We start from the raw sequence: 72,089 nt of genomic DNA on the forward strand, positions 1-72,089 counted from the left end.
TCCTCCAATCTTTGAAGGCCCAGCCCGCCTTCTTCCACTGGTCTACAGATTTTATCCCACCCCACCCAGTGGTGTCTTGTTCCCCACTCCAAAGTACCCCATAGAAAATTTGCACACAAGCTTTCAAACCGTTTCCCCACCGTTTTTGGAATTTCTAGCGTGGAGAGCAAATGTAGAGGAAGCGACGCCAACACATGCCTTAGTAAAATCACCCTACCACTCGACGAGAGCAAACGTTCTTTCCAACCTATAATTTTGCTACAAACTTTAGCTAAAAAACTATCAAAGTACGCAACCCGCAGCCGACCTGCAAAGAGAGGTGCTCCAAGGTAGGTGATTGGAAGGCTCTTCCTTGAAAAGCCTGTAACTTGTTCAATCATTCTACATCTGTGTTCGGCCATTTTATGTCCCACCACAAAATAGCTTTTGTTTCTATTTACAAGCTGCCCCAATGCTTCCTCATATCTCCCAATGAAGCCAAGGATTTATTTTAGAGACCTCATATCTCCCAATGAAGCCAATGATTTATTTTAGAGACCTCTTCAAACCCTTAGTAAAAATAATGGTATCATCCGCATACAAGCTGTGCAACACACCAAGACATCGCCTAGGTAGCTGAAAAAATTTTGCTCTCCCTTCAACAAACAAAGTCCTTAGACCATGACTCAACACCTCCTCGCCTATAACAAACAAAGTTGGAGAAAGAGGATCCCCCTGCCTCACCCCCCTCGTGGATTTGAAGAATCCTGATGGCTTCCCATTTAAGACAACCGAGAACCAACAATTTTCAACCGTCCGTCGTACAAGGGCAATCCACCTATCATCAAATCCAAACTGGGCTAGAACCTTGTAGAGAAAGTCCCACTCCAGGCGATCGTAGGCTTTTGCCATATCCAATTTTAGAACCACATTGCCTCCTCGAGAATTTCTATTAATGTCATGCACAACTTCTTGGACCAAAGCAATATTATCATGAATATTGCGCCCCTGCACAAAAGTGCCTTGCTCCTCGGAGATAATAGCAGGGAGAAAGGGAGATAAACGGCTAGCAATAATCTTAGAAAAAATTTTATAGGCAAAATTACATAAACTGATCGGACGAAAGTCAGCCATTACCTTTGGGTTCTCCTTCTTTAGGATGAGCACCAAATTCGCAGATGTGTAGGATCGTGGTACGCTCCCTCCTAAGAAAATATCTGCCACCGCAGCCCACACATCAGATCTGACAATCTCCCAGCAGGACATGAAGAAATATCCTAAAAATCCATTAGGGCCCGGGGCACTATCTTTTGAAAGGCCAAACACTGCATTTTTCACCTCCTCCATTGTTGGAACTGCCAGCAAAGCTTCATTCTCTGACTCTGAGATCAGCGTAGGGATGTTTTGCAGTAACTCCTCATCCTGAGCATCCCTGTGAAGAAAAAATACCAGAGAAATAACGAACCGCTTCCTCCGTAATGCCCTCCAAATTAGCCACCCACTCTCCATTTTCATTTTTTATTTTCTGCACCCCCTGGCTCCTTCTCCGTACTTGGACCATCATGTGAAAAAACTTGGTATTTCTCTCCCCTTCCTTCAACCACCGGACCTATGATTTTTGTCTCCAGAATATCTCCTCTTGGAGCAAGCAACTGTGCAGCGCCCCCTAGCCACCTTGAGTTCTTGTTGGGCTGCCACAGACGGGGTCTAGTCAAACCGAATCTCCGCTAAGCTGACTGCATCCTCTGCTTTCTTAACATTCTGATGAATGTTACCAAACACCATGCAATTCCAAGTGCGAAGGCATCCTCTAAGTTTCTTTAGCTTCAAGTATAGTACCTACAGGGGTGATCCAAAACAAGGCTCCTCCCAACATTGCTATACGCACCTGAAAAAGTCTGGGTGGGAGATCCACATTTGCTGGAATTTAAACGGAGACACTCTCGTAGCAGTCTGCACAGAAGGTTCCAAAAAAATGGGGGCATGGTCCGAGCACACCCTATTCAGATGACTAACATCATTACCTGCAAAGGATGTAGCCCAAGCTCCATTAAACAAGAATCGATCCAGCCTTGCAAGCACCTTGCTCGCACCCTCCTGGTTATTAGTCCAGGTAAACGAATTCCCCTTGAAACCACCATCCATAAGAGCAGCTCTATCCACAAAATTCCCAAAATTCTCTATCGATGTTGAGCATATCGATATTCCCCCAATCTTCTCCATCAGGTTCAATATTGCATTAAAATCACCCCCCACCAACCACGACACATCAGGGGGGTACAACTCCTCCAACAAATCCTCCCACAGCTGTCTACGCTGCCCCACCGAGCAAAGTGAATGAACAAAAGAGACATTGACAACGGGCCTACCGGCACACTGCACTGAAGAGTAATGGATTGCATCGTGCTGTTAACTAAGACCACCTGAAGCTCCTCCTTCTAGAAACACCAGTTTCTATTTGCAAATTGCACACCATTAGATAGCACATGGTCCATTCCAATCTTCCTTCTAATATGGTCCGCTTTCACGAAGGGAACCTTCGGCTCTGCGATAGCCACTAAACCACCCTTCTCAGAACGGATTACAGCCTTTAAATGCCTCTCTGATGGCTTATTCCCAATTCCCCGAATATTCCAAAAAAGAATATTCATTAACAACCTTGGGGTTAGGAAACTGTGGGTCTCATGAACCTAGTGACACAACGTGTCGTCGGGGCAGCCAACTCACCTACATTCCTGGCCTTGGGCTGTGTTAACTCACACGCATCCTCCCTTCTTCTCAGCCCCTCATCTCTCAAGCGTGTACCAAACAAAACCAGACTTCTGTCGAGGGCACCCTGCACCTACCGTAGCTCTCTAAAGATCTCCTCCCTACCCCCTTGTGCCTTTCGTTTGTCTAGCTCCCAATCATCCACCGTATTGCTCACTCTACCATGACCCCCCTGCGGGTTTATATCGCATGTGGAAACCTTGTTGAAGGCTGCCTGCAACACATGTATCTCTCTCCTCGTCTTTGCATCCTCCTCCCCAGAGGATTTTGAATCTGTGTCATGGATGGATGTTGCAACCATCTCTGCACCCTCCCCTACTGATCCTGTCGCCCTGTGCCTAGGCAAGGCCATACCCACTCTGCCTATGGAATTTCATCTTCTGTGTCGAGAAACTCTTCTCCCTGCATTTGCTCCCTCCACCCCCAACCCCTGCATCTTTGAATAGCCCTGCACATCTGAACCTACCCCTTCAACCAACACCAGCCTACCCTCCTGCACTCCAGACCCCATGCGAGTCCCCCCCTCTATGCCTTATACACCATCCACTACTGCTGGAGCGTCGCATGTCTCGGCTACACCCTCAACCAACTTGCCAGCACCCGGCTGCAAAAGGTTAACACCTTGCACCCCCTCTTTCTGAATACCTGTGGAACGCCTCCTACATTGCTCCACGCAGTATCCCAATTTTGAATAACCAGTACAATAGGCAGGAAGCCTTTCATACACTACCTGTTGAAAGAAACCCGAGGCACCATAGCCTATCCACACCTTCTCCGATAAACACGACTTCAAATCAATCTCGACGCAGGCTCTGGCAGCTATCGTGCGCGATACCACCGTGGTTGCACCGTCCACCTTAAGAACCTTGCCCACCGCACCAGCCACCAATTTGAAGAAGTTCCCTTGATAAAGATTCACGGGGAGATTTGGGAACGACACCCAAATCGGCACAACAAACGCCTCAAAACCTACCTTGAACTCACGTGTCCACTTGAAGAACCTGAATGGATATCCTTTAATGTAGGTCTGCTCCTTAAGCCACAATCGAATGAAGTCTGATTGCAGCATGAAAAGAAGGAGCAGATGCCTTGAATCCAGAGAGGATACAAGTACATCTACAGCAAGATGGAAGTCTGCCTGCAACGTCCTTTTAACTTCAAACAACGGGGGCCTGCCCTGTGTGCACTTCGAGACCAATGCAAATTGCAGAAAATTTTCTGATTGTGAAATCTCCTCTTCAAAAAAAAAGACTGCTGGTGCCCCCATGTGCATCTTTGGGGCCTTCAGGGGAATCAAAAGAACCTCTTGAACACTCGATCTCGCCACCACCGCCGTAAAACTCACCGCCATTGGCTGGCCAGGGTCCTGCGGTTGCTCCCCCCGTGGGGGAAGAGCAGCCATGAAACCCTAAACAAAACTCCACTAACCTGCACCTCCAGAGCCCCCCCCCTCTCACATCCTTGCTAACCTGCGCCTAACTCCCTTTCCAGTAAAATAGAAATTTTGAAACTGACGTCTCTTTAAACATGTGTATATAGGTATTCAACATCAGTATTACTCTTTATTTAACCCTATCTTATCACACATATATCTCTTCCCTCTCCATTCTATATTATACCATTAGATCTCAAAATTCTGTTGTAACACTGTTCTGTCCATAGCGAAAGAAAATACAAAAGAAATACTTCTGGAACTTGAAAGTGATTTTTTTTGGTTTCCTTTGAAAGACAACACACATATTTCAATATCATAAATAAATCTCATCACAAAACACTCAAGTTAACTCTCCAATCACTTTAACATAGTGTTTCTAACTGAGACAGAATCTGAGTCATTAAATTGTAAAATTTATATCTTCCCTTTCCCAAATTCAATTAAGGTCAAACCAATGAGAATAGTTATAATACTTGTAAAGGTTGTTACAGTAAAAATTTCATACCAAAATACTCTTTCTAAATATGTTTGCTCTCATTGTCAAATTCAGGTACAGAAAACTGCCCTAGCAGCAACCTATCCGAGTACATGAATTATTTGACAGATCAATTAAATTTTAAAGTTAATGAAATTTTTAGGAGATCATCTAAACTCATATATGCATCCCTAATAAATTTTTTAGACCTTGAAACAACTTTTAAATATGGTCAATAACATGAAAGATTTCGGATTACTATTATGTCCAATACAGAAAATACCTTTCACATGCAAAAATCCTATTTATCTCTCATCACTTCCCAAATCTGAATTTGAATGTTTTGAAATCATGATTCAAATTATGAGGCTACAATTATACTTATAAAATCATGATGTATTCATCCATGAGAAGTTCTTAATACAACCTTAAGCATTAACCTTAGTCTACCCCTATGTTGCATATCAAAAATTTTATTGGAACATGGTGTAGTTCAACATACCTCTTTTGAAAGGTTTAACTCCACTCCTACTCTTCTTGCTCTTTTACATTATTTTTTCAAGACAAATCTATGGAACAAACTCATAGTAGCAGCAATAAAGTGCTCATCTTTCTCTCTTCTCAAACCTCCAAAGAATATGCAAGGATAAAACTCCAAGGAAGAAGATGTGGCAATATGATGAATCCCTTTTCTTCTTCCTTTTTTTTTTTGTTCTTCTCTACACTTCCTATTAATCTTCCAATCCCCTCTCATGCGTGGAACCTCCCTCTCATGCGTGGAACCTCCCTCTCTTTCTATCCTATATTCTCTCCTCCCTATATTCCTTCTTTCACTCCAACTCCCCCTCGTTCCTATTTCTTCTTTGACTCCACGATTCTTCTCTCCTTGTTTCCTTCTTTCTCTCTAATTCTCTATTTTCTCTCTCTTACTCACCACAATCTCTTTTTTTTTTCTCTTCCTAGATTCTAGGTTTCACTCTATCTTTCACGGTTGAGTTCTTCCCCCACGGTTTTCTTTTTCTTTTATTTTATTTTTTTTTTAAATCAATTGGGCCCACCTATAAGCCCAAGGTAAAAAATATAAAAATCACATTTTAATTTCTTCCATCTAGAATTGATTCTTATACCTCTTTTATTATTTATAAGACCCTAACCACTAGGCTAACCAACTTACATATTAACAGGCTTAGAAATAAATATATATAAATAACAATTACATATAATCATGCACGGAGAAATAACTAATCAAGCATATGCTACACTAATAAAATACTAGTAAGGTATATACCTCTAGTGTGCTAATCAATCAAAAATTCCACCCTTCATTGGTCCACCACTGGTACAGATTCTGCACACAAGGTGAAAAGTCCAAATTACCCCTGTATTTTGGGCATGGGTATTACATCTCTCCTCTTTTATAAAAATTTCATCCTCGAAATTTACATACCTGGATCGATGAAAAGTTGTGGATACTTTCCCTGCATATCATCTTCCGTTTCCCATGAAGCCCCGTGAATGCCGTGATTATTCCAAAGAACTTTGACGTACAATATAGTACAGTTTCATAGGACTTGCTCTTTACGATCCAAAATCTGAATAGGGGTTTCTTCATAGGATAGGTCTTCTCTTAGCTGCAACGGTTCATAACTCAAGATGTGTGATGGGTCTGCAATGTATTTCCTGAGTAATGAGATGAGAAAAACATCGTGTACTCCGGCTAAAGTTGGAGGTAGTGCAAGTCGGTAAGCTACTGGTCCGGCCCTCTGCAAAATCTCAAACAGACCAATGAATCTAGGGCTAAGCTTCCCTTTCTTGCTAAATCTTACTACGCCCTTCATTGGTGCAATCTTCAAGAAAACATTATCTCCCACATTGAATTCCAATTCCTTTCTTTTTGTGTCAGCATAGCTCTTATGTCTGTCTTGTGCTGCCTTGATTCTTTTCTGTATGAGCTGTATCTTCTCCTGAGCTTCTTATATCAATTCTGGTCCCATAACTTTTCGTTCACCAACCTCATTCCAGTGTAGAGGAGATTGGCATTTTCTGCCATATAATGCTTCGTATGGGGCCATACCAATGGTCACCTGAAAACTATTGTTATATGCAAATTCAACTAGAGGCAAGTGTTTCTTCTAGCTTCCTTTCAAGTCTAAAGCACAGGCTCTCAACATGTCTTCAAGTATCTAGATCACCCTCTTTGACTGTCCATCTGTCTATGGGTGACAAGCTGTACTAAACTTCAGTCTTGTCCTCAAGGCTTCATGTAGGCTCTTCCAAAATCTGGACGTGAACCTCGGGTCTCTGTCTGACACTATTGAAACTGGCACTCCATGAAGTTTGACTATCACATCAATATACAATTGACTCAACTTCTCCAAAGAATACTTCATAGAGTAAGCAATGAAATGTGCCAACTTGGTTAGACGGTCTACCACTATCCAAACTGAATCATGTCCCTTAGGGGTCTTCGGTAGTGCAGTGACAAAGTCCATGCTTATATGTTCCCATTTCCACTGTGGAATTTCCAATGGATGCTACAATCCTGATGGTCTCTAATGCTCAGCTTTCACTTGCTAATAAACCAAACATTTTTCCACATACAGAGCAATTTCTCTCTTCATATTGTTCCACCAATAATGTTCCTTTAGATCCTGGTACATCTTGGTACCGCCCGGATGAATGGTGTAAGGAGAATAATGGGCCTCCTTCAAAATTAACTCCCTCAGCTTAGTGTTATCTGGTATACACAAGCGATTGCCATACATCACAACTTTGTCCTCTGTTAAATGGAACTGTGTTTGTTTTCCTACCTAGATTTCACCTCTAATCTTTAGCATGTAAGGGTCTGTAGTCTAAGCTAATTTAATCTGGTCAATCAATGATGGTTGGATAGTCAATTTGAAAAATAATGTTGTCGGGCAACTGACAATCAATTCTAGTTCCAGGCTCTTGATGTCCTCCTGAAGACGTATCTGCTCAGTCAAAATGGTTGTTGTAAGTCTTTGTGATTTTCTGCTCAATGCATCTGAAACCACATTTGCCTTCCCTGGGTGGTAGTTAATGTCACAATCATAGTCCTTTATTAGCTCTAACCACCGTCTCTGTCTCATATTCAGTTCTTTCTGGGTGAAGAAGTACTTCAGGCTCTTGTGATCTGTGTAAATCTCACACTTCTCACCATACAAGTGATGCCGCCAAATTTTGAGCGCGAACACCACCACTGCCAATTCTAAATCATGTGTGGCATAGTTCTTCTCATGATCTTTCAATTGCCTCGAAGCGTAGGCTACCACCTTGCCATGTTGCATAAGCACGCAGCCCAAACCTTTGTGTGAAGCATCACTGTAAATAACCATCCCTCCAGTTCCTAGTTCCTACTGGTATAGTCAATTTGTGGTGCTGTCACCAATCTGTGCTTCAGTTCTTGAAAACTTTTCTCGCATTCCTCTGACCAATTAAATTTCACACCCTTCCTGGTAAGTTTGGTTAAAGGTATAGTAATATTGGAGAAGCCTTCAATAAATCTTCTGTACTAACCAGCCAAACCCAAAAAGCTTCTGATCTCAGTAACTGTGGTCGGTCTGGCCCAATCTGTAACCGCCTTGACTTTCGTAGGATCAATTGAAATTCCACTAGCTGATATAACATGACCCAGAAATACGACTTGGTCGAGCCAAAAATCACACTTGCTCAACTTGGCATATAATTGCTTTTCTCTGAGTCTCTGCAGTACGACCCTTAAAAGTTCCTCATGATCTTCTTTATTCTTGGAATATATTAAGATATCATCTATAAATACAATAACAAATTTATCCAGGAAGTCATGGAATACCCTGTTCATCAAGTCCATAAATGCAGCTGGTGCGTTAGTCAACCCAAATGGCATAACGACAAACTCATAGTGGCCATAACGAGTTCTAAATGCAGTCTTTGGTATGTCTTCTCCTTTGATCTTGAACTGATGGTACCTAGATCTCAAGTCAATTTTAGAAAAGATACTTACACCCTGCAACTGATTAAACAAGTCATTGATCCTGGGTAAAGGGTATCTGTTCTTGATGGTCACCTTGTTCAGTTCTCTATAGTCAATGCACAATCTCAAGGTTCCATCCTTTTTCTTAACAAATAATACCGGTGCTCCCCAAGGAGACACACTAGGTCTGATATACCCTTTCTCTAATAACTCTTGCAGTTGGTCTTTCAACTCTTTCAGCTCTAATGGTGCCATTCGGCATGGTGCCTTAGAGATCGGCGCTGTACCAGGTGCTAGATCAATGGCAAACTCCAATTCCCTATCGGGTGGTAACCCAACAAGGTCATTAGGGAACACATCTGGGAAGTCTCTGATGATATGGATATCCTTCAACTGCTGCTCCTCATCCTTGAAATCAACTAGAGAAGCCAAAAAGCCATGGCAACCTTGAGCGAGTAACTTCCTTGCACATACTGTTGATATCAAAGGCGATGCATGTTTACCCGTCCTCAACCCAATAAAATTGAATTCATTATCATCCTTAGGTCTAAAGACTATCTCCTTCTCATAGCACTCTATACTAGCATGAAAAGTAGATAACCAATCCATGCCAAGTATGACATCAAAGTCTACCATGTCAAGAAGAATTAAGTTTACTGGCATATAGAAGCCCTCTATCTGAACCAAACAGGACTCAAAAATAGTGTTTGCAATCAAATTTTCTCCAGATGGTAGGGTCACCAATAAGGAGGGTCTTAATGGTCTAGGGTCAACACTAATCTTCTTAGAAAATGATTTAGATAGAAAGGAGTGTGTTGAAGCTGAGTCAAATAATACATTGGCAGATATGGTGAAAATGTTCAATGTACCTGAAATATATTCTAGGTTTTAATTTTCATTCCCTGTTCTGGATGTAGATGATCTCCTAAAAATTTCATTAACTTTGAAACAACTTCTAAATATGGTCAATAACATGAAAGATTTCGGATTACTATTTTGTCCAATACAGAAAATACCTTTCACATGCAAAAATCCTATTTATCTCTCTCATCACTTCCCAAATCCGAAATTGAATGTTTTCAAATCATGATCAAAATTATGAGGCTACAATTATACTTATAAAATCATGATGTATTCATACATGAGAAGTTCTTAATACAACCTTAAGCATTAATCTTAGTCTACCCTTATGTTGCATATCAAAAATTTAATTGGAACATGGTGTAGTTCAACATACATAGGCTAACCAACTTACATATTAATAGGCTTAGAAATAAATATATTTAAATAACAATTACATATAATCATGCACGGGGAAATAACTAATCAAGTATATGCTCTACTAATAAAATACTAGTAAGGTATATACCTCTAGTGTGCTAATCATAATCAACCAAAAATTCCACCCTTCATTGGTCCACCACTGGTACAAATTTTGTACACAAGGTGAAAAATCCAAATTACCCCTATATTTTGGGCACGTGTATTACATAATTAGTCCCGGTCAGTCTATTGTCATTAAGTAGGGAATTGAGGGCGGTGATGGAAGTTAGGGTCTACAAATAACGTACAAGCAATTAATTAGCAACCATAGCGTCAAAATAATTAAGGAAACATGCATCACATTCCAATGGTAACTCACAAAATCAACATCCCTCTCAGTCGAAAATGTGAATTGGAGTCTTCTAAGCCTTTAATATGCATAGCTTAGCCTTTCGGAGTTCACTATGTATATACTTTGCTGTCAATACCCTAATATAAGGGTTGACCTCCAATATACTTTGGCCACCTGAGTGACAGCTTAGCCTTTCGGAGTTCACTGCACACTCAAGTCAAGTAGGTACCTATCTCCTCAAAACAATTCATGGTTCTTAGGTAATGCTGACACTCAAGCTATACCTATTTACTATGATTGTTTCTATCACGCCGAAGATGGGAGGATGCTACTTATCCATTGATCACTAAGGTTAGCCTTTCGGAGTTCCCAAAGTGGTCTATGGATAGTTCATTCTCTCATCGAGATAGGAGGCCACGGGATTCTAACCACTAAAGATTCCCGCACTATTACTTGTTTTACTTAGTCGAGGGTAATAAGGTAATTTTAATATTATTACGCATTAACCATGTTACTCTTAACCATCATACATCACATGCATCTAGTAACACGCACAAGCAAATATTACCTTATGTACTAACATGTAGCAAACCATATAAAGCAAATAAAGTAAGCAATAACATGATATGGTCATGGGATTCTCAAAGGTCTTCAACTCCTTGAAATTTGAGAAGCTCCCACTTGAAACTTTGTCTTCCTTGAAGTCACGTTCCTCTTCTTTCATCTCAAAGATCATCCCATGTCTTCAAGCGGTTACATCCATTGGACTTTAAAATTAAATTACATCTCATGAATTTAAAAATAAAGATTAAAATTTTACAATCATTTAGAAAATCTTGGGAAACCAACCCTCCAATTATAAGGCTGCCCAAGGGGGATACAACCATTTAGAATGGGGTAAGAAGAGAGGAGGGAAAATTAAGAAGTGACATAAATATAAAACAACCATCACATACAAAATCCCATGACCATTCCATGCTACAAAACAAATAGTTAGATCAATTGCTCAAAATCAAAGTGCTAGTACCACATGAATCTCATAATCCCACTTTTAACTCTTTAAAAATGATTCAAGTATCAACTTTAATACCCAATACTTGGATATGCAATCTATACATGATAGGTAGGCATGTACTCAAGAAAGCATTGCATTCTCTATATTATCTCATAATAAAATGAAATGAGGTCAAAATTGTAATTTCAAATATACTTGTTTAATTACACATTTTCAAGAACTATTCTGAAATTTCTTTAATTAAACGATGTTAGAATGAAAATGCATTTCGGTTCTCATAAAACTCAATGTCCAATCAATTCTCAATTAATCACACCAAGTGGAACCTTAAATTAAAAAATAAAATTTGTATATATTTCAATCAAAACAAAAATGTTTTTTTTTTATTTACAATTCGGGTCAGCCCAAGTGGTCCGATCCACATGGACCGGCCCATGGGTCAAACCCATGTGGGTCGGCCCTTGGTTCGGCCCAAGGCCGAATCGTGTGGGTCCCTTGGGTCCAACCCATGTTTTAATAAAGTGGGTCCCATGGGTCGAACTGCAATTAAATATAATCCTATTTTAATGTAGACTTTCCTAATCAAGTTAGGATTCCTATTTAAAATCAATTTCCATTCATGAGAGAAAATAGTTAGAGTTTGATTCTAAATAGGAAATCAGAATCCCACTCCTTTTAAATTCTCATTATATTGGGAGCAACTTAATTAGATTTAGATTCCTATCCAAAATAGAAATTTAATTCAAATACAAGTTTCCTAATCTAATTAGGCAATCTTGCTCACAAATCCAACTTTCCTAATCTAATTAGGAAACTTTGATAAAAGTCTTATTGTGTTCAAAACACAATTAGAGCATCTTCAAGCAATCTCCATAAAAATAGCTTCAACTAGAACTCCATTAATGGAGCTTACAAGATGGAATCTAACATGAAGAAGATGAACTTTTTAAATCTACATCACATGCACACAAAAAAATTTTCAAAAATCATCGTCTTCCCCAAACCCTATGGACCCCCTTTTTTTTTTTAGATGCAAGGACCGTTCCCCAAGCGACGCAAGGCAGTAGGCCACTGCCTGCGTGCCCGCAGGCCGCGGCTGCAGTCGCACGGCATGCAAGGTTGCGCCTACGCATGACTGACCACCCAACACCTGCTGACAAGCTGGTCAACAGGCACGGCTGGCAAGCAGTGCCTGTTTGCCGCGGCTGTTCCGACTGGTGTGGCCTCTTTTCCTTCATTTCATATATTGTCAACTTCGAATTTTTTGTACAATACTCAAAATTCAAAAAACTCAAAACACAATAATGGAGAAACAAGAAGAAGAAGAAGATTGCAAGTTGATTTTGAAATGTGTTTAATGAAGAACCTACGCTCTGATGCCAATTGTTAGTGGCGGCAGAAGCGATGGGATTCTCATGTAATCACAAAATTTTATGAGCATGCAAGGATCTCAATAAACACATTAATGTACTAACCTCAAGGGGGGAGCAAGGTCACCTAGAACACTCAAATGGTGTGTTCCTCCAAAGGAATGCAACACTTGAAGAAGATCTCCCAAGCTTGCTTCACCTCCAATGGCAAATAGTGTTTGAGGAAGAAGAAGACTCTCTTTTTCTCTCTCTAAGCTCTCTCATAATTTTGTGCAAATTGTTCTAATGATTTTTTCTCTATCATTATCAATCATCATTGGTCTTAGGTCTCTTTATATATAGAGAGACCTAATTGAGGTGGCAAACCTACAGTCCAGATCTAAAGAAGTGGTGTGATCCTAAAGGGTAGCCCATAAGATTATCCTAAATTACACATAAAGACAAAACTTATCCAAAATCACAGTATAGGTCGATTCTACCAGGGCGTTTGTGGTAGGTAATTTTATTACATTTTCTCCCCACACTACTAACACCTATAATGGGCCATTGCAACCATGGAATAAATGTCACTACCACAATTCCGATCCATTATAATTTATCACGAGAGTATGGAGGACTTTGATTGGCCATAAAACTTTTTGAAAACTTTTTTTCAAAATACATTTAATTTAATATTAATAAAATAAAATACTCTTTGCAAACACTTTACAAAATACCAAGGCCTTGGATTTGGCACAATCAAATCCGTTCACTCTCTTTTTGGTGTTCTCCGTTTACAGGCAGTGAAAATTTTATTGAACATCACATCTATAACTATTTAAATTGTGCACACCGAGCGGCCGATATATAGTCAGTCCTTTCGATACACATCAACCATTGACACATCACAAATGTACAGAACATAAATAAAATGGCAAGTGTCTCTCAAGTACAAAGAAAATAACTACCGGAGATTCCCGTTGCAACTACAACTTGACGGTGAATAGTTTGAGAATCCCTGTGGATCATGTTCAACACAAAATGTGCCTATATTTACATTTTGGTTCAATCACTATTGTACTAATGTAAAATATAACAACCATAAAACAAATTGTCCAAATCTATCCGTAGTTGTGACAAAACGGTTTGAACTGGGCAGATGCAATATACAATTATGACAAGCACATAATTAAACAAAACTAAATTAATTAATTAATTCAATCGAATTAAATTGGATTTGATGGACACATAAACGTTACATCCAACACATGGGACCCACTTTATTAATACATGGGTTGGACCCATGGGACCCACACGGTCTGGCCTTGGGCCGACCCACATGGATTTGACCCATGGGCCGGTCCATGTTGATCGGACCACTTGCGTCGACCCATGGGCCGACCCAAATTCTAAATAATAAAAAATGTTTTGAATGAAATATATGCAAATTTTTTTTTTTAAATTTAAGGTTCCACTTGGTGTGATTAATTGAGAATTGATTGGACATCGAGTTTTATGATAACCGAAATGCATTTTCATTCTAACATCGTTTAATTAAAGAAATTTCAAAATAGTTCTTGGAATTATGTAATTAAACAAGTATGTGTGAAATTACAATTTTGCCCTCATTGCATTTTATTATGAGATAATATAGAGAATGCAATGCTTTCTTGAGTACATGCCTACCTATCATGTATAGATTGCATATCCAAGTGTTGGATATTAAAGTTGATACTTGAATCATTTTTAAAGAGTTAAAAGTGGGATTATGAGATTCATGTGGTACTAGCACTTTGATTTTGAGCAATTGATCTAACCATTTGTTTTGTAGCATGGAATGGTCATGGAATTAAGTATGTGATGGTTGTTTTATATTTATGTCACTTCTTAATTTCTCCGCCCCCCTCTTCTTACCCCATTCTAAATGGTTGTTTCCCAAGGTTTTCTAAATGGTTGTAAAATTTTAATCTTTATTTTAAATCCATGAGATGTAATTTAATTTTAAAGTCCAATGGATGTAACCGCTTGAAGACATGAGATGATCTTTGAGATGAAAGAAGAGGAACGTGACTTCAAGGAAGACAAAGTTTTGAGTGGGAGCTTCCCACGTTTCAGAGTTGAAGACCTTCGAGAATCCCATGACCATTCCATATTATTGTTTACTTTATTTGCTTGATATGATTTGCTACATGTTAGTACATAGGGTAATATTTGCTTGTGCGCGTTACTAGATGCATGTGATGTATGATGGTTAGGAGTAATATGGTTAATGCGTAGTAATGTTAAAATTACCTTATTACCCTCGATTAAGTAAAGCAAGTAATAGTATAGGAATCTTTAACGGTTAGAATCCCTTGGCCTCCTATCTCGATGAGAGAATGGACTATTTATAGACCACTTTGGGAACTCCGAAAGGCTAACCTTAGTAATCAGTGGATAAGTAGCATGCTCCCATCTCCGGCGTGATAGAAACAATCATAGTAAATAGGTATAGCCTGAGTGTCAGCATTACCTAAGAGCCCTGAATTGTTTTGAGGAGATAGGTACCTACTTGACTTGAGTGTGCAGTGAACTCCGAAAGGCTAAGCTATCATTCAGGTGGCCAAAGTATATTGGAGGTCAACCCTTATATTATGGTATTGATAGCAAAGTATATATATAGTAAACTCCGAAAGGCTAAGCTATGCATATTAAAGGCTTAGAAGACTCCAATTCACATTTTCGATTGAGAGGGATGTTGATTTTGTGAGTTACCATTGGAATGTGATGCATGTTTCCATAATTATTTTGATGGTATAGTTGCTAATTAATTGCTTGTACGTTATTTGTAGACCCTAACTGCCATCAATATGACCAACAACACCTCCCTCAATTCCCTACTTAATGACAATAGACTGACTAGGACTAATTACCCCGAGTGGAAGCGAAAGCTTATACTCGTTCTGAAGGTAGAGAAGATCCACCATGTCATTTCTACTGATGGACCTCCCTTATCCCACACCACTGAAGGTGATGACTATGTGGCTTAGGAGACCTTCAAAGAGAAGGACACTCTAGCCACCACCTATATTCTTAGCTCCATTGATAAGAACCTCCAGAGCTCATGTGATGACCTGGAATCGGCCAAGGATGTGATGGAACACTTAGAGCAGACTTTTGGCAAGCAAGATCGTCTTGCATGCCAACAAATCTCCTCAGCGCTATTCTCTGCAAAGATGCATGATAGTACTACAATCCAAGATCATATGATGAAGTTTACCAAGCTCTTCTCTGGATTGGAGAATAAGGGTACTCTATTTGAGTTGGACCTCAAGATAGAGATTATCTTTGCCTCACTTCCTGACACCTATAGCTCCTTTATCATGAACTTCCACATGAATAAAGTAGTGGTTAACAATGTCTCTGAGCTTACTAACATGCTTATAGAAGCAGAAAGTACGCTTAAGAAAAATAAGGTTATTTCTCTTGTTACTAAGAAGAGTACTCAGGGTTCAAAGAATAAGAAAAAGAAGAGGACTAAAAAAAGCAAGAAAGGTAAGTAAACCGGTGTGAAAGAAGGAGGAGTGCAAAATAAAAGGCCAAAGCTGACAAAGGAAAGTGTTTCCATTGTGGCAAGACTGGACATTGCAAGAGAAACTGCCAAGAGTACCTAGCTTCCTTGAAGAAGGACAAGCCAGAGATAGGTATTTTTGAATCTTTTATTGTTTCTGAATCTCTTATATTGGTTGGACCAACTAACATGTGGTGTGTGGACTCTGGGTCCACCGCACACATTTATAATAAGTTGTAGGGGTTTCAGGAGAGCAGAAGGACAAGAAGGAATGAGATCACCCTCAAAGTTGGAACTGGAGATGAAGCTAAAGTAGTAGCTGTAGGAACTTTTTTCATTTATTTTAGCAATGCTGGTTATTTGAAACTTAATAATTGTTATTACGTACCTGGATTTAGTAGGAATTTGATTTCAATTTCAAGACTTATTGATGATGGTTATAAGGTTTCATTTGATAATGATATGATCATTACTCTTCAGGGCAAGTTTATTGCCTCTGGTTTTAAATTGAATGGCCTTTACTTTCTCAATTCTGTCTTGAATGAATCCGGTGATTCCAGCATGAATGTTAATGTAATGAAAAGAAAATACTCTCCAGATAATCAAACGTATTTATGGCATATTAGATTAGGCCACATAGGGATAGACAGTATAAACAGGTTAGTTAAGGATGGACCTCTTGAAAGTCTAGAGGTTCTGCCATTTCCAACCTGTGAATCATGTCTCCAAGGTAAAATGGCCAAGTTATCCTTTCCTAAGAAAGGAGGAAGAGCCAACAGATCATTAGATTTAATCCACTCAGATGTTTGTGGACCACTGAATATCACTGCTAGGCAGGGATATCAGTACTTCGTCACTTTCACCGATGACTATTCATGTTATGGCTATGTTTATCTAATGCATCGTAAATTGGGAACCTTTGAAAAGTTCAAAGAGTTCCAAGCCGAGGTTGAGAACCAATTAGATAGGCGTATTAAATGCCTCAGATCCAATCGAGGAGGTGAATACTTATCTGACGAATTCTTGGACCACTTACGAGATAAGGGGATCTTATCACAGCTGATCGCACCAGCACACCACAACAAAATGGTGCGCCAGATCGTAGAAACAGAACTCTGTTAGACATGGTTCGATCCATGCTCACCTATTCTCAGTTGCACTTGTCATTTTGGGGATATACATTGGAACCGGCTATATACATTCTAAATAGGGTTCCAAGCAAGTCTGTACCCAAGACACCATATGAGTTGTGGACAGGGTGTAAGCCTAGTCTACGACACTTTAAGGTATGGGGTTATGTTTCACATGTGAAACGATAGCATGCAGACAAGCTTGGACCCAGGACTGATAGATGCCATTTCCTAGGCTACCCCAAAGGCACTGTGGGTTACTATTTCTATAACCCAATAGAGAAAAAGGTGTTTGTAAGTAAATATGCATGTTTCTCGAGGATGACCAAGTTGCACCCAGAACTGGGCCGGTTGTAATTCAAGAGTTGGATAACATGGATACTCAGATGGTCCCTACACCACCACCCATTGAAACTTCACCACCGGTGATGAATCCTATAGAGCCTAGGTGCAGTGGAAGAACAATCAGGGCTCCTGACCGCTTGGTTTTCTTTAGCGAGGAATCAAACAAAGTAGAAGAGTCCTACATGGTCATCGATACTTCGGATACAGATCCCTGCACCTACCAAGATGCTATAGGAGATGTGGATGCAACTAGATGGTTAGATGCTATGAAAGTCAAAATGGACTCCATGTACTCCAATAGCGCTTGAACTTGAGTGGATCCACCTAAAGGCATTAAGCCTATAGGATGCAAATGGATCTACAAGAAGAAGAAAGGCACCGATGGAAGCGTGGAGAGATATAAGGCAAGGCTGGTAGCCAAGGGCTATACCCAAAGAAAAGACATAGACTATGAGGAGACCTTCTTGCCAGTTGCAATGTTAAATTCCATTCGGATTTTACTTGCCATAGCAGCACACTTCAATTATGAGATCTGGTAGATGGATATCCAGACAGCCTTCCTGAATGGACGTCTTGATGAGGACATTTACATGTCTCAGCCAGAGGGGTTCATTTCCCATGGGGAAGAGAACAAAGTGTGCAAATTGTTGAAGTCAATCTATGGACTTAAACAAGCATCTAGAAGCTGGAACATCAGGTTTGATCAAACAATCAAAGAGTTTGGTTTTGATCAGAACGTTGATGAGCCATGTGTCTACAAGAAATTCAGTGGGAGTTCGGTTTGTTTCCTTGTCTTGTATGTAGAAGACATACTTCTCATTGGGAATGATGTTGGAATGCTCACTTCTATTAAGAAATGGCTTTCCACCAACTTCTCAATGAAAGACCTGGGTGATGCCATGTATATACTAGGCATCAAGATAGTCAGAGATAGGAAACGTAAGATTTTAGGTCTGTCCCAAGCTAATTACATCGACAAAGTTCTGGAGAGGTTTAGAATGAAAGATTCTAAAAGAGAAAACATTCCCTTTAGAAATGGCATAGCATTTTCTAAGTCACAATGTCCACAGGCCCCTGAGGACATAAAAACTATGAAAGGGGTTCCATATGCTTCGGCCATTGGAAGCCTCATGTATGCAATGCTATTTTCTAGACCAGATATTTGTCATGCAGTCGGTATGGTTAGTCGATTTCAATCAAACCCTGGACAGGAACATTGAACAGCAGTTAAGTGCATCATGAAGTACTTGAGAAGAACAAAGGATTATTACCCTGGACAGGAACATTGAATAGCAGTTAAGTGCATCATGAAGTACTTGAGAAGAACAAAGGATTATTTCCTTGTTTATAGTGCAGATAAGTTATCAGTAGTAGGGTATACAGACTCTGATTTTCTATCAAATAAAGTTGACCGGAAATCAACATCTGGCATGATATTTATACTAGGTGGAGGGGCTGTCATATGAAAGAGTGCAAAGCAGAAGTCAATGGCGGATTCCACAACTGAGGCTGAATGCTTAGCAGCTTGTGAAGCAGCTAAGGAAGGGGTATGGCTGAGAAAATTTCTCATCGGCATGGAGGTAGTACCTAACCTCGACTTTGTAATGTGATAACAAAGGAGCCATTGCTCAAGATAAGGAACCAAGAGCAAATCAAAAGAACAAGCATGTGGAGCTCAAGTATCATCTCATTCGAGAGATAATACAAAGAGGGGACGTATCACTTGCCAAAGTTGATTCTGCAAATAATTTGTCCAACCCCTTAACCAAGGGACTTACTCCAGTAGTATTTAATAGACATGTTGAGAACATGGGGATAAAATCTATTGGACATTGGATTTAATGTACAAGTGGGAGATTGTTGGATGTAATGTTTATGTGTCCATCAAACCCAATTTAATTTGATTAAATTAATTAATTTAGTTTTATTTAATTATATGCTTGTCACAATTGTATATTGCTTCTACCCAATTCAAACTGTTTTGTTCACAACTACGAATAGATTTGGGCAATCTGTTCTATGGTTGCTATATTTTATATTCGTACAATAGTGATTGGACCAAAATGTAAATATAGGCACATTTCTTGTTGAACATGATCCATGGGGATTCCCAAATTATTCACCATCAAGTTGTAGTTGCAATGGAAATCTCTGGTAGGTATTTTCTCTGTACTTGAGAGACACTTGCCATTTTATTTATGTTCTGTACATTTGTGGTGTGTCAATGGTTGATGTCTACCGAAAGGACTGACTATATATTAGCCGCTCGGTGTGCATAATGTAAATAGTTATGGATGTGATGCTCAATAAAGTTTTCACTGCCCGTAAAGGGAGAACACCAAAAAGAGAGTGAACGGATTTAATTGTGACAAATCCAAGGCCTTGGTATTTTGTAAAGTGTTTGCAAAGAGTATTTTATTTTATTAATATTAAATTAAATATATTTTGGAAAAGAGTTTTCAAAGAGTTGTATGGCCAATCAAAGTCCTCCATGCTCTCATGATAAATTATAATGGACCGGAATTGTGGCGGTGACATTTATTCCATGGTTGCAATGGCCCATTATAGGTGTTAGTAGTGTGAGAAGAAAATATAATAAAATTACCTACCGTAAGGGGTTTTTCAGGTTATGCCCTGGTAGGTTTGTCCTTTACTACAATTTTGGATAAGTTTGTCCTTATATGCAATTTAAGATAACCTTATGGGCTACTCTTTAGGATCACACCACTTGGTTAAATCTGGACCATAGGTTTGCCACCTCCTCAATTAGATCTCTATATATATAAAGAGACCTAAGGCCAAAGATGATTGATGATGATAGAGAAAAAATTATTAGAACAATTTGCACAAAATTGTGAGAGAGCTTAGAGAGAGAAAAAGAGAGTCTTCTTCTTCCTCAAGCACTATTGGCCATTAGAGGTGAAGCAAGCTTGGGAGATCTTCTTTAAATGTTGCATTCCTTTGGAGGAACACATCAATTGAGTGTTCTAGGTGACCTTGCTCTCCCCTTGAGGGTAGTACATTAATGTGTTTATTGGGATCCTTGCATGCTCATAAAATTTTGTGATTACAAGATAATCCCATCGCTTCTACCACCACTAACAGTTAGATATGTACTTGTATTGATGGAAGTGTGTTGGAGAATCCAGGTCTTGCAAACATTAGAGGAATTTTTAGAAATTCATCTGGCGTGCATCTAAGGAGTTTCTACTTTTATGTGGGTGTTTCATCGAATTTCTTAGCTGAATTTTTGCATTCTTTGAAGGTCTGAGATTTACACAAAAACTTGTATTAAATAAGATTTAGGTGGAATGTCATTTAGTTTCTATTGTGGGGTGCATCAGGGATCTTTCGATCCTTTTTTTTTTTTTTCTGCAGAAGTGAATTTCTTACAAACCATTCCTTGATGTGTCGACATAGAGAATCTCCCTTTGCTATCGTGAGATGAATTATGTTGTCGACTCTTTAGCTAAGAAGGCTGCTTAATCTCATGCATCTGACTCTTGGATGTTTCTGCCACCGTTTATCATATAGGATTTCAGATGGGATTTGGAAGGAAGACCTCAATTTAGATTGAGTTGCGTTTGAGTAGTTGTTTTCTTGGGTTAGATTTCCTCTTTGTTGATGGCTTGCCGAAGATGGAGTGGAAATCTACCTTTTGTTTTCTGTATTTTTCTTTTTTACGATATCTAGTTTCTTCTAGATATCTTTGATGTACATTTTTCATCCATTCTTTCTTCTATAGTTCTATAAAATCTATTGAACTTTGGCAAAAAAAAGATATATACTTGTATTAATTATGTCACGATCTCAATCTCACAGAACCATTGGGGCCCATGACACTAGATCTGAATGCCACAGCACAAAAAAAAAAAAATATAACAACATTCTTAACATCCCATAATGGGCATGGGTGTTCGAAAGGCTCATTCATTTCCATATAATTATCAGAGTTCTATAAGTGGAAATATATAATTTGAAACTGTTACACATCTAACAAGGCACTGATCACATCTAACAAAAACCTAAACTTGTACTTCATATAACATTCATTATTTAAAACATTACAACTTTGTTGGGAAACCCACACAAAAATCCCACTCTCCTAAGTTGATCATGACTTGGTTTTGATGATAACAAATGCTTTCCAAGTATGATGCTTATAATGATGCAATATGGAGAAACAAAAAATGGAATCAATGAACATCTCCATTGTAACGGGTATAGAAGATTAAAGAAGCCCAAGAATTGAAATCAATTGAAGTTTAAAGAAGAATAAAGAGCGAAGACCACATAGTCTAGAATAGAACATTGCATCACTTGCATAGCATATGCATTCACACATTTACTCTTAGGCCTAGATAGACTTTAGGAGACGCCTAAAGACCCATTACATCGACCAAAATATGTAAGATGACTATTTGTAAAAATGCCCCAAGAAGACTAGACTGAAAAATCTTAAAACAGGGGAATTTTTCATCAACCGATCTGACTTGTTCATCCAATCGAATCAACTAGTTGGTTCCAGTGGCTAAGGAGCCAAATCGGATCAAGCCGGTTAACAACCTGATCGACCGATATCAAGCTGGTTGTCCAACTGGTCAAAAAATGTTCAACCGGAATCAAGCTAGTTGCTCAAGCCAGTTCTCCAATGGCTAGTTAACCGGTCAGATTGATTCTTCCAAGAGGTCGATCGGTTGTCTAAAAATATAAACGTTAGACATTTTCTTCCATTAAACTTTTGGGCAATAAAGTTAGCCTATAAAGTCAAACTTTGTACTCTTTCTTGACCATTAACTATCATTCAACCAAGAGTACTTTTGTTATGAAATCAAATCATCCTCTAAGTACATTTTGTCTTTGAGTTCAAGCTTCCAATTCAAGCTCTCTCTCAAGTGAATTCAAGCATTCAAGTCTCCACACTCTCTCAAAACTACACCATCAAGAGGAGGGATCAATGAGCATTCATTGTGCATTCAACTCATATTATTTTTCACATTTACGAAGAGTACTTATCACACTCCTTGTTAGGCAACATCTCACCTTCATTATTTTAATTGGTTTTTCTCTTAAGTTGTGTTAACTATAGTATAGAGCCTTGTCGCATTGCATTAGTCTAAATTCTACTTAGACTTGTGCAAGGATCCTCTTATCCTTGAAAAATTAGGATTCTCTTATACTTAAAAGTGTGTAAATGATCATTTTATCATTAAAAAAATTTGTAAAGGTACAATTTCCCCACCTATTGTATTGAGAGGGAGATACTAGTTGAATTCTCTCAATTTTTGAGTAAAGTGGATATAAACTTTTGGAGTCAAACCACTATAAATCTTGTATCTCTATTATTTGTGTGATTTTTGTGAATTATTTATCATTAAAGTTCTGCATCATATAAGAAATTCACCTACTTGAGTAATTAATTGAAAAAGACACAAAATCCACTAGTAAATAACCTATTTACCATTCACTAAAAAAAAACCTATTCACTCCCTCTAGGTTATTTCATAATTGGTATCGAAGAGGGAGCTCAAATTTGAGACCATTTGTATTTCATTCTAAGAGTTTAAGATCCATGGCATCATCATCTTCATCAAACCATCTAGAATGACATGATGTCTCTAGGTCACCACTATTCATTGATGAAAACTTTACATAAAAATTCGACCTTCAAAATTCAACAAAATAAACTTCCAACAGTTTTGAGCCAAGTCAATCAAGTTCTCCCGGGTTCTGCAACACTCTATCCCTTATCCTTAGCTCCTTGATCTAAAATGAATCATTTAACATTTGTGAGCTTAAAAGGTCAGCAAGCAGAACTTACATAGTCATATTACATCACAAACATTTATCATATTTAACGAGAAAACATTTAAAATATACTTCCATATATATATATAGGATGTATGTTCTTGACTGAGAACAATTCATAATATCATTTTTATCAATATCTTAAGTAAAAACTTAAGCTTCACTTGATTTGGAGAGAGTATGAGTACATACTCTCCACATTTGGTGGCAAGATGACACGTGTCCATGTGGTAACCGACAACCTTCTTGGAAAATTATTTCCTCCAGTTCCTTGGCCAGCCTAGTTCCCTGGTACCTCTAATAAGGGGGTGGACTCCACCCGGGCAGTGTTCAGGCAGGGGTAGGGAGGTCATTGCCCCCCTTGTTAGAGGCACTGGTGAACTAGGCCGGGTAGGGAACTGGAGGGGATAAAGATCCCAACCTTCTCCTCCCTCCCAGATCTTTATCCCCTCCAGTTCCTTATCCAACGCAGTTCCCCAGTGCCTTTAACAGGGGCGCAATGAACACCCTAACCCTGCCTGGGTGGGATTCTCCCCCTTTATTAGAGGCATCGGGGAACTGGGCGGGCAAAGAACTAAAAGTGATAATTTTCTCTCCCACTAGCCTTTTGTTAATTTTTAAAATGTTATAAAGTAGTGGGACCCACATATTTATCTTCCCCATCCAACTACATTTACCATTTTCATTGATGATCTCCATGGTTGTCCTCTCTCCTTGGTGATGAAACTAGCAAAATCAGTGTTGGGTTCGAGGACTTGCAACATGCACTTGTGGAAGGATGAAGCCATTTTCCTTGGATTACAAAATATCTAGGTCTACAAAAAGTAGGGCTTTTGTTCTATCTTTTATTGACGATATGATTCTCTCCTCCATGTACAACTCAATCTTCTAATTCTGCCAACTGCTATCACATGTGATATGGATTTTGCCTCAGAATGGAAGTTCTATCAATATGTAAATCTAATATTTTGTGAATTCTTTATTTATTTGTTTCCCTATATATTCCAATCTCTTGTAAATTGTATATATATTCCTCTATTGAAGAATCAGAATCTAAGGGAGTAATATCACGTTAACATGGTATCAGAGCCTCTGCAGTTCCCAGTCTCCTTAAAAAATGTCGGGCGAGTTTACTATTAAAGATTTGGATCCTCTACATTTTTTCTTGGGGATTGAGGCTAAACCACATGCCCGTGGACTTCTTTTATCTTAGTCCCATTACATTTCAGATCTCCTACGACGTACCGGTATGGTTGATTGTAAACTGGTAAAAACGCCTATGTCTACAATCAAGGACTCGGACTTAGGGGTGCTCTCCACGATAACCCGACGGAGTATCATTCTGTTGTTGGGGTGCTACAATATGTCACCCTCACTTGTCTGGACGTGGCATTTGTAGTAAACCGTGCCTGCCAATTCATGCATGCACCCACCAAAAATCATTGGCAGCTTGTGAAAAGAATTTTGCGCTATCTTAAAGCACTGACACCCATGGTCTTCTACTAGATCGGTCACCTTCTCGTTGTTTACAAGCCTTCTCCAATGCGGACTGGGCTGGGAATGGCAGTGATCAAATCCACGGGTGGTTTTGTAATTTTTCTTGGGCCAAACTTGGTCACTTGGACATCGTGGAAACAACACATAGTTGCCCGCTCCTCGACAGAGGCCGAATACAAGGTCTTGGCTGATGCATCCGCTGAACTAATTTGGCTAGAATCTCTATTTTTGGAACTGGGTTTTCCTCTTCATGGTCCTCTTGTATTGTGGTGCGACAATATTGGTGCAACTTATCTCTCCGCCATCCGAGTGTTTCATGCATGCACCAAACTCGTAGAGGTCAATTTTCATTTTTTTCGTGATCGTGTGGCCTAGAAGCAACTCCAAGTTCAATTTATCTCAACCCATGATCAATTGGCCAACATGTTTACCAAAGCCCCTACTACTGCTCATTTTGAATTCCTGTGAGACAAGCTGAAGATTCGGTTGACCGATTCTTCACCTTGAGGGGGTGTATTGATGAAATGATTCTCTCCTTCAGTTCATGTACAACTCAATCTTCTAATTCTGGCAACTGCTATCACATGCGATATGGATTTTGTTTCCGAATGGAAGTCTCACCGTCAATCTCTGTCAATATGTAAATCCAATATTCTATATATTCTTTATTTATTTGTTTCCCTGTATATTCCAATCTCTTGTAAACTATATATATATTCCTCTATTGAGGAATCACAATCTAAGGGAATAATATCACATTAACATCTTTTAACAAGTTGTTATAATCAATAATCAAGTTACATTTCAGACCTCTGCAATCTTTTATTTTTCTTGCACACGTTTACTAAAGTTAACAAAAATCTTACAAATTTAGTCCAAACAAGTAGTGTCGATGTGAATGGAACGAGCTCAATTTTACACTTGATCTTAAGAAAAAGGCCAAGAAAGATTTTGATGCTTTGTCCCCCTTTCACACTTCTCCATGGAGCACTGTCTCTGTAACTCACAAATTCAAATTGATGACCAAAACTGTTCCTAAATAGAAGTATTGTAACATTCCTCTGGATACTTTTGCTTCCCATGCCTGATGAGTTAAATTGCAGAGCATAAAAACCGTATTCATGGATGCTGGGATCAGAGATGGGAACGATCGCCATTGGCAATGTGTTGGATCTCAGGCTGAAGATCCTCATGGGTGATGATCGGTATCCTCTTGTTGACGAAGAGATAGTGAGCAAGTGAGAGAGGAAGGGATAGAGAAGCACAGAGGAGAAAAGAAAATCGGACTTTTTGATTTGGATTAGGTTGGGAATAAATTATTCTTAAATAAAAGGGTTGGTTGGGGAGGGAATCATCACATCCGGGGAACTAGGAAGTGGTGGGAAGGGATTATCTCAAGAATCCAACCAAATGCAAGTACCTTGACGTGATACTTACAGGTGATTGTTGTTTGGAGAGAGGAGATCCATGGAGGATACCTTTGTGGTCGACAGTCGGAGGTGTGGAAGAAAAAGCAAGTGGGTCCCACTTTTCCTTTTATAATATTTAAAATTTTTTAACAAAAGCTAAGTAGGGGGTCAAAGTTGTTGCCTAGTGGTTAATCTTTTGGGATTGGTGTGTGGTTTGTGTGATTACACTTTCATCAAAAAAAGGTTATTTGCCTGGTGGATGATCTAAACACATGTGAACTTATCTCCATATGTGGAGCTGATCCAGACTCCAATCGTTATTTTATTGAGCGATCAAATTAATCAGCATGGAGCACTATTCAAGTAAGCATGCACGGGGGCACTGCTCAAATAATGACAACAAAAATAGAGGCTTAACAAAAAAAAAAAAAAGGGACAAAGAAAAGAGGAAGGAAGATCAATAGTTCAATACATGCATGCATGCATCATATAGAATAATAAAGTGGCATGAAGCACGAGGCATTTTTGTATGAAGAAAGAAGTACTTGAATGGTGCATGCTTCTTCATGCCACCAAATGAAATCTCCTGAAATGTAAGATAAAGAAGTGTCGTTCGAACCATAATTCTCCTTGGGTGCTAGCTTCTATATATATATAAAATTTATGAATCCAAAAATAGATAGTCCAAGCCAGAACATAACAGAAGACCTTCACTTAGCAAAGATGATGAAATTATTCTTTGCAACCATTTGTTTTACTCAACAGATCAATTTCAGTAGTTGCCTCTTGCATCGCAGTCAGTTTCCTCTAACGTTTCTTTTTGGAACTGCAACATCTGCTTATCAGGTAACTAAGAAAACACTCCAACCAGCCACATATGGTTTAAAAATTCATCTTCTCTCTCTCTTTGTTTTATTTTATTTTCTTTTTTAGTTTTGCAACGGTTTTTGATATTTCCCATAGCTTGTTTCTTTCTTTTATGTTTTTTGGGGACTTCTCTTGAATCAATTCATTTCTTCTTTGGTTGATCCACGTAGTTTGTTTTCCTTTGTCATTCAATGAAAATAAGGCTATAAAGACGTCCTCATAATGAGAACATTGAACCCTGAGGAAGTTCAGTTGGTAAGGATCAATACCTTATAATTAAGGGTTCACAAGTTCTTACAAAAATGTGCTTTTGTTGGGTGGTAGTCAAGTTTACTTTCACATTAGTTGTTCAAGTTATTTTTTACCAAGAAAATCTTGTTGTAACTAAGGTTGGTTACAAAAAGATTGTAACCTTACTTTTTGGCCTCTTGTCTTATTGCTAAAAGTTATTTTAATCAAGGGCTAATGTTCTCTATGCCGCAGTGCAGCCTGTGCCCAAACACATGGGTCTGCCATTCAAGGGGTTGGGTAGTCATTTCGCCCACCCCCATGTGTCTGGGCACAACCTGCATCCCCAGCACAGAGACCATTTGGCCTTTAGTCAAAGGTAAAAAAAAAAAAAGTTTTCAAAATAAGTTGAAAATGATTTATCACTATGTCATTTTCAAAAGTTGTCATTATTCATATGAAATGACGAAATTAACCTACATTAAATAACTTATGGGAATAAGAGAAGGGGCAAAAAAGTAAAGTTACAACTTCTTAGTTCACCTACATGGTGACAACAAGATGCACCCCCTTTTTAACCTTTATATTCCCACTCTCAAAACCATAGTCCCACAATATGATAAGCAGTATTTGTATGGGTACCAATGCTGCAAATGGTATATTTACTTGAAAAGGATTTGGGGTATGATTTACTTGATACACTAATAATATTGAACTTCTTATCATATGTTGGGTGGATCCATGTTATAAAGAACCACAACCATTTCATGGGTCAATTTTCATAAAAAAAGAGCATATTTTAATGGTTAAAAATGCACCAAAAGTTGGAAAATTGCAAAAATTCTAGTAATATCATTTATTATATATTAGAGAATGGAGAAAGTTTTCCTGCACCGTAGATACATCTAGGTCATAAAGTTTTTGCCCCTATAATATAGAGTCAATAATACCCTTTATTGCCTTATTAGAGATTACTTATATATATATATATATATTACTTTTGTATAACTTGCAACAACATGGTGAACTTTATGTAGTTCCTAACCTTAATGCATATTAATAACTCTTCTATTAATACTTTGCAAGGAGATTACATGTGTAGAAAGAATAATTGAAGCTAACTAGACACTGTATTACCATGGGATTAGTAACAATATAAATTAATGTAACTTGGTCACATAGAGGAAAGGCTTCCCATAAAACACACATCACCCACATGGAAGTAATAGATAGGCAAGGTCTTGATTCACCGCATATCCAATTTTAGAGTCAAATGCAACCATATACCTCCATATATTGGGAAATTTTCTCAATTTTTCATCCTTCTTTTTATTTTTAAATATTTTTTAACAGTTTTTATTTTCTATATGGCATATGGGTTGAACTGAATTGAAGAAGAATCGATTCAGTTTTGGTTTTTAAATATGGAATTTGTTTCTCGATTTTAGTTTGGTTTTAATTTCAAGGGTAAAACCGTTTGATTAGAATTGAACCAAATTTACTCTAAATTGTATTAGTAGTTTAGAATTAAGGTTTGTGGGCTACCACAAAAATACTCCGAAAGCCCCTGGTACACAAAGGAAAGTTCTCTGTGGAACAATCTCATTTATAGCTTGTTCAGATATGGTAAAGGGAAGAACCATTTGGATTTTCTAAGATATAAGCAAAAAACATCATTAAATCACAAGCAAATTGGGGCATTTGTTTAATATTCATCCTTATAAATCCAAGAGATTAAATATACATTGTTAACTTTGAACTATAATTTTTCTGATTCTTCCTGAAATAAGATACTTGAACTTTCTATTTTTCTTGTGGATGGTGTATTGTATTCAAAGTCAACTTGTATTAGTAGTTGGAGGCTCAATTCTATATTATTTATTGGGGAAATGTCTAAGTAATAGGACATAAACCGAATAAGGAATAAAAAAAGAAATTGAATAAAAACCCAAATCAAATAAAGTCAATTAGATTTTTGTTTTAAAAATGTGTTCTTATTCTCGATTGAGTTCAGTTTTGATTTCTAAATTCTATATCTTGAACAAGCCAAAATAGAACTGAATAACCAAAAACAAACCGACTATCGTATTTGGTGGTTTATCCATATTCGATAGAGGGTTTCATGAATGGACACAAGAACTTTTACAAATTTTTATTTAATGTCCTCTCAATTTGTTGTCGCACATTAAATTTCATAGATATATGTAATCTAAACTGTATAAAATAAAATTTTGGTAGGGAACAAGAATGCCACCCGGTCGCACAGAGCACACCGCCCCTACACCCAGATGTAGGGGCACGCAAAATGATCACCGCACCCTTGGTCATTTCTATTTTTCCAAGAGGGTTGCAACGGTCATTACACGTGCCCTTGTGTCTGGTTGCAGGGGCAGCGTGCACTGGTTGACCAGCTGGCGTTCTTTCCCCCATTTTGGTGTTATCAAGCTACTATATCTCTTGCACATCTTCCAGAAGCTCTGACCATTTTCATAAGCGTCTTGGTTTATTCTTTAATGCATACATTTTCAGGTTGAAGGTGCCTACTTAGAAGGTAACAAAAGTCTCAACAATTGGGATGTATTTACCCATTTGCCAGGTAACTTTCCACTTTTGACCTTATTTTTTTGAGATGCAGTCTACAATCCATTACTTTTGGAGTTCCTTTTTGAAATTACTAAAATCCACTACTACTTTGGAATTATTTCATGAGGTGGGAACATAAATTTAGGGCATTACACTTTGCATTAACGATAATATTCCTAAATGTAAAGATTAGAGAATGTATAAAGTTTAGCTCTACTTGTAGAATATTGTGGGACCCTAATTAACATATGTCTGGTATCAACATCTTTTTTTGATGAAAGGATAATTTATAAAAGAAAAGAGAGAGAAAATTCAAAAAATCAAAGACTAGCAAGGGGGAAAGACCTCAACAAAAGAAAATAGAACAATCATCAAAATTGATACAACAAAATCCAGCGGACCAAAACAACCAAACAAATGGGGGAACAATAAAACAAGGTGGGAGGATGGGGGGGGGAGGGGAAAAACAAAGAAAATTAAGGATACATCGAAACTAGGGGGAGAAACAAGAGGAAGATTCCAAGCCAAGGAAAGATGTCTATTTCTAGTAATATCTAGTAAGATAGCACATCTGTGAATAATTTTATTTCTTATCTTAAAAGTAATGGAGTCTCAAATTGGTTCAATAGAACACGAGAAAATAGCCCTTTTATTTTATTCCCACTAGATATGATAATTCAATGCACTAAAAAATAGCTTACCAAGAGTGTCACAGGTGGTTTTACCATTGAAAGATTACAAAATTCACCTTTATTCTTTGTTTTAGAAGAAATGACAACTCTAAAAACAAACCAACATTTTCTAAGAATGCAACCCCAAATCGACTTGGAGACGAAATAGGAAAAAGATAGATGGTCTATATTCTCAAGGAAATTCCAACAAAGACAACAATTTAAAATAGATAAATTCTAAAATTAATGAATTTTAATTGGATTTATAACTCTTCTTTTTCCTGATAGGTGCTCATGATGGAGAGTTGAATTTCTGGCCTCTTAATTGAGGTGTTGGTCATTGCCAACTTAGCTACACACCCTTAGGGTAAAACAACAATTTCCATAATCCCTCTTAACAATGGCTTTGGAACCTGGATTTATTAATTCGTGACCTTGGATAATTAGTAGCAAGAGAAGATAATAGAGATGACAGTGATGATCACTTATTGATTTAATAATTACTCCAGTGTCTAAAATAATTTTCTTTGGATCATCTTATAGGAGGTATCAAGGATGGAAGCAATGCAGATGTTTCTACTGATCACTACCACCGTTACATGGTACGTGTTCACATACCTTTCACTTCTTATTAAGTTTTTTACAATAACAAAGTTTTTTGGGAAACTAATATAACTCTTTTGAAACAAATACTTTTTTGGAAAAACCTTGTCACCAAAGTTGATTACAATAACCTTATTTTTTTACCATTTTATTATAACACTTCTTTTTTCCATAAGGTCAAATCATTTCATTTCACATGGACAATGATAATTATTAAAAATAACATAAGTCACTTCATATCAATAATCACGATTGAGTACAATGTAGCACAAATTTGACCCCAAAAGAAAATCTTGACTCATCCAACCTAGCTACCAAGAATAAAAGCTTTGGACAAAAGGATAACAGTTTGAGAGGCCATAGTTTTGGACCTATTTAAGGATTGAAGGTTGGCTCACACTCAGCTGGTTTCTAAAATTATTATGAGGGCATTATATAGAAGGGTCAAATCTCCACTTTAGCTAGATTTTGATCTTTTAAAGTTTATTATTCCTTTTTAAGTTCTTTTGTTGTATCAAGACCAAGTTTATTGCATTTTATTACTTGGGTAAAGATCTCGAACTTGGGTCTATAATCACAAAGTTTATCGTCAAACAGGAAGATGTGGAGTTAATGCATTCCCTTGGAGTGAATTCTTATAGATTTTCTATTTCATGGTCCAGAATCCTACCAAGTAAGTTTTACTATGATCAATTCTCTTAATATTAATTGAAACTAATCAATTAATTACTTGATATATTTATGCTTAAATTCTGTCCTAAATGCAGAAGGTAGATTTGAAAAAGTTAACCCTGCTGGAATTGAATTCTACAACAAGCTAATTAATGCTCTCTTACAAAAAGGTAAAATTTTCTTATTTATTTAATTTTAATTTATTTTTTTAGGCTATCTTTGTTTGTAAGTGAATTGAGGAGAATGAAATTGAATTAAGAACAAATGGAAACCTTTTTAACAATTACCACCAATGAAAAACAATATTAATCTCAAATTAAAAAAAAAATGCATAATTGTATTCTAGTTGATTCTCAACCAGATTTCTTGGATTTGAGTTAAGGGTGCAACTCAGGTGGGCTGAGCCAAGAAATGAAAAAAAAAAAAAAAGAGAATCCGGACACTTTAAATTTTTAAGTACCATGTTTAGTAATATTTTAAGTTTATTACATAATCACAAGTATAATGTTTTTTTCAATTAATTTCACTGCATTTTCCTTTAATTACCTGCAACTAGAGAAAAATTTTTTTCTTATCTTAATTGTTACGGATTCGAACAAGGATACAACCATTTGTTACGTTGCACCATGTTGATCTTCCTCAAGAACTTGAAGATCAATATGATTCATGGTTGAGCCCAGAAATACAGGAAGTCTATTTTATTTTCATTATGTTGTTTATCAATGTTTTAATTGTATTCTTATCATTTTATTAATTGATGTTGTTATATTTTCTTCAAAATTCCACTACTTACACATGTAGGAAAGATTTTGGATATTTTGCAGAAGTATGTTTCAAAGCTTTTGGGGATAGAGTGAAATATTGATCAACAATGAATGAGCCAAACCTTGTCGCAAAACTTGGCTATATCATAGGGGATATCCCACCCAACCATTGCACCAAACCCTCAAATGGTTGTCACTATGGGAACCCAGCAAATGAACCATATGTCACTGCACACAACATGATATTATCACATGCCATTGCTGTAGACATTTATAAGAGAAAATATCAGGTAATATATAAACTCTTCTTCTTCTCCTACGTGTTCTCTACATATATTTGGTTTATAATTGGAACCTCAAGTAAGCATTTCTGTTTTTTATGTTTTTTTTTTTTTTTTTTTTTTTTTTTTTGCCTTAAACAAAGGTTAAGCAAGGAGGTATGATTGGGATCGTTCTACATGCAATGTGGTATGAACCACTTAGAGATACCCCAACCGATCACCTAGCAGCTGGACGGGCTCTTGATTTCTTCCATGCATGGTAATCAAAATCAATTATTCTACATTCCTCATCTATGTGTGGTTGTAATAAGATGGTGATTTTAAATAAGTGCTATTACTACTAATAATGTCTTGTTGTTTTTGCAAAATCACTCTTCTTTTGTATCTTATTAATTATAACATTTCCTCTTTGTTATAATAGCTTGTTTAGTGAGTTAGAATTTGTATTCTACTTTGTTGGATTTATGTGCCCATCAAACACAATTTAAAAAATTTAGTATATAAAATTCTTCTTAATAAATTTGATTGTTTGATTGTCCCATGCTTATGCCATAAATTGCTCCCAACTAGGGACAGAACTCGGTATTTTTTTTATGTGGTTGTCGCATTGATGGGATTTGTGATTCTAAACACAAATGTGAGTGTTCATAATTGTGTATATTGAACTAGAACACTTATGAGTAAATAATATTATTTATTAATTATTATATCTTGAAGAATTTTTTAAAATTATTTTATGTTTAATCTATAATCGAGATTCTCTATATAAGATATTTTGATGGACTAGAATGGTGATAGAAATTATTTTCTTGCTCGTAAGTCTGTTACTATGCGATATTCTTAAATGGTGGGACTAAACCGTAATAAAAATATTTTTTTGGGAACATCATTACTATTTCTACTTAATACCATCCTAATGCATAATTATCTTTATTTAAGAAATAAAGATAGGGATAGATAAGTAGGATCATTAAATAAGATCTCACCACTTGGCAAGTTGTGTGGTATAGGATTTTAGCATCTCAAAATCTCTAATTAAAGTAGTAGGGAGGGGAGAGAGACACCTCTGATGCACAAGAAATAAACTTTCTCTCCCTCTCCTCCCTCTATTTGTGAGTTAGGGTTTTGACCCCTTGTGAGTGTAAAGTGTTTTTTGTTCTGTATCTTGTGCAACTGTTGTTCGAGGGATTGCAGATCAGCTTGTACTCACTACTAATATATTTCTTCAGAAGTTTATGATTGTGGACTGTTAGGTAACGTAAGTCCCTCTTGTTCTAGTTAGATTCCCCTAATGTTGCATAAGGTATCACTCATATGGATTAAAAATTTTAATTTAACATCTTGATAACTAACATAATCATCATGCCTTAGATGTGATTACATTAAGAATATATAGCTAACTCTGAGCCCAAGTTTTTTTTGTTGTTGAATAAGTCTTTCAACAAGGGGAAACAATTAAATTAAGAATATGATTCCACTACATAGAAAGCTAAGTTAGCCACACAATGGCGAATCAAAACAGAACTATGACCACACCAAAATAAAGAAAGAAATAAAAAATAAAAACTAGTGAACATCATCTTAAAGTTATTTATGTTTTCTTATATTATTTTCTTCTGAAATATTTATATATTTTATGTTTGCAGGATATTGGACCCCATAATGTATGGTGATTATCCTTCTGAAATGCGTGAAATATTGGGTCCACTACTACCAATATTTTCACTAGAAGAAAAAGAAAAGTTGAAAAATAAATTAGACTTCATTGGCTTGAATCATTATCCAACCTTCTATGCACAAGATTGCATGTTCTCTCGATGCAACTCTATGGCTTCACAAATTGATGCGTTTGTGAACCCCACAGCAGAAAGAAATGGTCGTCCTATTGGCGAGCCGGTAAGTGAAAAAAAAGTTAAGTTGGAAATATATTTATTTCAAACAAATTAAGTTGTAAAATGGGTGAACTTATTTTGAAAAAAGAAAAAGAAAATTCAATAGTTAACCTTCAAGGCTCAACCACTTAGATTTTTTTATAAAAAAAAATTATTTAACGAAGTCCAAAAATTAGAACACCCAAGAAGAAGAGAATGAAGGAGAAAAAGAGGGAGAGGGCGAGAGGGAGTCCAGCCTGGCCCTAAAGAAGAGAGGCCGCCACAACAAAAATGTTACATGGGAATTACAAGAAGGAAACTAAGATTTCCTAACATGTAGCTAAATGCAAGTTCTTGGTAGAATCTGGGACACAAGGGATTTTAGGATCAAGGATACTTTTGATTTAAAAACCTATTGTGTCCTAAATGAGCTGGTTCGTTCTTGACTTGATTAACCGCTACTTCAATTGAATGGACATAACTTATCACTTTTTTTTTGGGGGGGGGGCATGGGTTCCAACATTCTAGGTTTTGGAGATGAATCTTTTCATTATTAGGTTCATTATTTGACTAATCATATAGTCCATGGTATCTCTTGAAGAAAAAGAAAAAGAAAAAACAAAAAGAAGCACATTTTCTACCATTGTCAATGCCATAAAAAATTGATTATAATTCTTTATTTATCAGTTTGATAAATTTATTATGTACCTTTAATGATGTGTTTTCCCCTTTTCAGACAGAGATGCCAGACTTTTATATGATTCCTTCTAGCATGGAGAAGGTGGTCATGTACTTCAAAGAAAGATATAACAACACTCCAATGATGATTACTGAAAATGGTATGATATGCTAAAATAGTTGACCTATGTTTATCTTTTTCATATAGATCATCTTTATAAATAATTTGTTTAATTGGACCATTGCATTAGCATTCCACCTCTCTAACAAAACTAAAAGAGCTATGAAATGAGCATCTTAGAACCTTGGCTCTTCATTAAACTGAAACTATAAGATCTAATCTGCACAATTCGATAAAACTTATGCTTTACTTATATTGCTTGTTGTTTTTTTGCCCCTTTTCTTTCATGTTTTAATTTCTAAAATTATATTTCATCATTTATATATGCAAAAAACACTAGATATTGGGTGGGGGATTGCTACTAAGGGTGTCAATCCTACAGTTTGGTCCGATTTCCGTTGGGCTAAATCGGTTTGGGTCTGTTACTAGGTCAACCTAAGATTAAACCATTAAATAAGTTTTGATTTTGATTGATTTTAGTCCGGCTTCTTATTGATATTTTTTGTTATCGATTTGTAATCGGGCTAGTATTAGGTTCGGTAAGACCTAATTTCGATTTTACAAGTATACATAAGGAAATCAATGGGGAAATTTTTTATTTTTTTATTTTTTTGTGTTTTTGGTTTCTTATCTGATTAATAACGATTTGGTTTCAATTTCTTATCAAGTTCAGTCTTTTTTTTTTATTTCGGTTTCTATTGGTTTCATAAAATCAACTTGAAACCAAACCAATAAGGACTCGGTTGGTGCAAGCTGAATCGATCAGTTTGGATAGGTCTGACTGGTTTAATTTAAATTTGACACCCTGAATTGACACCTTAATTTCTACTTTTCTCTAAGCAGAGAAATATCAATCTCTAAAAATCCAAGACTATGTTGCACGTCAATATATAAACAACTGAAAAGTACAAGGGTTCATTGACATACATGGGTTGTTACATGATTGAATTTAAATTTAAAATTTGACATGTGATTTACATATCCAATGCTCTATATATGTTGCCTCATGACCCTTTCACATGTCACAAATAGGTATTAGACCAAATAAGGGTTTCTAGTCGATATAAATAGAGTAAAAACCCTTGGATATCTTTCATTTTTATGCACAAAGTCATAATTCAAATGGTATGCATTTGTGCACATACATACACTTGTAACTTAATAATAATAATACAATACCTTGTTTGTAGGGTATGCTGATGCAAGCTCTCCAGATTCTTCTTTCGAGGACTTTGTCAATGATACAAAGAGAGTAGAATTTTTAAGTAGCTATTTAACTTCGCTAACTAAGGCAATGAGGTATGCTATCAGTATTAAATAAGAACATATCTTTTAATTCTTTAGGAGATAGCAATTATGTGTACAATCATTTAGGGATTAAGATTAATGAGCACCAATAGCAATGTTTTCCTACAGAACTTGAATCCAACTAATTGCCACCTTTTTATTTTATTTTATATTTATCATTTATTATTTTTTTATTTTTTTATTTTTGGTTAGATCGTATTGAAGGCTCATAAGCCACTAGGGGTGACAGCCCAAGAGGGCAACTATGGTGGCATCCCAACTCCGAGAGGAGAGGGCGGCCAATAGGGGATGGGAGGTGGAATAAAGATGTATAACATCTGATAGGGGGAGTCAAACCGACGACTTCTCCCTTGGACTTAGGCTAGTGCCCTATTGCATTGGCAACCACCACCATGCCAAGAGCCGCTTCCCCATATTTATTATTTATTGCATGGATGTTTTTCCCCTTATTAATCCTCGCCAACTCTTGTTGATCATATTTGCAGCAATGGAGCTAATGTGAAGGGGTACTTCATATGGTCTCTACTCGACAATTTTGAATGGTCAAATGGATATTCTTTGCGATTTGGGATTCATTATGTGAACTACAATACATTGGAGAGAATACCAAAATTATCTGCAAAATGGTACAAGAAATTTCTAAATGGAGTGAAGATGGAGGAACCAATAGGCAGTGACATTAAAATTTGACGTGTTTTATCATAATTAAAAGTGACTTCTACAAAAATTGCTTGCAGTTAGATATGTACTTGTATTGATGGATGTGTGTTGGAGAATCCAGGTCATGCAAACATTGGAGGAGTTTTTAGAAATCCATCTGGCATGCATCTAAGGAGTTTCAACTTTTATGTGGGTGTTTCATTGAATTTCTTTGCTGAATTTTTGCATTCTTTGAAGGTCTGAGATTTACACAAAAACTTGTATTAAATAAGATTTAGGTGGAATGTCATTTAGTTTCTATTGTGGAATGCATCAGAGATCTTTTGATCCTTTTTTTTTTTCTCTGCAGAAGTGAATTTCTTACAAACCATTCCTTGATGTGTTGACATGGAGAATCTCTCTTTGCTATCGTGAGATGAATTATGTTGTCGACTCTTTAGCTAAGAAGGTTGCTTAATCTCATGCATCTGACTCTTGGATGTTTCTACCACCGTTTATCATATAGGATTTCAGATGGGATTTGGAAGAAAGACCTCAATTTTGATTGAGTTGGGTTTGAGTAGTTGTTTGCTTGGGTTAGATTTTCTCTCTGTTGATGGCTTGCCGAAGATGGAGTGAAAATCTACCATTTGTTTTCTGTATTTTTCTTTTTTACGATATCTAGTTTGTTTTAGATATCTTTGATGTACATTTTCATCCATTCTTTCTTCTATAGTTCTATAAAATCTATTAAACTTTGGCAAAAAAAAGATATATAATTGTATTAATTATGTCATGATCTCAATCTCATAGAACTGTTGGGGCCCATGACACTAGATCTGAATGGCACAGCACAAAGAAAAAATATAACAACATTCTTAACATCCCATAATGGGCATGGGTGTCCGAAGGGCTCATTCATTTCCATATAATTATTAGAGTTCTATAAGTGGAAATATATAATTTGAAAGTGTTACACATCTAACAAGGGATTGATGACATCTAGCAAAAACCTAAACTTGTACCTAACATAATATTCATTATTTATGAAAAATCTCAAAACAGGGGAACTTTTCACCAACCGGTCTAACTTGTTCATCCAATTGAATTGACTAGTTGGTTCCAGTGGCTAAGGAGCCAAATCGGATCAAGTCGGTTAACAACTGGATCTACCAGTTGTCCAACTGGTCAGAAAATGTCCGACCGGTATCAAGTTGGTTGCTCAAGCCAGTTCCCCAATGGCTAGTTAACCGATCAGATCGATTCTTCCAAGAGGTCGATCGGTTGACTAAAAATATGAACGTTAGACATTTTCTTCCATTAAACTTTTGGGCAATAAAGTTAGTATATAAAGTCAAACTTTGTACTCTTTCTTGACCATTAACAACCATTCAACCAAGAGTACTTTTGTTATGAAATCAAATCATCCTCGAAGTTCATTTTGTCTTTGAGTTCAAGCTTCCAATTCAAGCTCTCCCTCAAGTGAATTCAAGCATTCAAGTCTCCACACTCTGTCAAAACTACACCATCAAGAGGAGGGATCAATGAGCATTCATTGTGCATTCAACTCATATTATTTTTCACATTTACGAAGAGTACTTATCACACTCCTTGTTAGGTAACATCTCACCTTTATTATTTTAATTGGTTTTTCTCTTGAGTTGTGTTAACTTTAGTATAGAGCCTTGTTGCATTGCATTAGTCTAAATTCTACTTAGACTTGTGCAAGGATCCTCTTATTCTTAAAAAATTAGGATTCTCTTATACTTCAAAGCGTGTAAATGATCATTAAAAATATAACGCCCCCAAAATCACCCTAGCGGTTTAGGGACATTGACGGTCCACAAGATCGTTTATGTCAAGGAGATATGAATCGGAGTAGAACTAAAACACAAACTCATGTCTAAAATGTATAGATTAAGACGTCAACTAAAGTAGGATAGTTAAACTAAGCTATTACAACTTTTAAATTAAACTTAAAATTCTGAAATATAGGTTACAATCCCTAAAATTAAATTAAACTCAAACAAACTATGAGTTCTTCTAAAATTGAAAGAAAGTGTATTCTTCATCCGAAAAGTGGTGAGGGTAATCTTCGGGAAAAGCTTAGCAAGTAAATCCACAACAACTATACCAGTGCGAAAAACATGCACAAGTAATATAAAATGTAAAAACATACAGTAATATGTATATATAGATCCAAAAAAAAAAAAAACAAAACAAAATGATCATAACCATATTTTCTTATCACCACTACCGTAATGAAAAGTATATATGACAATAATCAACAAAAGATATATCGAAAGAACGTAAAATAACAAACACATCACTCCCTAATGGACTAGTGTGAGCTAGTTACCATACACTGGTCAAGACCCTCATGATAGCGGCGTATGAACTCCAGCTATGATCAACTACAACACCACTGTCCCCTCTCAACATCGAGAAACTAATGAAGAAACTAGTGACCAAACTTGTCCCAGCACTCTTGGAGAGTTTTTGATCATCTCCCTCTTTCTAGTAGTCCATATAGCTCTAATAAGGGTAAGTCCGTAGCTCAAAAACCCGGCAACTTATCCTTACCCTGATACTTCAACCCATGTCGGTAAGGTAACATAAAAGAACATCCATGCTTATACATAAAGCTATACAACAAGTCCAGAACTTAAGGTTTCCAACTCCCTATATTCCAAACACTAAAACGTTTAATCAAGAGTTGTAAAAGAAAAAAAAAAACTTAAAAATAAATCGAGTTTCATCAACATATCAAGGGATAGAATGCAATACATAAATCGAGAAGATTTGGCAAAATCTTCGCACAAAGTTGTCATCAAGCATCTTCAATTCCAACAGAATATAAATCAATAAATCAAATAAAAAAATCAGATTTAAATGCATCATCCAAAAATATCATGCATTAGGTTATAATCATGAAGAATCATTCATAGACTTTTATCATACTATCAAAAAATAGGCATTGGATTCATTAGTCTATAAACATGACATTATTAAAATTCTGCTAACACATGTGTGAATTAAATCATAAGGAAATCACCATTCCTTGCAAGCAATCATGTGTGAACAATTTAATTGAGTAAAAAGCATGAATGAAAGATGTTTTTGGCATGATAAATCTCAATCTAAAACTAAATTTCAGATTTAAAATAAGGTTTCAAAACAAATTTTATATGTAAGGAAAATATCAAGTATAATGGTTAAAGATCTACTCACCTTGTGTGAAGCAACTAGGGTTTCTATAAATGACCTCAAATCAATGCTTCAATGATGTTGATATATCTCTTTCTAATTCAGAATCAATTTAATGGAGTCCTATGATTAAGGTAATGATGAAATCAATATCAAAGTATTGTTTAAACTCGGATTTGAGAAACTCAGATTTTTGATAGAATGATCTACCTTCAATAAATCAGTGATATCTCTTTGCTCCAATCTCCGTTTGGGCTGATTCAACTTGGGTTACGAAGATAAGAGATGAGGCTACGTTTTATTGTGAAATAAGATTTTTCAAATTCGACAAAAAAAAAGATCAAAATTGGACGTCAAGTTGTTGATTCTACACAGTCCGAATCTCCTTCTTCTTCTTCTCTCTTCTTCTTCTTCTCTTCCTCTCTATAGTCCACAAATTTTCCTCTCTCCCTCTCTCTCTCTCTCAAATTTATGATAAAAGGAATAAGAATTGGGATTTAGTTATGAGCATTTAATCCTAACAAGAAAGAAGGTGGAAAAAATCCAATTTTGTCTCTAACTACATCTATTTACTTGCCCTCCAATGAAAATATTTTAAAAAGAATCTTGACTTAAGATTTTTAAATTAAAATTTTAGATTAGGTAATTTAATTTTAGCTAAAATTTCTTTTTTGTTGGGATTTTATTTTATGAAAACTTTTTTTTTCCAAGTTTGAGTTTTCAACCAATTGGAGATTCACCTCACCTTTCTTTATCGATCCATAATACTTCCCTAGCTAAAATCTAAGACCTCCCAAGTTAGAATCATGGAAACCCATTCTAAGCCCTATAAAATTATAAAAAATAAAATATTAATTGCTCCTCTACAGAATAGAACCTTAGACCTCTAACAAATTGAATTAAATGTCTAAGCACTAGGCTAGGTTACTAACTATGAATTATTTTCCAAATCAAATTATATTTGTTATAAATAAAACCCTAATTCTACACTAAGGCAAGGAATAAACTCAAAATGAGAGTGTTACACTAGGGCACACTACTTACCATACATACATGTGTGCACCTCCAGCTAGTCCAAGTTCCTACACTTCAGTTTGCCCTAATCCTGCATTAGGAAAAAATACCAAATTACCCCTAGTCCAAAATCAGGGTATTATAAAAAAGATTTGTAAAGGTACAATTTTCCCACCTATTGTATTGAAAGGAAAATACTAGTGGAATTCTCTTAATTTTTTAGTAAAGCGGATATAGACTTTTGTAGTCAAACCACTATAAATCTTGTATCTCAATTATTTATGTGATTTTTGTGACTTTTTTCTCATTAAATTTTTGCATCATATAAGAAATTCACCTACTTGAGTAATTAATTGAAAAGGACACACAATCCACTAGTAATAACCTATTTATCATTCACAAAAAAAAAACCTATTCACTCCCTCTAAGTTATTTCATAATTGGTATCAAAGAGGGAGCTCAAATTTGAGACCATTTGTATCTCATTCTACGAGTTTAAAATCCATGGCATCATCATCTTCATCAAACCATCTAGAAGGACATGATGTCTCTAGGCCACCATTGTTCATTGAAGAAAACTTTATATAAAATTCGACCTTCAAATTTCAACAAAAGACACTTCCAACAGTTTTGAGCCAAGTCAATCTAGTTCTCTCGAGTTCTGCAACACACTATCCCTTATCCTTAGCTCCTTGATCTGAAATGAATCATTCAACATTTGTGAGCTTAAAAGGTCAGCAAGCAGAACTTACATAGTCATATTACATCACAAACATTTATCATATTTAAGGAGAAAACATTTAAAATATACTTCCATATATATATATATATATATATGTTCTTGACTGAGAACAATTCATAATATCGTTTTTATCAATATCTTAAGTAAAATCTTAAGCTTCATTTGATTTGGGGAGAGTATGAGCACATACTCTCCACATATGGTGGCAAGTTGACACGTGTCCATGTGGTAACCGATAACCTTCTCGAAAAATTATCTCCTCTAGTTCCTTGCCCAGCCCAGTTCCCTGGTACCTCTAATAAGGGGGTTGACCCCACCTGCGTAGAATGTTTGGGCAAGGGTAGGGAGGTCATTGTGCCCCCTTATTAGAGGCACTGGTGAACTGGGTCGGGTAGGGAACTGGAGGGGATAAAGATCCCAACCTTCTCCTCCCTCCCAGATCTTTATCCCCTCTAGTTCCTTGTTCAACCTAGTTCCCCAGTGCTTTAAATAGGGGCGCAATGAGCACCCTACCCCTTCCCGGGTGGGATTCTCCCCCCTTATTAGAGGCATCGGGGAACTGGATGGACAGAGAACTAAAAGAGATAATTTTCCCTCCCACTTGCCTTCTGTTAATTTTTAAAATGTTATAAAGTAGTGGGACCCACATATTTATCTTCCCCATCCAACTGCATTTACCATTTTCATCAATGATCTCCATGGTTCTCCTCTCTCCTTGCTGATGAAACTGGAAAAATCAATGTTGGGCTTGAGGACTTGCGACATGCACTTGTGGATGGATGAAGCCATTTTCCTTGGATTTCAAAATATCTAGGTCTACAAAAAGTAGGGCTTTTGTTCTATCTTTTATTGGTGATATGATTCTCTCCTCTATGTACAACTCATTCTTCTAATTCTGGCAACTACTATCACATGTGATATGGATTTTGTCTCAGAATGGACGTCTGATCGTCAATCTTTGTCAATATGTGAATCCAATATTCTGTGAATTCTTTATTTATTTGTTTCCCTATATATTCCAATCTCTTGTAAATTATATATATATTCTTTTATTGAGGAATCAGAATCTAAGGGAATAATATCACATTAACATGGTATCAGAGCCTCTGCCGTTCCCATTCTCCTTAAAAAATGTCGGGCGAGTTAACTATTAAAGATTTAGGTCCTCTACATTTTTTCTTGGGGATTGAGGCTAAACCATATGCTCGTGGATTTCTTTTATCTTAGTCCCGTTATATTTCAGATCTCCTACGACGTACCGGTATGGTTGATTGTAAACTGATAAAAATGCCTATGTCTACAATCAAGGACTCGGACTCAGGGGTGCTCTACATGATAACCCGACGGAGTATCGTTCTATTGTTGGGGCGCTACAATATGTCACCCTCACTCGTCTGGATGTGGCATATGCAGTAAACCGTGCTTTCCAATACATGCATGCACCCACCAAAAATCATTGGTAGCTTGTGAAAAGAATTTTGCGCTATCTTAAAAGCACTGACACCCATGGTCTTCTACTAGAGCGGTCACCTTTTCGTTGTTTACAAGCCTTCTTCGATGCGGATTGGGCTGGGAATGGCAGTGATCGCAAATCCACAGGTGGTTTTGCAATTTTTCTTTGGCCAAACTTGGTCACCTGGACATCGCGGAAACAACACATAGTTGCCCACTCTTCTACAGAGGTTGAATACAAGGCCTTGGCTGATGCATCCGCCAAACTAATTTGGCTAGAGTCTCTATTTTTGGAACTGCATTTTCCTCTTCATGGTCCTCTTGTATTATGGTGCGACAATATTGGTGCAACTTATCTCTCTACCAACCCAATGTTTCATGCACGCACCAAACACGTAGAGGTCGATCTTCATTTTGTCCGTGATCGTGTGGCCCAGAAGCAACTCCAAGTTCAGTTTATCTCAACCCATGATCAGTTGGCCGAGTCATTTACCAAATCCTTTGCTACTACTCGTTTTGAATACCTGCGAGACAAGCTGAAGATTCGGTTGACCGATTCTTCACCTTGAGGTGGTGTATTGACGATATGATTCTCTCCTTCGATTCGTGTACAACTCAAACTCAATCTTCTAATTCAGGCAACTGGTATCACATGCGATATGGATTTTGTCTCCGAGTGGAAGTTTCATAGTCAACCTCTGTCAATATGTAAATCCAATATTCTGTATATTCTTTATTTATTTGTTTCCCTGTATATTCCAATCTCTTGTAAATAGCATATATATTCCTCTATTGAGGAATCACAACCTAAGGGAATAATATCACATGAACATCTTTTAACTAATTTTTATAATCAATAATCAAGTAACATTTTAGACCTCTGCAATCTTTTATTTTTCTTGCACACGTTTACTGAAGTTAACAAAAATCTTACAAATTTAGTCCAAACAAGTAGTGTCAATGCGAATGGAATGAGCTCAATTTTACACTTGATCTTAAGAAAAAGGCCAAGAAAGATTTTGATGCTTTGTCCCCCTTTCACACTTCTCCTTGGAGCATTGTCTCTATGACTCACAAATTCAAATTGATGACCAAAATTGTTCCCAAACAGAAGTATTGTAACATTCCTCTGGATACTTTTGCTTCCCATGCCCACTGAGTTAAATTACAGAGCATAAAAACCATATTCATGGATACTGGGATCGGAGATGGGAATGATCACCATTGGCAATATGTTGGATCTCAAGCTGAAGATCCTCATGGGTGATGACTGGTATCCTCTTGTTGAAGCAGAGATAGTGAGCAAGCGAGAGAGGAAGGGAGAAAGAAGCATAGAGGAGAAAAGAAAATGGGACTTTTTGATTTGGATTAGGTTGGAAATAAATTATTCTTAAATAAAAGGGTTGGTTGGGGAGGGATTCATCACATCCGGGGAACTAAGAAGTGGTGGGAAGGGATTATCTCAAGAATCCAACCAAATGCGAAGTACCTTGACATGATACTTACAAGTGATTGTTGTTTGGAGAGAGGAGATCCATGGACGATACCTTTGTGGTCGACAGTCGGAGGTGTGGAAGAAAAAGCAAGTGGGTCTAACTATTTCCTTTTATAATATTTAAAATTTTTTAATAAAAGCTAAGTAGGGGGTCAAGGTTGTTGCCTTGTGGTTAACCTTTTGGGGTTGGTGTGTGGTTTGTGTGATTACACTTTCATTAAAAAAAGGTTATTTGCCTGGTGGATGATCTGAACACATGTCAACTTATCTCCATATGTGGAGCTGATCCAGACTCCAATCGTTATTTTATAGGGGGATCAAATTAATCAACATGGAGCACTGTTCAAGTAAGCATGCATTGGGGCACTGGTCAAATAATGACAACAAAAATAGAGGCTTAACAAAAAAAAGGACAAAGAAAAGAGGAAGGATGATCAATAGTTCAATACATGTATGGATGCGTCACATAGAATAATAAAGTGGCATGAAGCACGATGCATTTTTGTATGAAGAAAGAAGTACTTGAATGGTGCATGCTTCTTCATGCCACCAAATGAAATCTCCTGAAATGTAAGATAAAGAAGTGTTGTACGAACCATAATTTTCCTTGGGTGCTAGTTTCTATATATATATAAAATTTATAAATCCAAAAATAGATAGTCCAAGACAGAACATAACAAAAGTCCTTCACTTATCAAAGATGATGAAATTATTCTTTGCAGCCATTTGTTTTACTCAACTGATTAGTTTCAGTAGTTGCCTCTTGCATCGCAGCCAGTTTCCTCTAACGTTTCTTTTTGGAACTGCAACGTCTGCTTATTAGGTAATTAAGAAAACACTCCAACCAACCACATGGTTTAAAAATTATCATCTCTCTCTCTTTGTTTTATTTTATTTTCTTTTTTAGTTTTGCAAGGGTTTTTGAGATTTCCCATAGTTTGTTTCTTTCTTTTATGTTTTTTAGGGACTTCTCTTGAATCAATTCATATCTTCTTTGGTTGATCCACGTAGTTTGTTTTCCTTTGTCATTCAATGAAAATAAGGCTATCAAGACGTCCTTGTAATGAGAACATTGAACCCTGGGGAAGCTCAGTTGGTAAGGATCAATACCTCATAATTAAGGGTTCACAAGTTCTTACAAAAATGTGCTTTTGTTGGGTGGCAGTCAAGTTTACTTTCACATTAGTTGTTCAAGTTATTTCTTACATAGAAAATCTTGTTGTAACTAAGGTTGGTTACAACAAGATTGTAACCTTACATTTTGGCCTCGTCTTATTCCTAAAAGTTATTTTAATTAAGGGTTGATGTTCTTTGTGCCGCAGCGTAGCCTATGCCCAAACACATGGGTCTGCCATTCAGGGGGTAGGGTAGTCATTTTGCCCACCCCCATGTGTCTAGCTGCAGCCTGCACCCCCGGCACAGAGACCATTTGGCCTTTAATCAAAGGTAAAAAAAAAAACAAAAAGTTTTCAAAATAAGTTGAAAATGATTTATCATTATGTCATTTTCAAAAGTTGTCATTATTCATATGAAATGACGAGATTAATCTACATTAAACAACTTATGGGAATAAAACAAAGGGCAAAAAAGTAAGGTTACAACTTCTTAGTTCAACTACATGGTGACAACAAGATGCACCCCCTTCTTAACCTTTATATTCCCACTCTCAAAACCATAGTCCCACAATATGATAAGCAGTATTTGTTTGGGTACCAATGCTGCAAATGATACATTTACATGAAAAGGATTTGGGGTATGATTTACTTGATACACTAATAATATTGAACTTCTTATCATATGTTGGGTGGATCCATGTTATAAAAGAACCACAACAATTTCATGGGTCAATTTTCATAAAAAAAGAGCATATTTTAATGGTTAAAAATGCACCGAGAGTTGAAAAATTGTAAAAATTCTAGTAATATCCATTATTATAGATTAAAGAATGAAGAAAGTTTTCCTGCACCATAGATACATCTAGGTCATAAAGTTTTTGCCCCTATAATATAGAGTCAATAATACTCTTTATTGCTTTATTAGAGATTACTTATATATATATATATATATTGCTTTTGTATAACTTGCAACAACGTGGTGAACTTTATGTAGTTCCTAACCTTAATGCATGTTAATAACTCTTTATTAATGCTGTACAAGGAGATTACATGGGTAGAAAGAATAATTGAAGCTAACTTGACACTGTATTACCATGGGATTAGTAACAATACAAATTAATGCCACATATAGGAAAGACTTCCCATAAAACACACGTCACCCACGTGGAAGTAATAGATAGGCAAGGTCTAGATTCATCGCATATCCAGCTTTAGAGTCAAATGCAACCATATACCTCCATATATTGAGAATTTTTCTCAATTTTTCATCCTTCTATTTATTTTTAAATATTTTTTAACAGTTTTTATTTTCTATGTGGCATACAGGTTGAACTGAATTGAAGAAGGATCGATTCAATTTTGATTTTTAAATAAGGAATTTGTTTCTCGATTTCAGTTCGGTTTTCATTTCAAGGTTAAAACTGCTTGATTAGAATTGAACCAAATTTACTCTAAATTGTATTACTAGTTTAGAGTAAAGGTTTGTGGGCTATCACAAAAATACTCCGAAAGCCCCTGATTTCCAAAGAAAGCTCTATGTGGAACAATCTTATTTACAGCTTGTTCAGATATGGTAAATGGAAGAACCATTCAGATTTTCTAAGATTAAAGCATAAAACATCATTAAATCACAAGCAAATTGGGACATTTGTTTAATATTCATCCTTATGAATCCAAGTGATTAAATATACATTGTTAACTTTGAACTATAATTTTTGTGATTCTTCCCGAAATAAGATACTTGAACTTTTTATTTTTCCTATGGATTGTGTACTGTATTCAAAGTCAACTTGTATTAGTAGTTGGAGGCTCAATTCTATATTATTTATTGGTGAAATGTCTAAGTTATAGGACATAAACCGAATAAGGAATAAAAAATGAAATTAAAAGAAAAACCCAAATCAAATCAAGTCGGTTCGGTTTTGGTTTTAAAAATGTGTTCTTATTCTCGATTGGTTCAATTTTGATTTCTAAATATCTATATCTTGAACCAAGCCGAAATAGAACTGAATAACCAAAATCAAACCGACTATCATATTTGGTGGTCTGCCCATATTCAATAGAGGGTTTCATGAATGGACACAAGAACTTTTACAAACTTTTATTTAATGTCCTCTCAATTTGTTGTTGCACATTAAATATCATGGATATATGTTGTCTAAACTATATAAAATAAACTTTTGGTAGGGAACGAGAACGCCACCTGGTCGCACAGAGCACATCGCCCCTACACCCAGACGTAGGGGCACGCAAAATGATCACCGCACCCTTGGTCATTTCCATTTTTCCAAGAGGGTTGCAACGATCATTACACATGCCCTTGTGTTTGGTTGCAGGGGCAGCGTGCACTGGTTGACCAGTTGGTGTTCTTTCCCCCATTTTGGTGTTATCAAGCTACTATATCTCTTGCACATCTTCCAGAAGCTCTCACAATTTTCATAAGCGTCTTGGTTTATTCTTTAATGCATACATTTTCAGGTTAAAGGTGCCTACTTAGAAGGTAACAAAAGTCTCAACAATTGGGATGTATTTACCCATTTGTCAGGTAACTTTTCACTTTTGACCTTATTTTTTTGAGATGCAGTCTACAATCCATTACTTTTGAAGTTCCTTTTTGAAATTACTAAAATCCACTACTACTTTGGAATCATTTCATGAGGTGGGAACAAATAAATTAAATTTAGGGCATTACACTTTGCATTAACGATAATATTCCTAAATGTAAAGATTAGAGAATGTATAAAGTTTAGCTCTACTTGTAGAATATTGTGGGGCCCTAATTAACATTTGTCTGGTATCAACATCTTTTTTTGATGAAATGATAATTTATAAAAGAAAAGAGAGACAAAATTCAAAAAATCAAAGACTAGCAAGGGGGAAAGACCTCAACAAAAGAAAATAGAACAATTAACAAAATTGATACAACAAAATCCAGCGGACCAAAACAACCAAACAAATGGGGGAACAATAAAACAAGTGGGAGGATGGGGGGGGGAGGGGAGAAACAAAGAAAATTGAGGATACATCAAAACTAGGGGGAGAAACAAGAGGAAGATTCCAAGCCAAGGAAAGATGTCTATTTCTAGTAATATCTGGGAAGATAGCACATCTATGAATAATTTTATTTCTTATCTTAAAAGTAATGGAGTCTCAGATTTGTTCAATAGAACACGAGAAAAAAGCCCTTTTATTTTGTTCCCACCAGATATGATAATTCAATGCACTAAAAAATAGCTTACCAAGAGTGTCACAGGCGGTTTTACCATTGAAAGATTACAAAATTCACCTTTATTCTTTGTTTTAGAAGAAATGACAACTCTAAAAACAAACCAACATTTTCTAAGAATGCTATCCCAAATCGACTTGGAGACGAAATAGGAAAAAGATAGACGGTCTATATTCTCAAGGAAATTCCAACAAAGACAACAATTTAAAATAGATAAATTCTAAAATAAATGAATTTTAATTGGATTCATAACTCTTCTTTTTCCTGATAGGTGCTCATGATGGAGAGTTGAATTTCTGGCCTCTTAATTGAGGTGTTGGTCATTGCCAACTTAGCTACACACCCTTAGGATAAAACAACAATTTCCATAATCCCTCTTAACAATGGCTTTGAAACCTGAATTTATTAATTCGTGACCTTAGATAATTAGTAGCAAGAGAAGATAATAGAGATGACAGTGATGATCACTTATTGATTTAATAATTACTCCAGTGTCTAAAATAATTTTCTTTGGATCATCTTATAGGAGGTATCAAGGATGGAAGCAATGCAGATGTTTCTACTGATCACTACCACCGTTACATGATACGTGTTTACATACCTTTCACTTCTTATTAAATTCTTCACAATAACAAAGTTTTTTTGGGAAACTAGTATTGCTCTTTTGAAGCAAATATGTTTTTGGGAAAACCTTGTCACCAAAGTTGATTACAATAACCTTACTTTATTACCCTTTTATTATAACACTTCTTTTTTCCATAAGGTTAAATCATTTCATTTCATATGGACAGTTATACATAAGTCACTTTCATATCAATAATCACGATCGAGTACAATGTAGCACAAATCTGACCCCGAAAGAAAATCTTGACTCATCCAACCTAGCTACCTAGAATAAAAGTTTTGGACAAAAGGATACCAATTTGAGAGACCATAGTTTTGGACCTATTTAAGGACTAAAGGCTGGCCCACACTCAGCTAGTTCCTAAAATTATTATGAGGGCGTTATATGGAAGGGTCAACTCTCCACTTTAGCCAGATTTTGATCTTTTAAAGCTTATTATTCCTTTTTAAGTTCTTTTGTTGTATCAAGACCAAGTTTATTGCATCTTATTACTTGGGTAAAGATCTTGAACTTGGGTCTATAATCTCAAAGTTTATCGTCACACAGGAAGATGTGGAGTTAATGCATTCCCTTGGAATGAATTCTTATAGATTTTTCATTTCATGGTCCAGAATCCTACCAAGTAAGTTTTACTATGATCAATCCTATTAACATTAATTGAAACTGATCAATTAATTACTTGATATATTTATGCTTAAACTCTGTCCTAAATGCAGAAGGTAGATTTGGAAAAATTAACCCTGTAGGAATTGAATTCTACAACAAGCTAATTAATGCTCTCTTAGAAAAAGGTAAAATTTCCTTATTAACTTAATTTTAATTTATTTTTTTAGGCTATCTTTGTTTGTAAGTGAATTGAAGAGACTAAAATTGAATTAAGAACAAAATGAAAACCTTTTTAATCATTACCACTAATGAAAAACAATATTAATCTCAAATTTTAAAAAATGCATAATTGTATTCTAGTTGATTCTCAACCAGATTTCTTAGATTTGAGTTAAGGGTGCAACTCAGATGGGCTGAGTCAAGAAATGAAAAAAAAAAAAAAAGAGAAAAGGGAATCCGAACACTTAAAATTTTTAAGTACCATGTTTAGTAATATTTTAAGTTTATTACATAATCACAAGTATAATGTTTTTTCTAATTAATTTCACTGCATTTCCCTTTAATTACTTGCAACTAGAGAGAAAAGAAAATTTCTTATCTTAATTGATACGGATTCGAACAGGGATACAACCATTTGTTACATTGCACCATGTTGATCTTCCTCAAGAACTTGAAGATCGATATGACTCATGGTTGAGCCCAGAAATACAGTAAGTCTCTTTTATTTTCACTATGTTGTTTATCAATGTTTTAATTGTATTCTTATCATTTTATTAATTTATGTTATATTTTCTTCAAAATTCCACTACTTACAGATGCAGGAAAGATTTTGGATATTTTGCGGATGTATGTTTTAAAGCTTTTGGGGGATAGAGTGAAATATTGGTCAACAATGAATGAGCCAAACCTTGTCGCAAAACTTGGCTATATCATAGGGGATATCCCACCCAACCATTGCACCAAACCCTCAAATGGTTGTCGCTATGGGAACCCAGCAAACGAACCATATGTCGCTGCACACAACATGATATTATCACATGCCATTGCTGTAGACATTTATTGGAGAAAATATCAGGTAATATATATACTCTTCTTCTCCTACTTGTTCTCTGCATGTATATGGTTTATAATTGGAACCTCGTGCAAGCATTTTTGTTTTTTGTGTTTTTTTTTTTTTTTTTTTTTTTTTTTTTGCCTTAAAACAAAGGTTAAGCAAGGAGGTATGATTGGGATCATTCTACATGCAATGTGGTATGAACCACTTAGAGATACCCTAGCAGATCACCTAGCAGCTGGATGGGCTGTTGATTTCTTCCATGCATGGTAATCAAAATCAATTATTGTAATTTCCTCACCTATGTGTGGTTGTAATAAGATGGTAATTTTAAATAAGTTCTATTACTACTAATAATGTCTTGTTGTTATTGATCTCTCCAAAATCACTCGTCTTTTGTATCTTGTTAATTATAACACTTCTTCTTTGTTATAATAGCTTGTTTAGTGAGTTAGAATTTGTATTCTACTTTGTTGGATTTATATGCCCATCAAACCCAATTTAAAAAATTTAATAGTATATAAATTCTTCTTAATAAATTTGGCCGTTTGATTGTCCCATGCTTATGCCATAAATTGTTCCCAATTAGGGACAGAACTCGGAATTTTTTTCATGTGGTTGTCGCATTGATGGGAATTGTAATTCTAAACACAAATGTGAGTGTTCATAATTGTGTATATTGAACTAGAACACTTATGAGTAAATATTATTATTTATTAATTATTATATCTTGAAGATTTTTCAAAATTATTTTGTGTTTAATCTATAATCGAGATTCTCTATATAAGATATTTTGATGGACTAGAATGGTGGTAGTAATTATTTTCTTACTCGTAGGTCTGCTATTATGCGATATTCTTAAATGGAGGGACTAAACCATAATGAAAAGATTTCTTTGGGAACTTCATTACTATTTCTACTTAATACCATCCTAATGCATAATTATCTTTATTTAAGAAATAAAGATAGGGATAGATGAGTAGTATCATTAAATAAGATCTCACCACTTGGCAAGTTGTGTGGTATAAGATTTTAGCATCTCAAAATCTCTAATTAAAGTAGTAGGGAGGGGAGAGAGACCCCTCTGATGCCCAAGAAATAAACTTTCTCTCCCTCTCCTTCTATTTGTGAGTTAAGATTTTGATCCCTTGTGAGTGTAAAGTGTTTTTTGTTCTGTATCTCGTGCAATTGTTGTTCGAGGGATTGCGGATCAGTTCGTGCTCACTAGTAATATATTTCTTCGAAGAGTTTACGATTGTGGACTGTTAGGTGACGTAAGTTCCTCTTGTTCTAGTTAGAATCCCCTAATGTTGCATAAGGTATGACTCATATGGATTAAAATTTTTAATTTAACACCTTAATAACCAACATAATCATCATGCTTTAGATGTGATTACATTAAGAATATATAGCTAACTCTTAGCCCAAGTTTTTTTTGTTGTTGAATAAGTCTTTCAACAAGGGAAAAATAATTAAACTAAGAATATGATTCCACTAGGCAGAAACCCAAGTTAGCCAAACAATGGAGAATCAAAACACAACTATGACCACACCAAAATAAAGAAAGAAATAAAAAATAAAAAATAGTAGACATCTTCTTAAAGTTATTTATGTTTTCTTCAATTATTTTCTTTTAAAATATTTATATATTTTATGTTTGTAGGATATTGGACCCCATAATGTATGGTGATTTATCCTTCTGAAATGCGTGAAATATTAGGTCCACTACTACCAATATTTTCACTAGAAGAAAAAGAAAAGTTGAAAAATAAATTAGACTTCATTGGCTTGAATCATTATACAACCTTCTATGCACAAGATTGCCTGTTCTCTCGATGCAACTCTATGGCTTCACAAATTGATGCGTTTGTGAACCCCACAGCAGAAAGAAATGGTCATCCTATTAGAGAGCAAGTAAGTGAAAAACAAGTTAATTTGTGAATATTTTTACTTCAAACAAATTAAGTTGTAAAATGGGTGAACTTTTTTTGAAAAAAGAAGAAGAAAATTCAATAGTTAACCTACTAGACTCAACCACTTAGACTTTTTATATAAAAAAATTATTTAACATAGTCCAAAAACTAGAACACCCAAGAGGAAGAGAATGAAGGAGAAAAAGAGGGAGAGGGCGAGGGGGAGTCCAGCCTGGCCCCAAAGAAGAGATGCTACCACAACAAAGATGTTACATGGGAATTACAAGAAGGAAACCGGGATTCCCTAACATGTAGCTAAATGCAATTTCCTGGTAGAATCTGGGACACAAGGGATTTTAGGATCAAGGATACTTTTGATTTCAAAACCTATTGTGTCCCAAATGAGCTGGTTCATTCTTGACTTGATCGACCGCTACTTCAATTGAACGGACATAACTTACCGCTTTTTTTTGGGGAGGGGGTGGGTTCAAACATTCTAGGTTTTGGAGATGAATCTTTTCAATATTAGGTTCATTATTTGACTAATCATAGTGGTCCATGGTATCCCCTGAAGAAAAAGAAAAAGCAAAAGCAATAAAGAAGCACCTTTTCTACCATTGTCAATGCCATAAAAAATTGATTATAATTCTTTATTTATCATTTTGATAAATTTATTATGTATCTTTAATAATGTGTTTTCCCCTTTGCAGACCGGGATGCCAGGCTTTTATATGGTTCCTTCTAGCATGGAGAAGGTGGTCATGTACTTCAAAGAAAGATATAACAACACTCCAATGATGATTACTGAAAATGGTATGATATGCTAAAATAGTTGGCCTATGTTTATCTTTTTCATATAGATCATCTTTATAAATGATTTGTTTAATTGGACCCTTGCATTAGCATTCCACCTCTATAACCAAATTAAAGGAGCTATGAAATAAGCATCTTAGAACCTTGGCTCTTCATCAAACTGCAACTGTAAGACCTAATCATCACAATTCGATAAAACTTATGCTTTACTTATATTGCTTTTTGTTTTTTTGCCCCTTTTCTTTCATGTTTCAGTTTCTAAAATTGTATTTCATCATTTATATATGCAAAAAACACTAGATATTGGGTGGGGGATTGCTACTAAGGGTGTCAATCCTACAGTTCGGTCCGATTTCCGTTGGGGTGAATCGCTTTTGGGTCTGTTACTAGGTCAACCTAAGATTAAACCATTAAATAAGTTTTGATTTTGATCAGTTTTAGTCCGGCTTCTTATTGATATTTTTTATTATCCATTTGTATTTGGGCTAGTATTGGGTTCAGTAAGACCTAATTTTGATTTTACAAGTATACATAAGGAAATCAATGGGGAAATTTTTTTTTTTGTGTTTTCGTTTTCTTATGGGAGTAATAACGATTTGGTTTCAATTTCTTATCAGGTTCAGTCCTCTTTTTTATTTCGGTTTCTATTGGTTTCATAAAATCAACTTGAAACCAAACTAATAAAGACTCGGTTGGTCCAGGCTGAATTGATCGATTTGGATAGGTCTGACTAGTTTAATTGAAATTTGACATCCTGAATTGACACCTTAATTTCTACTTTCCTCTAAACAGAGAAATATCAATACTCTAAAAATCCAAGACTACGTTGCACGTCAATATATAAACAACTAAAAAGTACAAGGGTTCATTGACATACATGGGTTGTTATATGATTGAATTTAAATTTAAAATTTGACATGTGATTTGCATATCCAATGCTCGATATATATTGCCTCATGACCCTTTCACATGTCACAAAGAGGTATTAGACCAAATAAGGGTTTCTAATCGATATAAATAGAGTAAAAACCCTTGGATATCTTTCATTTTTATGCACAAAGTCATAATTCAAATGGTATGCATTTGTGCACATATATACACTTGTAACTTAATAATAATAATACAATATCTTGGTTGTAGGGTACGCTGATGCAAGTTCTCCTGATTCTTCTGTCGAGGACTTTCTTAATGATACAAAGAGAGTAGACTTTTTAAGTAGCTATTTAACTTCGCTAACCAAGGCAATGAGGTACGTTATCAATATTAAATAAGAACATATCTTTTAATTCTTTAGGAGATGGCAATTATGTGTACAATCATTTAGGGATTAAGATTAATAAGCACCAATAGCAATGCCACCACCACGCCAAGAGCCGCTTCCCCATATTTATTGTTTATTGCATGAATGTTTTTCTCCTTATTAATCCTCGTCAACTCTTGCTGATCATATTTGCAGCAATGGAGCTAATGTGAAGGGGTACTTCATATGATCTCTACTCGACAATTTTGAATGGTCAAATGGATATTCTTAGCGATTTGGGATTCATTATGTGAACTACAATACATTGGAGAGAATACCAAAATTATCTGCAAAATGGTACAAGAAATTTCTAAATGGAGTGAAGATGGAGGGACCAATAGGCAGTGACATTAAAATTCAACGTGTTTTATTATAATCAAAAGTGACTTCTACAAAAATTGCTTGTAGTTAGATATGTACTTATATTGATGGAAGTGTGTTGGGGAATCCAGGTCATGCAAACATTGGAGGAGTTTTTAGAAATTCATCTGGCATGCATCTAAGGAGTTTCAACTTTTATGTGGGTGTTTCATCAAATTTTTTTGCTGAATTTTTGCATTCTTTGAAGGTCTGAGATTTACACAAAAACTTGTATTGTATTTTGGACTTCAGATATGTGGGGACCACCTGTACAGACCATGAACACCCCTTAGGGGTAGATGGGAATTTTAGAAACTATTACCCATCCCTAGAGCCATGTGGACCCCACCTGAGCAGCCAGAATGGCTCAGAATTTAGAGAAAAATGCATTTTGGAGTAAGATGTTGCATAGTCAAACAAGCCTTAGCCAAGGCTGGCCCATAAATAGGAGGACCCCAGCCCAAAATAAAACTCTTGGTACTGTTCAAACCGTGGAGAGAAAGGAGAGGAAAGAAAGAGAGAAAGAAAAGAGAGAAGAAGAAGAAGAGGAAAGGAAGGAGGAGAGCACTCAGCTGCATCCAGCCCTCTGTTCTTGCAGCATCTCCATCCCCTGGTAACCATTTTACCACCTTGTGCTACTGCCCTTTGCATTTCTCTGTTGATCCCTGCTCTGAGAAGGTGTTTCTGGCTAAGTTAAGCCCAGAGCACCTTGGAACTGCTTTGGGGCGCCTCAGATCTAACATGCAAAGCTATTGCATGTAAGATTTGAGCATTTTGAATATGATTTATCTATTGATGTACTGCTGAGACTGAAATCAGTCTTTGTGCCAGACTGTACTGCCTAGTTGCACCCAGAACAGACAGTCTGGGCATGGATCCTTGCATGCAAGTTGATCCTTGCTTAGATTCATGTAGTAACTGTTTCTTACCATGAATGTACATGTAAAACTACCCTTGCATGCAGCCTAAACCGTGGCTCTGAGCTGGAACACAGCCTGGGCTGTTGTTCTCTGAGCTGTTTGGACAGCTCCTGGTTCCCTAATGGATGGACCAAGCCAAGAGCTATTGGAACCATTGAATTTCACTCCAAATGAGGTCCATAACCATCCTACATGCATCCTAGATCGACCCCATGGCTGCCCATGCAGTAAAATCCAAGAAACCAAGCCTGATCTCGTCTCAAACAGGCTCTGGGCGATGCACTGGACGATTGGCCCAATCACCCAGTGAAACGCCCAGAGATTAATTTTGGGCTATATTGCTGCCTAGTCTCTGTGGGCCTTCACCAATGGGCTATGTACTATATGTGGAGGTGGTAAATGACTAAAATACCCTTCTTCACATCTGTTTAATGAAATCCATACCTTGGGTACCCAAGTGGGCCCCGCAGGGCCTAGAAACCAAGCCAGGGTTGGTCCAGCCAAACTACTGACCTGGGAACTATTTTGTATGACTATCTAAACCATGTACAGCTGACAGTACTGCTATGTACCAAATCTGATCCTATTCCACATCTCTAGATGATGCACCGGGATATGGACCCAAAAGCCCAATGCAAGACCCGGAGAATTCCAAGTAACACTAGACTGAACACTGAGTCAGACTAGTGAGCCTAGACCAACACTAGGTTATCCAAAACAACTTTGAATATTAATTAACACATTTTTAATTTAATAAATTAGGAATTGATCCCGTGCTCGAGGTGCACAGCCAATCACCAGCCAGAACTAAACCAACAACTGAACCAGTAGGACCAGACCAAGGTGAGTAAAATTACACTGTGTATGTAAATGTAACATAACTAATATGCTAAAATGAATTATAATATAACAATATTATGTTGTTTACTTATTGCATAAACTATGAAATCTGAAACAAAGATATGTTCACTGCTGGAATCTGTGAATGAACATTGAATGCTGTATGTGGATTGTTAGACTAGATGCCATAGCTGGCTTAAAAATGAGGCCTGTGGTAGCCCGTAGACTGGGATGCGATTGACACCACCCGACTCATACGATGCCATATAGATTCATTGGGCTAGAGTTTCATCACCTATGCTACGCACCCTTGCCAATAGGGGTTAAGGTGTTGGATGCCTGTGGGAATGACCATATGAAAGAGAAAAGAAAAGAAAGAAATTATATTATACCAAAAAAGTGATTTTGGGCTATAAGCCAGAGAAAAGAAAAGTGATAAAAAGGATGGATGCCTCAGAGGTTAATCCCAGAGGGCTGGTCGGGCTGACCTTGGTGACTGATGCGGGAGCTGACTGGTCCTCTCTGACAACTCAATGGGTGTATCGCCAGAATGGGTTAAAAGCCCACACCAGGGATACATGTATTGGGGATTGTAGTAGCACTAACCCGCCTTAGCTGTGATGTTAGGTGGCTAATAAATAAAATGAACTGCATCTCATGTAGGACTCATATGGTTGTGATTGCATGTGCATGCGTGGTGATGTATTTCATTCACGGGCTCGGTGGAGCTCACACTCTATTATATATGTTTTTTCTGTTAGATGATCCTACAGGTGGATGTTACTGTGGTGGAAGACTTATCACCCAGAAGCGAGCTATAGTGGTTATGATTGTATTGGTATGGACCCGGATGGAGGTCATACCATTGGTGCGAGTGTTTTTTGTGACGGTCGGGATGACCCGTGAAGGGTGTTGTTGCTGACTCTTTTTGTCTTGGGGACTCCTTTTGTTTTTGTTGGGGTTTTTCCCCATTTTATTTTACAGCTTTCTTTCTTTTTGGGGCTCGGGTTACCCTGCCCTGTATATATTTCTTTTGATTAAGAGCTGTATATGGTAGATATAGGTACTACTGCTTTCTTTATGGGTGTGAGAGTGAGAATGAACAAACACAGTATTGTATATATTTTCATTTCTTGTACTACTACTCTTTTTAAATCTTTTAATGTAAACATAGCTTTTCATAGCACTCTGAGTTTTACATGATGTATTATGGTGGATGTGTGTCTGTGAATGGATTAACTGCTTCTAGATCCGTGGAATTGGGTGGATTGCTGTTATGCAATTCGGGTCACCTACCTAATCCTCCTAGGAGGTGGTTTGGGGTGTAACACCTTCACTATGATTGATTGCACCGAAGATTGCAAGATTTGGTGCGTCGCCTATTTGTTGAAAGGCGAAGCTGATGGCTGGTGGAGATCTACGGAGCTGAACCTACTTGTTGCCCGCCCTAACCTCATGTGGGAACAGTTCAAAGAGGCATTCTTTGAGAATTACTTCCCAGAGAGCTTTTGAGAGAGGAAAGCAACAGAATTCATGGATGTTTCACAAGGGGCCAAGTCTGTTCTCGAATACCAACAGAAATTCGAGGAATTATTTCACTTTGCACCACCCCACCGAAGGACGGATATGGAGAAAGGTAAGAGATTTGAGAAGGGCTTGAGGCCGGGGATTAGCTCGATTTTGTCATCCCATGGACCCCAAACCTATGCTAAGATGGTCCAGGTAGCCAAGACTATTGAAGATAGGCAAAGGGGTTCGTACTTTGCTCAGTCCAGTCAGGGCAAGAGGGCAGCCACAACATCATTTAGCCGTGAACCAAGCAAGTTTCCTCGGGCACAGTACTCAAGCTATACCCCAACCTTTTTCAAGCGTGCGGATTCAACTCAGCCCACACAACCTACTCAGTTTGCAGCTTCATCCTTACCTACAGGAGGTGCAGTGTGGTGTTACAATTGTAACAAGCATGGGCATATCTCAAGGGTTTGTCCTCAGCCCAAGTCTTGGGTACCGCAACCTGCAGCTTAGCCCTCAGCTTCGTAGGTGTCTATCACACCCCAAACCACCCCTGGGAGGATTAGGTAGGTGACCCAAATTGCATAACAGCATCCGCCAAATCCCACGGATCTAGAAACAGTTACTCCATTCAGACACACAACCATCATAATACAACATGTAAAACTCAGAGTGCTACAAAAAGCTATAATTGCATTAAAAGATAAGGAAGCATAGAGGTACAGGAAATGATTGTTATATACATATGTAGGTTTTATCATCCCCTCTCTCTCACACCCGCAAACACACAGTAAAAGCTAATCTATACATCAGCTGACATAAAAGGTAAATATATACAGGGCGAGATAACTCAAGCCCTAAAAAGAAGAAGAAATCTAAAAGCAGAAATGGGGATAAACTCCTGACAAAGTCAAAAAGGAGTCCCCAAGATAAAAAGCAGCATCAGCATTCACGTCAACACCCTTCACGGGTCAATCCTCAATAGTCACCGAGAACACTCAGGACCATCGATACGACCTTCATTAGGGTCCACACCAATATGGTCATAACCACCATGGCTCTCCTCCGTGTAATAAGCCTCCCCACCACAGTGACATCCACCTGTACAATCATCTAATAGAAAAGCATGTATAACAGAGTGTGAGCCCCACTAAGCTTGTGAATGAAACATATCATCATGCATGCATATGCAACAACAGTCATATAGATCCTACATAAAAATACAGTCCAGTTATTTATTAGCCACCTAACATCACAACTAAGGCAGGTTAGTACTACTACAATCCCCAATACATGTATCCCTAGTGCGGGCTTTTAACCCCTTCCCGTGATATACCCATTGAGTTGTCGGAGAGGACCAGTCAGCTCCCGCATTCGTTCACCAAGGTCAACCCGACCAGCCCTTTGTGATTAACCTATGAGGCATCCATCCCTTTTTCTCTTTTCTTTTCTTTTCTGGCTTATATCCCAACATATAGCCCATAATCACATTTCTTTTCTTTTCTTTTTCTTTTCTCATATATACGATCACTCCCATAGGCATCCAACACCTTAACCCCTGTTGGCAAGGGTGCGTAGCATGGGTGATGAAACTCTAACCTCATGTCTATATGGCATCGTTTGAGTCAGGCGGTGTCAATCGTATCCCATTCTACGGGCTACCACAGGCCTCATTTCCAAGCCGGCTACGACATCTAGTCTAGCATTCACAATCAACATAGAATATTCAAGTAGAATTGTCCAACAGTCTACAAAGTGTTGTAATGAACTGATGAGGTTTGAAATTAACATATATCATAGCATTATTATTATAAGAATTTAATTCCAGCATATCATTCATGTTACACGTACATACGCGATGACATTCCACTCACCTTGGCCCGGTTCTATAAGATCAGTTGTTGTTTCAGTCCCAGCCAGTGTCTGGCAGCGCACCTCGAGCGCGGGATCAAATCCTAAAATATCAAATCAAACATGTGTTATTTAATGTTCAAAACTATTTTTGGGTGTCCTAGTGTTGACCTAGGCTCACTTGTCTGACTCGGTGCTCAGTTTGATATCACTTGGAATTCTCTAGGTTTTGCACTAGGCTTTGGGTCTATGTCCCGGTGCATCATCTGGAGAATGAGGTTCAGGGTCAGACATGGTATTTTACCAATGTAATACTTAGTTCATGGTCCCAGTAGTCCCACAACACAGTCCTTAGGTCAGCAGTGTAGCTGGACCAACTCAGGCAGGGTTTCCTAGCCCTGTGGGGCCCACTTAGGTACCCAAGATGTAATTAATTGTGGACAGATGTGAGGAGGGGTATTTTGGTCATTTACCACCTCCTTACACTATTTATTGTCCACAGGTGGAAGCCCCCAAGGTCAGATCTGCATATCAGCACTTTTTAATTCTCTTGGCGATTCACTGGGTGATGTGTGCATCACCCAGAGCCTGTTTAAAACGTGAACAGGCTCTAGAGTTTGGGTTTTGCACCACAGGCAGTGCCATGGTCGATCCTTCATGCATGTTAGGTCATTGTGGACCCCATGTGGAGTGTTTTACAGTGGTCCACATGGATCATGACCTGGGCCCACCACTTGGCAGCCAGGAGCTGTCCAGACAGCACATGAAATAGTAACCCAACTGTGTTCTAGCCTATGGCCATGGTTTGGGCTGCATGCAAGGGTGATCCTACATAAAATAGGGTGGTCTGAGGCTGCTGCAACATAGGATTAGGCTGAGAGTAGCCTGTGTGCACAGATCTAAGCCCAGACTGCCTGTTCTTGTTGCAACATGGCAGTGCAGTCTAGCATAGGGACAAATTTCAGTTCCAATTCTAAAACGGCAGTAAATTCATTAAAAATCCTCAGATCTTCCATGCAGTATGTTTGCATGTTGGATCTGAGGTAGTACATGGCAGCCCCCAGGTGACCTGGGCTGTCCATGACCAGAAATACCTCCAACAATGCAGAGATCAAAGGAAGAGAATAGTAACAGCAATAGCAGCAAGTGTATGTATGGTTCTTATACCTGAACCTAGTCTGGTAAGCTGCTAGAGCTGAATGGATGTAGAGCTATGCTTTCCCCCTTCTTCTCCTTCCTTCCTTCTTCCTCTCATTCTCTTTTCTCTCTTTTCTCTCTTCTCTCCCTTCCCACGGTTTGAACAGTGAATAGAGGCTCTAAAATTAGGCTGAGTTCTCTATTTATAGTTCAGCCACAACTAGGGCCTGTTTGGCAGTCTGGGCCCATTCCAAAAATGCATTTTTGAAACTAATTCTGGGCCATTCTGGCTACTCTGGTGGGGTCCACAGGGGCCCAAGGGTAATTTATGGTGCCCAAGACTCCCATCTACCTCTGGAGGGTGTCCATGGTCTGTAGGGGCAGTCCCCACACTTCTGCAGATTAAAATATCACTTTTTCCCACTCTGGGCGATTCACTGGGTGATGTGTGCATCGCCCAGTGCATCACCTAGAGAATACAGCAAAGCTGTATCTCATTGGGCTTGCTCAGGGACTTGGCCCAAGGCTTAGGCCTTACACCTAGACCTCACCCAGGGTCTAATGCACCTCTTTCCAGGTGTGGGCCCTACATTTATGAGGAGGAGAGAGTACCTGGAGTCCAAGCTGTACATTATGCAGTGTGCAGTACAGTGGCATGGAGCTGCAATCCACCTTCTAGCAGGTATGTAGGAGATCATTCCTATTGGATTAGCCACTGGTGTGATGCTCCACAGAGTGCTTGGGTGAGTGGCCAGGGTTTCCTGTTCCTCATCTAAATTCCCAGTCAGTCAGGGGGCAGGTTTGACTTTTCTCCCCACCTTACAAAATTTCATCCTCAAAATTTTCTTACCTTATAGCTTGAAGAGTTGGGGATACTTTTCCTGCATTCCCTCTTCGCGTTCCCACGATGCTTCCTCTGTGGGGCTGTTTCCCCACCGAACCTTGATGAATGCGGCCATGCGGTTATGGAGGTTATGTTCTTTTCTATGCAATATCTCCGTAGGTTATTCTTCATAGGTCATATCCACATCTAACTGTTCAGGTTCAGCTGAAAGTACATGTCCCGGGTTGTTGATGTACTTTCTTAGCATCGACAAATGGAAAACATCATGGATACCTTGCAAGGAAGGCAGTAATGTCACCCGGTATGCTACAGGTCCCACTCTATTGAGGATTTCATAGGGATCAATGAATCTTAGGCTTAGCTTGCCTCTCTTGTTGAAACATAGCAATCCCTTTGTTGGAGACACTCGGAGGAATACTTCTCCCTGACTCTAAATTCAATATTCTTCCTCCGATGATCAGCATAACTCTTTTGTCTTGATTGGGCCGCTTTAATCTTCTCTCTAATGATATCCACTTTCTCACAAGTTGCTTGTATCATCTTGGGCCCAAGATACTTCGGTTCTCCAACCTCGTCCCAATACAACGGGGTCCGGCACTTCCGCCCATAAAGAGCTTCATACGGTGCCATACCAATGGTGGAGTGGTAGCTATTATTGTATGCAAATTTCACCAAAGGTATGTGGGCATCCCAACTATCGTTCATTTCCAATATACAAGCTCTGAGCATGTCCTCCAGAGTCTGGATTGTTCTTTCAGACTGTCCATCCGTCTGAGGATGGAAAGCCATATTGAGATTTAGTTGAGATCCCAGTGCCTTCTTCAGACTTCTCCAAAACCTTGAGGTAAGACGAGGATCCCTATCAGAAACAATGCTGACAGGCACGCCATGTAAGCAGACAATATTCTGAATGTATAGTTGGGCGAGCTTCGCCATTGAATAGTTTATTCTAATGGGAATGAAGTGAGCCGCCTTTGTCAGTCCGTCTACAATCACCCAGATTGCGTTCATCCCTTTCCTGGTGTTGGGTAAATTTGTCACAAAATCCATCATAATTCTTTCCCACTTCCATTCAGGTATAGGGAGTGGCTACAACAATCCATACTGTCGATGTCTCTTCGCCTTTATTTGCTGGCAGGTGAGGCATTTGGACACGTATATAGCTATGGTTTCCTTCATCCCAATCCACCAGTAGTACTTCTTCAGATCCTTGTACATCTTTGTGCTTCCAAGGTGGATTAAATAGGGTGAGTTGTGTGCCTCTCTAAGGATTCGATCTTATACCTCATAATCGTCAGGCATGCACAGTCTATTTCTGAACTTCAATGCCCCGTCATGGGCCAGTGAAAAGTCTGGGTCCTTATGGACACCATGCTACACTTCCCAAATTATCTTGGTCAATTTGGGGTCAAGAGGTTGCTTCTCAATTATCTCTTCTTGTATCGACAGCTATATATCCATGGCTGCTAGCTGAATAGCCGTTCCTTTGATCACAAGCTCTAGGTCAAACTTCCACGCTTCTTCTAGCAGCTACTCACTTATCACCAAGGAAGCGAGAGATGCAGTCTGTGATTTTCTGCTTAACGCATCCACCACTACGTTGGCCTTGCTAGGGTGGTACTGGATCTCATAATCGTAGTCCTTCACCAATTCTAACCACCATCTCTGTCTCATGTTTAGCTCCTTCTGGGTGAAGAAATACTTCAGACTTTTGTGATCGCTGAAGATCTCTCACTCTTTTCACCATAGAGGTAATGTCACCATATCTTCAACGCGATGACTACTGCAGCCAACTCTAGGTCAATAGTGGGGTAGTTCTTCTTGGGTTCCTTTAGCTGTCTTGAAGCATAGGCTACCACTTTACCTTGCTGCATTAATACTCCACCCAATCCCATTTTGGATGCGTCAGTGTATACCACCATTCCTCAGGTGCCATCCGGAATGGTCAAAGTTGGTGCCGTCACCAATCAATTTCTCAACTCCTGGAAGCTTTTCTTGCAAGCCTCGTTCCACTCAAACTTTGCACCCTTCTTCGTTAGCTTAGTCATGGGCGTCAAGATGCACAAGAAATTCTCAATGAACTGGCGGTAATATCTGGCCAAACCCAAGAAACTTTGGATCTCAGTAGCATTCTTCGGAGCCTCCTACTTGAGAACCACCTTTACTTTGTCTGAGTCTACCTCGATGCTGTCCTTGGTGACGATGTACCCCAAGAATCCGATTTGGTGAAGCTAGAATTCACACCTTCTAAACTTGGCATATAGCTGGTGTTCCCACAACCGCTGCAACACGAAGATAAGGTGTCAAGCATGCTCCTCTTCACTCTTGAAGTACACCAGAATGTCTTCGATAAATACGATGATGAACTTGTCCAACACGTCATGGAACACTCTATTCATCATATCCATGAACACTACCAGGGCATTGGTTAACCCAAACGATAAAACTAGAAATTCATAATGTTCGTATCGAGTTCTAAACGTCGTTTTATGAATATTGCCACTTTTGATCTTCAACTAGTGGTATCCAGACCTAAGATCAACCTTGGAGAAAACTCTTGCTCCCTGTAGTTGATCAAATAGGTCGTCAATGCATGGCAATGGGTATCTATTCTTTATCGTCAGTTTATTTAATTCATGATAATCGATAGACAACCGCATACTACCATCCTTCTTCTTCACGAATAGCATGGGTGCTCCCCAGGGAGACACGCTTGGTCGTATAAAACCTTTCTTCAGCAAGTCTTGTAGTTGGACCTACAGTTCTTTTAGCTCAATAGGTGCCATTCGATATGGTGCCGTGTATACTAGTGCTACACCACGAATTAGATTAATCGCAAACTCCATCTCACGATCAGGCGGTAGCTGAGTCAGATCTTCTGGAAAGACATCAGGGAATTCTCTAACGATATAAAGTTCCTCCAAAGGCTTTATCTTTGCCTCGGTGTCAATCACAGTGGCTAAAAAGCCTTGACATCCTTCATCCAGCAACTTCTGCACCTGGAGGGCGGATAAGGTTAATCTTCTGGGCTTCCTCATTGGTTCACTTTGGTAGGTGAAAACCGATCCATCATCTAGCTTGAATATAATCTTCTTCTCAGCACACAAGACGTTCGCTCCATAGGCGGATAACCAATCCATGCCTAGTATTACGTCAAAGTCCTTCATATCAAACTTTATCAAACGTGCAGTCAGGTTTTTCCCATAAATTTCTACCTGACAGGGGTCATAGATTTCCTTCAGGCTCACGACACTACCCGTCGACGTGCTGACTGCTAAATCATGCCCGATGTCCCTCGAGTGATCAATCATCCTAATCGTAAAGGTAGTAGAGTGGGATGCGCCCTAGTTGAATAGTACTCACGCGGGAATGGTTAAGACATTCAGGGTACCTAGGGTTTGTATAAAATTTAGGTTTCACATTCCATAGGCTATTCCCTACAATTTATTAGTGTTTACTGGACTTACCTGTCATTACATCGAGGTTCGCCTCGCTTCTTCATTAGTCAGCCCGAATACCTTTCCTCGTGTTCGATTGTTTCATGGCTGAAAAAATCTAGCATAGGACTGGTTCGGCGAGTAAGTATTGTATCCGCGGTGCGTGCATTCCCTGGCCATATGCCCTGCCTTGTTGCACACGTAGCATTTATTGGACGGAACAATCGATGATGATGCTTGGCTCACTTGGCTTGTAGCTGGTCGGGCTGGCAAAGCTGCCATTGTCACTTGACTCGTAGTTGGTTGAGCAGGTCGATTATAAGTGGGGCGGAAAGGGTTCTGACCCACATCTGGCCTACGATACGGAGTCGGATTGGGGCTCAAACTAGCTCCTCGGAATACCTTGTTCGGCCAACCAAAGTTCTGGTAGTTATTTGGCCTCTTGCCCAATCCGGGCGATGTTGTAGCTTTCTCTTTTTCTTTCTCCTTCAATCTATCTTCCATAGTCTTTACTTTGTCGACCATCTGAGCGTAATCCCTAATGTCCATAATTGACAGGACAGACCCAATCTCAGGTTTAAGTCCCTTCTCAAATTTCTTTGTCTTACTAACTTCCCCCTTCAGGTGTTCCGGAGTGAAGTAGAACAGATCTTCGAACCGTTGCTTATAGTCCAGAACCGACTTGGTTCCTTGCACAAGTGCAGAGAACTCAGCTTCCTTTCTATCTCTAAAGCTCTCTGGGAAGTAGTTCTTGAACAAAACCTCTTTGAATTGCTCCTAAGTAGGATTTGGATGAGCGGCTTCAAGATTTGGCTTGGTAGCTTTCCACCAGGCTTCAGCCTCATTCTGCAGCTGATAGCCTGCACATATCAGCTTTTGCGCATCCGTACATTCAAGCACATCAAATGCCTTCTCCGGGGCACTAATCCATCGTTCTGACTGCATTGCCTCCGAGTTCAACTTGGAGAACACGGGTGACTAGAGTTTCTTGAACCTCTCCATCACCTTCACTGTAGAGTTTTCTACGAGGTGTTGAGGTACAGGTGGTGGAAAAAGTATTGGCCGGTTGGGTGGTGGAGGTGGTGCTGCACGCTCTTGCATCATGGCCGTAAATTGAGTAGACATTTGGCTCAGTAGTTCCCATTGTTTCCGCATGGTCTGCATCATAGTGGTCATGAAGGCATTTACCTCACCGGCTGCTACACCTGGCTGAGGTGCCACAGTAGTGGCTTGAGCGGCCATCGGTGCCCTCGGCGAAGTAGCCAACACTTCAAAATTTTGAGCTTCGGTTCCATCCTACAACTCAACTTTTGGGATAGTTCGAGGGCATCTTCCTCGACGACCACCTTGGTTGGCTTTAGTGTTGACCATCTCTGCTTTTCTGGAAGAAGCTACTTGTTTAATAATCCCATTCTTCTTACCAAGGTCAACAAGCAGTTCCTATTTAACACATGTACATTTCCTATTCCATAGTTCCAGTGAAAATTATATTGTCATCCCAGCAAGGTGTATTATTGTTTATTGTTTTGTTCTAATTATTTATTTCATAATCGCAGAGTGTTTTATGCTGTGATATGTTATGCATGATGTCATCTTAGATTTAATTTAAATAGTAATTCTCTTAATTATGTACCTGTGTCTATAGGCAAGCCTCTGCAACTGCCAACTGGTGATAACAGTCTGCACGTAAAGATATGCTATGTCACCTCTAACCTCGTCAGCTATGGATAGGTAAAAGGCTCGATCTACGGGTCCACTATTGTCTACAAGAGCTAAGTAAACTACCAACTGGTTCTCAACATGGGCCTGTATCTCACGTATCCGAATTAGTTTCCTCCTCAGTTGCCTAATATATTGTTGCTGGGGTCTCCAAGCCCGTACAACGCAGCAAAGTCCTGTCATGAAGAAGTTCTAAGTATCAGGCCACTATGGTCACTTAATTTCAAGAATTAAGTACAACACTATGGGGAAATTAAGTACCATGAGCAGGAAAATAAAATAGGTCAGCTCGAGGTTGCACAAGGTGTCCCGGTACCTACGGGGTTCAAATCCCACTCGACAGCCTAATAGATTCTATTCCTAGTTGAACTAGGTTATAGGTGTGGTAGGATCTACGCTCCCTAAGATTTTATAATCACATAGTACAACATACCTACATACCTACATTCAAGTTTGCATAGCATCACTCCATTATGGTTCATACATATGTGAATATAAGCCCATAGTATTTAACATTAAAGTACACACACTATTTTTATTTATATATAAATATCTATGTAATTTATTTTTGGCCATTTAAAATAAAAAGAGAAAATTTTAATCCCCATGCACCTGATCTCTTATTTCAATAGTTTACCTGTAGTGATAACTTATAATTGCCCTATTTAGCCAATATGTGAATTATTATTTAATTATTTATATTATTATATAATAAATTTTTTTATTCACATATTTATTTAATTACTGTTTTTAGGTAAAACTTTCATGTCCATAAACACTTACAGCAAAAACTGCAGAAAATCATTCTCTAGGCGATATCTCTGGGCGTTAGGCTACATTGCCCAGAGAATCGAGGCCCAGCCTATTTCAATCCGAAACAAGTCATTTTCACTTCATTTCTTCTCCACAGCCTTCCAAACACCCAGGGCAGAGCTCCAAGGGCTGTTTCGACATTTCCTTTGCCAAAACCACGTACTTGCACGAGTCTTCTGCGCACCTACGCCATCCTAGGGTAAGTTTACACACTTTCTTATTGTTTTGGACTGTTGTCCACAATTTTCACTCCTTTGGTTTGAAAATCTCAGATCTTTCTTGCCCTAATTTACTTTTCATCCTACCTTCTTGCAGCACCATGTCTAGAAGACACAGTAGGGCAAGGAAGTCAGTAGCACGCAAGAGGCTGCGGTCAGATCCCGAGCCTTCTTCATCCTCTTTTGTGCCACCGGCCTCACCTAGAGAGGGTTCTTCCTCAGAGGAGCCAGACTTTGACCATTTCTGGTTTTCTAGGTATGAGCACTCTAGAGATTGGTCCAAGTTCAAGTGCAAGAGCATTGTCAATGGGAGAATGGTACAGGTGGATGACTTCTACCAATATGCTTTATATTCTAGGTTTAATGCCCTAGACTGGGCATCCATGTTATCGCCCAGCGAGCCATGTTACCCAAACTTGGTTCGGTATTTCTACTGCAACCTAGTGCCATCTGGGGCATGGGAATTTGGTTTGGAGAGTAGAGTGAAGGGGGTGGATATCAGGCTTACCACTGCCATCCTGGCAGAGATCCTAGGGCTGCCTGACACTAGCGAGAGATGTTACTACAAGCCCAGGATTCCTAAGGGTCTTCAAGGCATTGACTGGTTCAGAGGGGGGTCCCTAAGTCTGAGGCGGAATATAAGCCTAGTGCCAGAATTATCAGTAGATGCATTTCCTATAATATCTACCCGAAGGGTGGGAACCGGGGTAGTATCTCTATACTGAGGGCTTACATCACCTACTGCCTATTGGGAGCTGGTAGAGGGGGTCCAGTGATCAACCTCCCCTATCTACTGATGCAGGACATGTTATACCATGCCCAGAACCCTTCTAATGGGAACCTATTGTATGGGAAGTTCCTAACTTTAGTGTTTTGACATTTTGACGTTCCCCTAGCCAGAGAGTACATGGATAGGGACAGGTCTAGACCTATTAGCAAGACCTCGATCCTAAAGATGAAAGTGCAAGGGGAACCAGAGAGTGATCCAGAGGAGGGTGATGAGATGGAGCAGGAGATTGGCCTAGAGGAACAAGGTGACATAGAGGGGACTGGTGCATAGTTTACTGATTTACCCTTATATGTGTCGACTAGTGCTATGAGCTCATAGGTGCTAGAGTCCTACGGGTGGTCTAATATGATGGCACAGTTTCAGGGCCTCCGCATCCAGCTTACAGAGATGTCCACGAGGATGGATTAGGGGCTTCACATCCCTGGAGGGGAGGGTAGGTTCCGTGGAGCGGCGCTTGGATTTTTGGGACTCTTATCACCTCGTCGACTCTCGACAGACTTAGCCTCTACCGAGTGATATTCCCCCTCAGGAGTAGCTTTCTCGGCTCGAGCTTCTTATGTTCAACCTGACTTATTTGATGTAGTTCTGACTTCTCTTTTTTTTTATTTTTTTATCATGGCTTATGTAGTATTTTTTTTTTTATCAACTGATGTACTGTGGAAGTAGTACTTCCGACTAAACTTTATGTAGTGGCTTCGGCCACAGTTAACTTTTTATTAATGTAAATATGCATTCTTTCTTTTTATTTACAGTTACCACCTTGTAGCTTCTAATTTATTGCATGTTTTATTATTTGTAATTTGTTATTCCTACTGTATGTGAATGTAGAAAGACCTTCACGCTCTGATACCAAGCTCTGTCATAGACCAAACCACCCCTGGGAGGATTAGGAAGGTGACCCGAATTGTATAACAGCAATCCACCAAATCCCACGGACCTAGAAGTAGTTACTCCATTCACAGACACACAACCATTGTAATACAACATGTAAAACTAAGAGTGCTGCAAAAAGCTATAATTGCATTAAAAGATAAGGAAGTGTAGCGGTACAGGAAATGATTGTTATATGCATATGTAGGTTTTATCATCCCCTCTCTCTCACACCCACAAACGGACAATAAAAGCTAATATGTACATCAACTGAAATAAAAGGTAAATATATACAGGGCGAGATACTCAAGCCCCAAAAAGAAAGAAGAAATCTAAAAGCAGAAACAGGGATAAACTTCTGACAAAGTCAAAAAGGAGTTCCCAAGACAAAAAGCAGCATCAGCTGTTATCTATGTGTTGAGCAACATATTTGCAACACATGTATTGTAATTGGTGTGAACATTGCCAAAATGTCTGCATTTAATTGGTACATTTAATGGACTGGTTAAATTGAGGACCAAGTGTATTGGTTCAATTTCTAAGTGGCTCAGTTCGAACCAAACCAGTACTATTTTTGGTTC

General features: G+C 37.8%; 1 protein-coding gene and 2 pseudogenes across 1 annotated transcript; 2 read left to right on the forward strand and 1 right to left on the reverse strand.

Annotated features, from left to right (window-relative positions):
- Positions 1-3,280: 3,280 nt before the first annotated feature.
- Positions 3,281-4,099, reverse strand: LOC122655130. Its single transcript, XM_043849361.1, has one exon. It carries the CDS (start codon positions 4,097-4,099, stop codon positions 3,281-3,283), a length of 819 nt encoding a protein of 272 aa, XP_043705296.1.
- A 14,075-nt stretch (positions 4,100-18,174) lies between these two features.
- LOC122655131 lies at positions 18,175-37,686 on the forward strand (annotated as a pseudogene).
- An 8,559-nt stretch (positions 37,687-46,245) lies between these two features.
- On the forward strand, positions 46,246-56,573 carry LOC122655132 (annotated as a pseudogene).
- The last annotated feature ends 15,516 nt before the right edge of the window (positions 56,574-72,089 follow it).

The sequence above is a fragment of the Telopea speciosissima genome, chromosome 3, assembly GCF_018873765.1.
Source record: "Telopea speciosissima isolate NSW1024214 ecotype Mountain lineage chromosome 3, Tspe_v1, whole genome shotgun sequence".
In the NCBI taxonomy this organism is placed as follows: Eukaryota; Viridiplantae; Streptophyta; class Magnoliopsida; order Proteales; family Proteaceae; genus Telopea; species Telopea speciosissima.

Bases quoted from the DNA above. Each gene is read 5' to 3' on its own strand.
- LOC122655130 (XM_043849361.1), bottom strand. From the start codon at position 4,099: ATGGCGGTGAGTTTTACGGCGGTGGTGGCGAGATCGAGTGTTCAAGAG.